We start from the raw sequence: 72,089 nt of genomic DNA, 5'->3' as shown, positions 1-72,089 counted from the left end.
TTACGTCGCAATCAAAAATGGTCTGATATTTTAATGCAGAAGGAAGTATCGTTTGTCAAATATACAACACCAAACGTCATTAATCCGTAACTAGGATACCATTGTTTTGTATACGCGGGTCGTACCCCGAACTACTGGATCGTAAAATCCGTAGAATACCATTGTATGTGTACGGACCATGTCATGGTGACGACATGGTTTGTCTGGTTTGTCATTTACAAAAATAGAATAACCCAGTACTCAGAACCACCTCTTTTTAGTGGTCTGAGCCCAGTGCTTTATGACATGACACGGTCCTTACATCGGAGCGCTTCATGAATATCATAACTGAATTTCCTCCTCAGCTCACGTCATTCAAGCAAACGCACTGGCGTTGTTTACCAAGCGGTATTAGAAGTGGTTAGCAGTTCGTTTATTGAGCTTGTGTCACACTGCGCGATCGTCCATACCGTACCCTTCTCCGTCACGTCTACAGCTAGTTCAAGGCTTGCGTCAACGCGAGTCGTTAGACTATAAATTTGTGTGTTTGTCTACTCAGATTTACACTCTCCGTCGAGACCCAATTTGAGACTACTTTCTCCAATGAACAGAGGTTTATTTTTTTGCTTTACATCTGTTATTGTACCCATTACAAACAAGCATTGTATCCAAAATCTCTGCGTACTCATACAGTATACATTAACACATTAACAATGCTTTCTATATCTAACACTTACATAGCTTTTGAGAAGCGTTAGTTTTTACTGGGTTAAGTATGTCTGTAAATTTTATCATAAAATATTTCTATTCTGACATTTACGATCGCATAAGAGGATTTATGTTATGAGACCGCAAAGGACTTATAAATGTCAAGTATGAATTTGGTATTTCAGTGCAAATATATCACTGAAACGACATCTTTACATCAAATAACTTGTACTAAGTATGTTGATCTTAGCTCCCAATTGTCTAGTGACGTTCGTGACCTAGAAAAGAATAACGTGTAGATGTCATTAATGCCTCTTTCATGATAACTTATCAAATCAATACCATATATTTTACTTTAATTCTTAAGTCTGTTTCTAGTCATCTGATGTAGAACACACACACACACACACAAACACACACAAACACACATACATACACACACACATACATACATACATACATACATATATACATATATACATACATACATACATGCATACATGCATACATGCATACATACATACATACATACATACATACATACATACATACATACATACATGCATACATACATACATACATACATACATACATACATGCATACATGCATACATGCATACATACATACATACATACATACATACATACATACATACATACATACATACATACATGCATACATACATACATACATACATACATACATGCATGCATGCATGCATACATACATACATACATACATACATACATGCATACATGCATACATACATACATACATACATACATACATACATACATACATACATACAAACATACATACATACATACATACATACATACATACATACATACATACATACATACATACATACATACATACATACATACATACATACATACATACATACATACATACATTTGATATTTAGAGGAATAAAGGAAGAAGAAAGCGAAACGTGGGATGACTGCGAAAGAAAGTTTCGAGAAGTGATAGGGAACCAGTTACATATCGTAGATGCGGACAATGAAAGTACAATCTCTATTGAGAGAGCACACAGACTGAACACTTCAAGAAAGAGAGGAGAACCCCGACCAATCATAGTCAAATTTCAATCTTATAAGACACGTACGACAATACTACAAAAAGCAAGGTCAAGCTCAATAAAAGATTTGAATTTGATCGTTAGTAAAGACTTTCCACCGCTGGTTCGTCGTATGCGAAAGAAGCTTATCCAATTTCTCATCAAGGCCAGAGAAGAAGGTAAACCACCTTTCATCTCGTATGACAAATTGGTAATCGACGGCTCAAAATTCAAGTTAATAGATCGAACAAACGAACTATTACCAGTATAGAGGTGTGGCCAAGCCCCGTCAGTTTCTTTTCAGAGAGAAATTGTTAACTGTAGTCAAACTAGGATTAGAATTACTGATACTATTGTAGCATGGAATGCCAGGGGTCTGAAAAAACATATTCAGAACCATGCACTGAAGCAGTATTTTTCAAATTGTACAATTGTATGTATTTCTGAAACGTGGGCAGAATCATATGTGAATTTTAATGACTGGTTATCAACTCACAAGTGTTATTCAACCTTTAGAACAAGTGATACGGAACTCGATAGCAACTCCGACGAAAGCGATGGAAATTTATCACAAAACAACGCAGCGGCTGCGCAAAATCTTGGCACACTCTCTCAGTGCGACGATATTCTATTACAAGAAAAATAGACGTCTCTCTCTCTCTCTCTCTCTCTCTCTCTCTCTCTCTCTCTCCTCTCTCTCTATCTCTCTCTCTCTCTCTCTCTCTCTCTCTCTCTCTCTCTCTCTCTCTCTCTCTCTCTCTCTCTCTCTCTCTCTCTCTCTCTCTCTCTCCCTGCCTGTCACGCACCAAGTGAAAACAATCACGACTAAGCAAGTGGACTAGAATGGCCACAGTATGGTATCAATAGTTCTTCTGTCACGCCATTCTTTTGTGACAATATATACATTGAACAATACTCAGTACATAATTGTCTATGAAGTGAGCTTTTATGCCTATCAATGGGTTAGCATTGTTGAAGCAGCCAGGTCAAGAAGGGGTAACTGGTTGTTTTGCGCATAATATTGTTGGCGTCGCCTTCCCTTTCTCCCTTGTCATTATATATAACTCATAAGCTCATATCAGTATATGATCTAGATACAAAAGTTACATCTATATACAGATTTATCTATTGGCAGTATTATGTTGACACATACAAACGCCATTTATGCGAGTGAAAAACGTATTAAAGACATTTAATTCAAGGTCAATTTGTTCATGTGCTCCTATTTGAAACTAGGATTTGGGATTTGACAGGATATATAGTCCCCGAGGCAAACAAATCAAGAATATCACTTTTTGACAAATTCCGCAACTTCCTTGACTTTTACATAATGTTGTCAGGTGTGTCTGACTCGTAAACTCAAACCTAAAGAAACACATATTCTTATATATTGTAATGATTCTGTCTTTTCAAGACTAACACGATTCTTCATAAGTTAATATTGCAAAAAAAGATCGAATATCTTACCAGAATCCTCACAATTCTCTAAATCCGGTCACGTTCATAAAGTTATGTGGTTTACGTCGCAATCAAAAATGGTCTGATATTTTAATGCAGAAGGAAGTATCGTTTGTCAAATATACAACACCAAACGTCATTAATCCGTAACTAGGATACCATTGTTTTGTATACGCGGGTCGTACCCCGAACTACTGGATCGTAAAATCCGTAGAATACCATTGTATGTGTACGGACCATGTCATGGTGACGACATGGTTTGTCTGGTTTGTCATTTACAAAAATAGAATAACCCAGTACTCAGAACCACCTCTTTTTAGTGGTCTGAGCCCAGTGCTTTATGACATGACACGGTCCTTACATCGGAGCGCTTCATGAATATCATAACTGAATTTCCTCCTCAGCTCACGTCATTCAAGCAAACGCACTGGCGTTGTTTACCAAGCGGTATTAGAAGTGGTTAGCAGTTCGTTTATTGAGCTTGTGTCACACTGCGCGATCGTCCATACCGTACCCTTCTCCGTCACGTCTACAGCTAGTTCAAGGCTTGCGTCAACGCGAGTCGTTAGACTATAAATTTGTGTGTTTGTCTACTCAGATTTACACTCTCCGTCGAGACCCAATTTGAGACTACTTTCTCCAATGAACAGAGGTTTATTTTTTTGCTTTACATCTGTTATTGTACCCATTACAAACAAGCATTGTATCCAAAATCTCTGCGTACTCATACAGTATACATTAACACATTAACAATGCTTTCTATATCTAACACTTACATAGCTTTTGAGAAGCGTTAGTTTTTACTGGGTTAAGTATGTCTGTAAATTTTATCATAAAATATTTCTATTCTGACATTTACGATCGCATAAGAGGATTTATGTTATGAGACCGCAAAGGACTTATAAATGTCAAGTATGAATTTGGTATTTCAGTGCAAATATATCACTGAAACGACATCTTTACATCAAATAACTTGTACTAAGTATGTTGATCTTAGCTCCCAATTGTCTAGTGACGTTCGTGACCTAGAAAAGAATAACGTGTAGATGTCATTAATGCCTCTTTCATGATAACTTATCAAATCAATACCATATATTTTACTTTAATTCTTAAGTCTGTTTCTAGTCATCTGATGTAGAACACACACACACACACACACACACACAAACACACACAAACACACATACACACATACATACACACATACAGACATACATACATACATACATACATATATACATATATACATACATACATACATGCATACATGCATGCATACATACATACATACATACATACATACATACATACATGCATACATGCATACATGCATACATACATACATACATACATACATACATACATACATACATACATACATACATACATACATTTGATATTTAGAGGAATAAAGGAAGAAGAAAGCGAAACGTGGGATGACTGCGAAAGAAAGTTTCGAGAAGTGATAGGGAACCAGTTACATATCGTAGATGCGGACAATGAAAGTACAATCTCTATTGAGAGAGCACACAGACTGAACACTTCAAGAAAGAGAGGAGAACCCCGACCAATCATAGTCAAATTTCAATCTTATAAGACACGTACGACAATACTACAAAAAGCAAGGTCAAGCTCAATAAAAGATTTGAATTTGATCGTTAGTAAAGACTTTCCACCGCTGGTTCGTCGTATGCGAAAGAAGCTTATCCAATTTCTCATCAAGGCCAGAGAAGAAGGTAAACCACCTTTCATCTCGTATGACAAATTGGTAATCGACGGCTCAAAATTCAAGTTAATAGATCGAACAAACGAACTATTACCAGTATAGAGGTGTGGCCAAGCCCCGTCAGTTTCTTTTCAGAGAGAAATTGTTAACTGTAGTCAAACTAGGATTAGAATTACTGATACTATTGTAGCATGGAATGCCAGGGGTCTGAAAAAACATATTCAGAACCATGCACTGAAGCAGTATTTTTCAAATTGTACAATTGTATGTATTTCTGAAACGTGGGCAGAATCATATGTGAATTTTAATGACTGGTTATCAACTCACAAGTGTTATTCAACCTTTAGAAAACGTTCCAGTAGATTCGGAAGATTTTCTGGTGGTGTATGTGTTTTTTATTTCAAATGAAATGAATCAGTTTGTTAAAAGAATTAGTGTTGGTTCGGAACATGTTGTAGCATTAGTAATAATTAATAAGAATGCATTTCATCTAACCCGTGATATTATCTTATTAAGTACATATCTCCAGAGGGTGCCTCTATTTACAATGAGGGTGAATCAAATGGCATTACACAACTTGAAAATTGTATTATAGATATCAATTCACGTTACGAGAATTGCGACTTTATTTTGGTAGGTGACTTTAATGCAAGTGTAAGCAACACAGTCTTACGGACGGGGCTAAGGTTGCGTATGATAGATGCCGTCGTGGGGACTTGGGTTCAGGGACAATAGTTATAAATACTAAAATTAATGGCACGAGATTATATAGGTATGAATGAACTGATGGTATGCTTTTACTTATCAATATAAATCACAATTTCTACACAATAAGCTTTCAGTACAAATGTATGTATGTATGTATGTATGTATGTATGTATGTATGTATGTACATGTAGGTTTCGTCTGTTGGGGTGTATAGGAGTGATCATATGTGATCATATGAATTTATTTCAAGAAAATGGTATTTGTTTGTGAGCACTGGTAGTTGTTGTTGTTGACATTGTAATTTGTTATACAAAACTGAAATGAAGCGTGTGTTGTATGCTAGGTGATAGTTCTAAACTAAAAAGTCTTCAGCAACAAAGTGTCCAAACGCGTTGCTTTCACGTTTCAAGGTCTCCTGTGTGTATAGCAAGAACAATTGAATGTTCACTATGTGACTACACAAGTTGAAATGTATAATAATAGCTTGGGTCCTAATGATTGTTATGCAAATGTAGTTAATGGTTTCAATATACGTCAGATTAATCCGAAACTCCGCAACATGCAGACAGATGAAGAGGCCTCGATTGGTCATCTACCTTTTAAAGATCCTCCACTCATCGTTAGATTTAAACATCATTAAATATGCAAGCAGCTCTCAGGAGATGAGAAGCAATGCTACGCATGACTCATCCTGATATTATACATGGTTTTTTGGCCAAATTTAAATGAGAGTGCAGACTTGATTAATTATGCAGATAGCCTTGAACAAGACAAAACGAGACTTCAAATAATGAACCTTTAATACCATATTTTGGAACTCAAATGGATTTTGCTTGTATCCATTTTACACCCCTGGCTGCCTGGCACTAATAACTGTTTAAAACAAACAAACAACAAACAAAAAACAAAACAAAAAACAAACAAACAAACAAACAAACAAACGTTTGTTAGTATTTTGAGCAATATATAACAGTGTTCTGTGAATGTATCCCTCCCTCGATATTACATATGTCTGGTATACTCAATACTTTTCACCACACCACTTGCTTGATTGCATTTTATAACTGTTGTCTTACTGTTTATTTGTTTTATGCTTTCTCCTATTTGAGATATCGAACATTGTAAATGACACACATCGCTTAGTTGCTGAAATACCTGGCTTGCCTCGGATTGATTAAGGTGTGTCCTTCATTCACAATTGTGGATACAGAACGAATGAGTGATGAGATATTTAATAGCCAAATGAGTCGACGTAAATAGTAAAAAAAACCAGAGTTTCACTATATCCACCATTTATCCAAATATAGTCATCACATTAGAAGCGATGGTAGTTGTTATTCTAAATCGTCATTGAAACCATTAGTTAATTGACAATTATATGCATGTTCTTGATGACTGGCATTATGTAATTGCGATACCTTGAGTAAAATTAATTTTATATATAATATGAACAGTGTCACATTACTATTTCTCAGTGAAAAAAGAGCTACTTAACCAAATGCATCGATAATGGACCTGTCAATTTCGAAGATTTATACCTGTGTCGGTAATACTCTTGCAATTTGGTTTAGTATATTGGCCGTTACTTCCTCGTCGTCTTTTCCTGGTAAGTTTATATTATTTAATCATAAAAATGTAGTCACCAGTCGTTCTACATTGTTATCATTTCTTTTATACCAGCTGTGAATAAGAACAAAAACGGCTAAGATCCTCGTGTTCGCGTACTCTTTCAAAACGCCCTGAATATATGTAAAGTTCAAGTCATGGTACCTAAACCCATCACACGTAAGTAGAGAACACAAAATTGAATTTACCCAAACATCTAAGTAGTACACTAGAATTTCATAGACAATCTGCCGCGAAAGCCACATTTTCTGATTCGAAGTATAGCAATGGAGAAGAAAGAAAGAACACATACATACATACATACACACATACATACATACATACATACATACATACGGACGGACGGACGGACGGACGGACGGACGGACGGACGGACGGACGGACGGACGGACAGACAGACAGACAGACAGACAGACAGACAGACAGACAGACAGACAGACAGACAGACAGACAGACAGACAGACAGACAGACATACATACATACATACATACAGACAGACAGACATACAAACAGACAATTTCTAATGCAAAATAATTTGTTAGTGGTCCTGCGCACAGTTTGGATGTAGAAATAATGTAAATAATCATGTTGCTAATGAGTAGGAAAACAAACTTTTGAGGTCCATATAGTTAATCATGCTCGCAAAAGCCCACATCTACTGTACTGTAAAAGAATAGAAATGCTACTTCCAACTCTGATGAAGTTGAAGGAGAAATTGGGTCTGATGATGATGATGATGACAATACCATGTTTATATACACAAGATCTAGAAGGAGAGCTACCACTTGGAAATCAAAAATTTAAATAAACACATTCTGAGACTTTGTTTAAAATCCTGCATTCACCTTTGTAATCTAACGTCAAACCCAGTCCAAAAATCAGGCTCTTACAAGGTAAATGTATTACCAGGTTCATTAAGATATACAATTACTATGATAATAGGGCCATCTTAATTATCATTACCACTAATTTATATCACTTGATTCCTATTCTGTTAGATGAAATGTGGCTGGCATTTTTGAGTCATACATTTATTTTCTTTTGACATTATATTGAACTAATTTACATCAAACAAGAACGGGATACATGGCAATGCATTTTATTAAGAGTTTTTTCAGTGTTATTTAGACTAATTTGATTTCTTTTACCACACATTTAGGAAACTGAACTGGAACAATACAGTATAAAACTCTCTTTAGATAACATGTGCATTACAATATTTGCAAATACAACTAAAATGGCATTCAACTGTAACACTACTAGTATAATGTATTAATACAATATTGAACAGAAAACAAAGACTCAGTTGGTCTGCTGATCATTTTACAAGAGTTATTCAAATTCAAAGTGTAATTCATTTACAAGTATATGTTGTTTTTTGGAAAGGCAATGCACTGGTTAACATAACATTTTGTTTTAACTGGTGTTTGTGTATATATATACACACACAATATACAAATTGATTACATACATAATGGACAAAGTTGGTATTAAGTGTATTATGTACAATTTTGTACTTGGTATTGAATGTTAACGCACAGGAGTATTCCAAAGAAAATTTATTCGGGTGGGGGTACTTGAAAATTTATTCGGGTAGGGGGGGGGGGGGTACTTGAAATATTTGGGGTTTTGGCAGGGGGGGGGGGGTACTTGAAATTTTTTGGAATATGGTGGGGGGGGGGTACTTGAAAGTTGTTTTTAGGGTTTTACAAAAAATCTACCAACCCCCCTAACAAGTTTTTGTTAAAGCAGCCTTAGTTGTATAAAGAGTCTGACAAAACGCCCTCATACAGCCCCTCTGTCTCAGCCACAAAGTAAGTATTAAACAGATACTGATGGGACTACCTGATCAAATCATCAATGCAAAAAATGACATTCTATTAATAAATATATGCTTGTCTCTCTGTGTTATTAAAAATAATTAAAATTATTAAAATACATACATACATACATACATACATACATACATACATACATACATACATACATACAGACATACAAACAGACGATTTCTAATGCAAAATGATTTGTTAGTGGTGCTGCGCACAGTTTGGATGTAGAAATAATATAAATAATCATGTTGCTAATGAGTAGGAAAACAAACTTTTGAGGTCCATATAGTTAATCATGCTCGCAAAAGCCCACATCTACTGTACTGTAAAAGAATAGAAATGCTTGTCTCTTTTCAATGAGCTTAGGTACAGGATCCTATTGTGTGTGGTTACTTGTATATATTTTTAGTCTTGGGTTTAAATATGTCTATCTTCATGTAAGAAATAACTATAGCGGCCCATGAGTGAAACGCCAAGGTAACCCATTTAATATTTACGCTGTACTTAATCGAGCCCTAAAATGAATGCTGCTGGGGATATAAAATGTGAATATTCATCATAATGATGGATGGATGACACGAATGTTGTGAAAAGTGACCACAAACATGGCGTTATGCACAGTGCTTGCTCATACACTACTATGCCCCCATTCGCTTAGTTGTATAAAGAGTCTGACAAAACACCCTAACATACAAGTCACTTTTTATGTTTGGTTGCAGCCAGTCTGTCTCAGGAACAAAGTAAGTATTAAACAGATACTGATTGGACTATCTGATCCAATCATCAATGCAAAAATTGGCATTCTATCGATAAATATATGCATGTCTCTCTGTGTTATTAATCTTGTATTATTAATTATTAAAGCTGGGCGTGTTTTTCTACTTACTAAAAGATATATTTCAATTTGAATAATTTCATGATCTTAGAGATAGCATGATGGAAACAATAAGGGAAACTGCTATTATAGTAATAATTTTGCTAAAACTTTGGTTCACCCTTTTGAATTTTAAGGAAGTGTGGTGATAATACGTTACATCACTAAAATATACTGCTTTTGAGTGAAGTACTAAATAATAGGTATGTTATCAATACACGGTGATGATTATAAATTAAGAAGCCTATGTGAAGACTCACCTTGAAAATAATACAACATTCAGATAGAGGGTAGTGAATAATTGTGTTTTGTAAGTTAGTGTCAGTGCTTTCCGTTTTGTGAGTTAGTGTCAGCGGTTTTCGTTATCTGCCTACCGGTTAATATTCTATGGGAATGAAGTGAATTTGGATCCAGATGTCAGATATTGCCTTTGAGGAGCAATAGAAATATAACATCTGATCAATAGCATGTGGAATTTCAGTATGTAAAGTGTAAGTTACTGAAGGAAAATGACATTCTATTAATAAATATATGCTTGTCTCTCTGTGTTATTAAAAATAATTAAAATTATTAAAATACATACATACATACATACATACATACATACATACATACATACATACAGACATACAAACAGACGATTTCTAATGCAAAATGATTTGTTAGTGGTGCTGCGCACAGTTTGGATGTAGAAATAATATAAATAATCATGTTGCTAATGAGTAGGAAAACAAACTTTTGAGGTCCATATAGTTAATCATGCTCGCAAAAGCCCACATCTACTGTACTGTAAAAGAATAGAAATGCTTGTCTCTTTTCAATGAGCTTAGGTACAGGATCCTATTGTGTGTGGTTACTTGTATATATTTTTAGTCTTGGGTTTAAATATGTCTATCTTCATGTAAGAAATAACTATAGCGGCCCATGAGTGAAACGCCAAGGTAACCCATTTAATATTTACGCTGTACTTAATCGAGCCCTAAAATGAATGCTGCTGGGGATATAAAATGTGAATATTCATCATAATGATGGATGGATGACACGAATGTTGTGAAAAGTGACCACAAACATGGCGTTATGCACAGTGCTTGCTCATACACTACTATGCCCCCATTCGCTTAGTTGTATAAAGAGTCTGACAAAACACCCTAACATACAAGTCACTTTTTATGTTTGGTTGCAGCCAGTCTGTCTCAGGAACAAAGTAAGTATTAAACAGATACTGATTGGACTATCTGATCCAATCATCAATGCAAAAATTGGCATTCTATCGATAAATATATGCATGTCTCTCTGTGTTATTAATCTTGTATTATTAATTATTAAAGCTGGGCGTGTTTTTCTACTTACTAAAAGATATATTTCAATTTGAATAATTTCATGATCTTAGAGATAGCATGATGGAAACAATAAGGGAAACTGCTATTATAGTAATAATTTTGCTAAAACTTTGGTTCACCCTTTTGAATTTTAAGGAAGTGTGGTGATAATACGTTACATCACTAAAATATACTGCTTTTGAGTGAAGTACTAAATAATAGGTATGTTATCAATACACGGTGATGATTATAAATTAAGAAGCCTATGTGAAGACTCACCTTGAAAATAATACAACATTCAGATAGAGGGTAGTGAATAATTGTGTTTTGTAAGTTAGTGTCAGTGCTTTCCGTTTTGTGAGTTAGTGTCAGCGGTTTTCGTTATCTGCCTACCGGTTAATATTCTATGGGAATGAAGTGAATTTGGATCCAGATGTCAGATATTGCCTTTGAGGAGCAATAGAAATATAACATCTGATCAATAGCATGTGGAATTTCAGTATGTAAAGTGTAAGTTACTGAAGGAAAATGACATTGTTTATTGCATTATAGAGGACAAATATGTTTTGTACGAGGAGGCTGTAACTGCAGACGAGGCGGCAATAGCTTGTCATAGTAGGGGAATGAAACTGGCCGTTGATGGCAGTCAACTGATACATCAATATCTCATTGACTATATCGAGTCTGAAGGATTTGTAAATCAGGACTTTCACATCAACGTCCGTCAATTCGGAGATGTATTCAGAACATTAGATGGCAAACGTCTTGAATACACTGCCTGGGGTAGCGATGAACCAAGTGGAAATGGAGAATGCGTTTATATGGGGTTAGTTTATGTATGTATGTGTGTGTGTGTGTGTGTGTGTGTGTGTGTATGTGTGTGTATGTGTGTATGTATGTATGTATGTATGTATGTATGTATGTATGTATGTGTGTGTTTGTATGTATGTATGTATGTATGTATGTATGTATGTATGTATGTATGTATGTATGTGTGTGTGTGTGTGTGTGTGTGTAGGTACATTGGTGCATATGTAGGTAGGCACTTTACTTGGCAGGGGGGATTTCCTAATTACTTGTACTTCAAACAGATAATACAAGCATAAAAACCCTACCCAAGCCCGTAAGTACATGTCGCCCTGAAAGATTTACCATAATTATGACAAAACTTAATTTCTCCTTTCTTAGTAACCATGGTAATGATACCTGCAAATATATTGTCTCTTTGGAAGCAACAAGGTCAATTGTGCTGTAATGTTAACACCATTGTCGATATTGTGTCTGTATTTTTTGTGTGTAATACGTTTTTCTTTCGTTTGATATATTTAGCCATTGGAGTGAATTCGATTGGGACGACGCGCAATGTCACTATAGTAAACCGTACATTTGTGAACCTGAAGGTATGAAACTGAATTCCGTTTTTAAAATTGAAAATTTACAAACCCGGCATTAAGTTCTATCAATGTAATTGAGTCTGGATATATTGTCTTGTAACATAAATGAGGTACGGAGTGATATGTCCAATGCTCACATGTTTTGATGTAAGTAGCTTGATTGTGGTGAAGTAATGTAAGCGATAGCCAAATATTTTGACATATGAAAATCCTTTTGAGGTATATCATTTGATTTGTTAATATACTTCACTCTACTTCAAAACAAGGGGTAAATTTGCAGGGACATTTCTCCTGTCGTATTTATCTGTCCATAGATGATTCGGTTCTCGAGGATCTAGCCAAGTATCATGTGTTTTCCTCCATCCCTGGCAAAGAACTATTTGTATACGCCGCCTGCCAAGCTGCAGGGCTTGGACTTGCAAAAGATGTGAGTGAAGTGACCCACGGTTTGATAGTATATAAAATAATACTGGAAAGGAAAACTAGTTCATCCTTCTACATCAATGCTATATTGGATAATGGCGTTGTGAAAACTCTTGAAGGTGATGAATTGACCTATACACCATGGACCTCAGGTGCACCACGTGACGATAAAGGTTGTATATTCTTGTGGTAAGGAATAAATGGACCGTTTGTGGACATTACAAGATTACAATGCTATTTCCTTTTCAGGGAATTGAAATGCGACATTCAACTTTTGCCAAGCTGAACGTTGTGACCGGGGCGGGGGTGGGGGTGGGGGTAGGGGGTGTTTGTGTATGAATTCAGTTATTACTGATAACAATCTTCATTTATTCATACATTTTATTCATTCACATTATATTATTTTAAGAAAGGGGACCATCATCGTTTATAGTTTAGCAACGACTATTTTTGAACGACTTAATGACGCTACTGGATGATCTTAGAAAAAGAATGGATAGATGAAAATATAAACGGGGTGGTGTTAAAAATTAAGTTACTTTACTTTTATAGGAAGGACGGAGGATTTCTGTGGAATCATATCGTCTGTAGCTACCATAAAGGTTATATCTGTGAAGATCAAGGTACGTCATACTGTATGCAAGTGTGTTTAGTATGCAGTTTTATGTGGCTTTTGACCATGACTTTCATTCATATGTTTTAATTACCGTGGGATCATTACATCGGAAGTGAGTAAGAGCAAAATCAAACATCTAAACAACTCTAATTCGTTGAGCTAATAATTTATCATATATGAATGAGAACAGCAAAGTCAATCTACCTGAAACACTTGTTACAGCTTATCTGCCCTTGTCAGCTTCATCATGAGGACGAATGGCATTGGTTGAGAACAATACAAGGGTTAATAGTTACATGTTATGTCATCATTGTTTCGTGAGCATGTTGATGAGAACACCAATAAGAGAGCGCGGAGACACGCATGCAAACTGCATAACTATACATTCTAGAAGGTTGAACAATAATTCGTTTATCACCACTTTTGTTTCAGGTCTATCAGAAAATGAAAGTAAGTCAAATTAATTTTTGGAGTTGGATTGATATAAATAGAGTCCTTAAAAGCCCCCGTCAACATTAGACACACAATAATAGCTCGCGCAGCGGCAGCGAAGCTACCGCGAAGCGGCTCAATGACTAGTACGCATGCGCGTCGTATATACTATGCGAAATTATACTATGCGAATTGGTGGTTCTCCCAATGATGCATTGCGGCGCGCATTGACTACGCATGCGCCTTCTATATACTACGTGCATTCTCCACGCGCTACCTTATCATCGTATATCATAGGCGACATAACATCCCCATGCATTGCAATATTGTAACAGTAGGCCTGTTGGCACGATTATCGTAACATTGTAACGAGTATCGAGGCATCACTGTACCTCAAGGAGAAATTGTTACACTATTTGGAAGTTTGATGCATGGCGGTACGCGATACGGACCACTGATGACATAGCGCAGTTTAATTTCCGGGTTGTGGAAGTGTGGTTTTGATATTTATATTGTCGATAATTGTTTTTTTTTTACATGTTTTAAAAAGAATATCTACTTTCCTATGTTTGTTGGTACAGTAATATTCCTAAATCATCGAGTTGAATTGTCCAAAGACCAACATACATTGGTGGAGGGTCTATGATAAGTTGGCTGATTGAAAATGGACAATATTAATCTAATGGCTATGATGGTTTTTGAAACCAACAACTGCATAGAGTGTTGACTTGCTTTACTTCTCGTCCATGTCAGAGAATTAGTTGTCATTCAATAAAATAAATTTTGATGGAAAATGACCCAAATCAAGTGTATCAACCCTGGCCCAGGCAGCCGGTCACAAATGAATCTACCCTGCGCGAGCTTATGGGCTTTGCCTAGTTATGATATTATTATATATGTCAACAAATAATTCTCTCTCCAAGGTACTCTCATCTATCGATATCAACGGCACTTGTTTCTAATGTAAATGGCTGTCTCACGATGGTTCAAAATACGGCACAACTGTGACTTAATTGGTACTAGTCAAAAGGGTGAATGGTGGAGTATGGTGAAGGAGAAAAATTCACACAGACACAGTGAAACATACTGACTTGGTCAAAGACTTGTTATTACTGAAAACTAAAACGAGCAAAAGATTTACACTACAGAGATAAAGCTATGCTAAAACTAAAATTACACAACTCACAGAAATTCTACAGTAGCTTGGTTGAGCACAGTTCTTAGGCCTTGTCTTGACTTTTAACTCTTTGTCGGCGAGTACCTTGGCAGCGACGCTTGGGACTTGCTTGTAAACTTCACCGAAGTAAGCGACGCGTTGAGTAGAAAGAAGCAATGGCTCGTAGTGTTGGAGCACTTGCTGAATAAATGAAGTCTCTGGCTTTGTAGATAGCTTGGTTGTATGCAAATTTCACCCCTAGGGTCAGTCAACTTATACTAAGTTGTAAACACCAGGTGCCCATCCACCAAAATGTAAATGGTAAGAACTGAACATAATCACCTGTTATCTTGCCATCAAAACAAGTCCTAACAATGACTGATCTGGTTGAATTAGTCAGCAATTGATATATACCTTCTATTATGTTAGCTCTTACCCCAGCTAGCTCTAGTTGTCATCGGCAAGTTGAGGTGAGCTCTCTTGCATTAGTTGGGGGCATTTCCAAAATGTCCGGGCATGCAACAGTACACCACAGCAATATGTGGATCGATGAAAGAAAGGTACAACGAAATTTCACACGAACTCTGTCTTTTGGTGACTCTTTTCGGAATGTTGACTGCTAAATTCAAGGAATATATACTAAAAAGGTCTGTTAAGTGTAGTTTATCTTTTTAGACGCGTTGCTCATATAATTGAAGTTTTTTTTTAATTGAAAAATATTCGTGCAGACTACACGATACTGAATAAGACAGGCCGGCCATGTTTGAAGTTGACCGGCGATGTACATTAATGTACATTAATTAGTCATTTGCATAAATAATGGTTTTTAGTAAGTAGGCTATATCATAAGAATGCATACTTCAAATTCAGTACAATTTGGTACATACACATAGTAAAACTTGTTGATGTAGTTTATAATCTTTCACTTGCATAATTAATGATTTTTTGATAATTAGGCAATATCTTAGGAATGGAAGCTTCGTATGGTAGTTATGTGTGTAGGAATAAAATTCTATGGTTTTCCCTTATGGGAGGCATTCAGTTTAAATTCTCAAATCATCTAGCAGATAACAAGCAAGTGTGATGTATCGAATGTTAGTCATGTGTAACATATATCGCATGTTACTCATGTGTAACATATATTGTTGAATGCAAATGGGTATGTTATATAAGTTCAACATTTTTTATCATGACCTAGACTGGCACAAGTTCCTTGGGAGACTTTTTTTCTTATCTCAAATCTACAAATATTTTGAATTTATTATTCATTTCAAATTTTGTTAATGAAAATGTCGTCAAATTTGTAGTTGTTATTTTTCTCAGTTACAAGTAATTCACCCTTCTGTGTGCAGTCACTCACTCGGGCTACTATTTCACACAAAAAGAACACACTTCTTTTTAGAGATTCTCTTTATGCAAATAAAAATTGAAAAAATGTCAGAGACTTGAGGAAGTCTAATCATGACCCAAACGTGCATATAATTCTTTGATTTGACAAACAACAAAATAAAATTAACGCCTTCTATGTCAGATAAGAAGAAAATCATAATGTTAGTGACGGTATGTAAGTGACACCACAAGTGAACATATGAAAACATAAATAGAGTTGGATAATGAGAGAATTTGCAACTACAGCAAGTCTGACAATTATGCCACCGTCGCTACTAAATGACGTCCTCTCCACTATCAACTATTATAGTGTCAACAACGATGTCATCAACACCATCAACTACACCAGATCCTGCAATGACGTCATCAACACCATCAACTACACCAGATCCTACAACGCTGTCATCAACACCATCAACTACACCAGATCCTGCAATGACGTCATCACCACCATCGACTACACCAGATCCTATAATAACGTCAACAGGTACGAAACACTTATTCTCAGCAATTCATGCAATAGCGTAGTATGCATTTACCTTCAAGTTGCAAAGTTTACAAATCATTTATTTGTAGCTTTTGTTTCATTCATTTAATTTCCTTGTATATAATTGTATTGAAATATTTGTTCTCCTAAACAGAGACGCATACAAATTCAAGCAAAGAATTGCTTTCGCGACTGGCGGTATTACAACCAGGCAATTCAACTACAACGTTAACTGTCTCAGATGATCAGGTATGAGATAAGTCATATGTCACAATATTGCATGTGATTTGTAGGAAAATACATCAAATACAAGAAGGTGTAATTATAGCTAAAACGATGTAGGCTTGGTGTGTCACTCATGCGACATTACAGCTAACATGATGTAGGCTTGGCGTTTCACTCATGGGACATTGCAGCTAACATGATGTAGGCTTGGCGTTTCACTCATGGGACATTACAGCTAAAATGGTGTACGCTTGGCGTTTCAATCATGGGACATTACAGGTAAAATAATGTAGGCTTGGCGTTTCACTCATGGGACATTACAGCTAAAATGGTGTAGGCTTGGTGTTTCACTCGTGGGACCTTACGTTTTTGACACAGAGCTAGACATATGTCAACTCTACACTAACAATAACAGATAGAGACACAATAAACACAGCAGGATCTTCTGCCCAATCACGTTGAACACTGATAAGCATTGCTATTCTTTCACAGTACAGTAGAAACCAGACTTCCAATAAAAATATTACACATGGACTTGATAATTGTAATGGCCGCAATCGTTTATTTTCTAACTCATAATCAACATTTCAACCTGGCCACGTCGACTTCCCCACTGTGCACGACACATATGCAATTGTTTCTTTTGCATTAGGAGTTGTCTGAGGTTATGAAATAAATGTCATGTTACACGAGTTAAACACCAAGCCTACATCATTTAGCTATATTAGGCTAACAATTGGTGTCCCCAACCAACCAACCAACCAACCAACCAACCAACCAACCGATGAAAAACATCTTGCTACAAAATAGTATTTCCTTGTCATCCAGAAATAAACTTACCTTGATTTTCCTTAACGTTGGAATAAATAAAAGGAAAGAAATTGCCCAGATGACATAATGACGTGCAAATCTGTCACTTTATGATTTTCAGCTCAAAGATAAACTTGATGACTTGTACAATGTGGCAGAGAATCTCAAAGTTGTTGATGTAACCTTCGAAGAAAGCAAAGAGATCGCTGAAGGTAAGATTTAAAGGAAGCCTATTCTTTCGACAGAGGCTTTCCATTTTCAATTTGTAATGTGTTTTTCTCTATTTACAGCATAAAACATAACAGGGCACATGGCTAAACAATCAGGCCAGTTATTTCTCACACCACAATATCAACAGCAGTTTGAAAGTTATGTACTATAATTTACATTTTTCTTGTAATGATTAATATTTTATTAATTTCGATAAAGTGAGTAATTACATTAACGTTAATGTTAATACTACAATGTTTACCCCAGAAGCATTGATAAACAACCAGTGTTACATTACACGAGATGTCATATGACTTATTCTCTTAAATTATCAAAGGGCACAGACATTTCTGAATAGGTTGAATTCAATATACGTGTAACTTGCATAACAAATTGTAATCCCACACAGCTCTAGTGTCGATTGTTGATAACGTGATGGAGGCCACTTTATCTGTTATAAAGTCATCACCTGATGACGAAACTCCTGATAACGAAAGTCCTGGGAATTCTAGAGATATGACTGAGAAAACCATTGACATCTTGGAGAGGACAGCTGACCTTGTTCTGCACCACATGGTACCAGATAGTCCCCCTGTAGTCATTAAAACGTCAAGTGTTTTGCTACATATGGAGTCTTTGACTGTAGGTGGTATAGGAAACAAAGCGGTTAAACTTAGTCAGGAGAGTGGCTTTGAAATTCCATCTGCAGATACATTATTGCCAATGCTGGGAAAGAACACATCTGCCAATTTAAAGGTAATGAAACACAAATACACAAGCTATTTCCTTATACTAGCAAAAAATGGACATATGTATTTAACCCCAACCCCCTCCATACCAGCAAAGCCTGGAATTGCTATCCGTACACAACCACATTTTTGACATAAATTGGACTATCACTTTTTACTTCAAGAAAGCCGAGTCAAAAACATTCAGAAAAGGAAAGATAATTCTGTAATACTCAAAATATGGATGTTCACAATCGCCATCACTTTCAATTAAAGTAGGAACGCACGTATAACCTCCAAACCTTTCTTCATTGGGCTTGATATTGTAAAAGACTTGCGACCTCAGGGCTTTATCTCATTTTCTGACAAGGCCTATGGGGCCATTTCTACTTGTTCTGGTTTCAACCAAATTCTGTCGTGAACATTTGGAAAGCAATAGCTTAAAAGTATGCAATACAGTATACTTCTATCTTAACCCTCTCTTCTGTATCCAAATTTACTGCACAACAGCGCTCTTATAAATTAGTGGCCAACTTTGGGGCGACATACTCACCAAGTAACATCTGCTTATATATATATGATTGTAGGGATACCATATTTCCTATATTTACCTTTATTTTAGTTGATATGTCATTCTGATTGAGAATAAATCGCCTCTTTCTACAAAAACGACAATGTGCGAAGAAAATAATATACACTTATTTATGTGGCTATGAGGGCACAGGTATATGGCTATTATCCGGAAGGCTTTTATGTAGCAACAATTTCTCGAGGCTGAAAGCCGAGTAGAATAGTTTCTCCATGACAGCACAAGGATAATATGACGTCTGATACTAGCCCCGTCTACACGGCACTAAAAATCCTACCTTGGGTAGGATTCAGAATTGTTTGAAGCCCGTGTAGACGCAAACGCGTCCCGAACCTGTCCTGAAACCGTCCTGACTTAGGACACCTTTGAGAGGTTTCCTGAAACCCTCCCGACTTCGTTCTATGTACTGTCAGGACGGAAGGCGCGACATCTCCGCTGTAACCTTCCTACGTGTAGACACAAATCTATCCTACCTCAAGTAGGACTCGGGACTGCCTCTGGTAGGACGACCTACGTGTAGATGGGGCTATTATCTCAATGAGGCAAGGAAGTATGAATTTTTATAACACATCACATTCTCAAGCACGTGCTTTTTCCATTATAGTCAATGGAAATCAAATGCCCGTGCCCTAGGGAAATAGAAAAGAATATTGCCCTCTGTATGCAAATTGAGGTCACTGTGGGTAGATAGTCTGTACCACGTGACAAGATCTAACCCAATCGATGGAGGCTGTTTGAAAACGATGTTATAAATTTAAAAATATAATAGTCTTGCAGTTCAACTAGTTTGGTCACAAAAGTTGAGTCTAAAATCCGAGAGGAAGAACAAAACCCCTTTTGCTATGTGTACGAATTGTAAATGACATTTTGTGTCATCTTATTGTTTTACATCTTTACAGTGTTACAGAATCACTAACAATCCATTCAATGGAAGATGGCAGGGGATTAACTATGACGTAATCGGTTTGACCTTCTCCTTTACCAATGGGACCAAGATAACGGGTAAATCTCCTAAAGACTATGTTTTCAAACTATTAATGAAAATTTATGTTTGTACAAGTCTCTTGGGTAATTTATGAAAAAGGTTATCACTTAAAAGCTGGCAAGGGACTTTTTTAAAAGTCTTTTCACATTAGACATTATTAGGTAGAGTTACGATAACGAAACGAGACGAGACAAGACAAGGCGAGACATCATTTCTTAGCGCCATTCTATCATAATGTATATGTTTAATGATAATAGTCATTACGACCGACCGACATTCATTCAGTGTATAAAAACTTTATCTATCTAGATTATCTTACAACATAGAACATTTGTAAGAATTTGGACTTGGACTCCCTGTATTTAAAAATGCTGATCAGATGAAGCAAGAAAAGATTGTGCATGCTAGTTTTTTTATATAACAATTTGCTTTATAGTAAATAATACAAAAGAAGACATTAAAGTTTGGTTAGGAAGACCGTCACCGAGACGTTACCATGGTGAAAATGTGACGATGACCCCATCTGAGGATTGGACGAATTATACCTGGAGTGGAAAGGTAGATGTTATAAAATTTTATATTTTGATACGGTACACTAGTCTTAATAATGCCATCCAATACACTATACCCGTTAAGAAAATAACAATTTTGTAATTCATGAGTGCATCATTCTGTAATCATATTAAACATTAAGAAAACAAGAAACACAAATTGAATGCCTTCAAAAGAAATGTATGGAATTTATATCTTAGTTGTTCTACAAGAAGACAATTTGCGACTGGTCATTGGTTTGTCATGCTCAAATTACTAATCGATGGTCCTAACTTTGATTGTTTCCAATAATGGCTTACCCGGTGTTCAGCAAGACTCGTAATTGCACTTTAAATTTGTCAAAGTTTTAAAACATTATTTTAGAAAGGTCGTTATATGCGAGAATGATTACAATGACCTTTCGAGGTCTCTCAAAGTATATAACGAATTGCTATTAAAGATACCCCCCCCCCTAACGTATATGCTTATATTATACCATGTTTCAGGTCACCGAACCATTTGCTGCCCTGCAACTTACTCTAAATGGCTTAACATACATTCTGGCAAACACAACTGTTATGGTGTATTACGAGAATGGTCATAGAAACGCCAATGAGTGGATACACACGTCAACTGTGAAGATATCTGGTACATCGTTCGATGTATTCGTCCCAGAACATGACATCTGGTATAATGGAAATTACATCTTTACCTTTGCTTTGCCAGCAGGTAAGTGACTTTAAGAAAACAGTGAGGTTTAGTGGTGTATTATTATTATTATTTACTATATATATATATATATATATATATATATATATATATATATATATATATATATATATATATATATATATATATATATATATATATATATATATATATATATATATATAACTCAGTGAGTATCAATCTGCTAAGACAGTGCTTATATAAGACAGTGCATATATATATATATATATATATATATATATATATATATATATATATATATATATATATATATAATAATAATAATAATAATAATAATAATAATAATAATTGACTGGGTGTTGATATAACCACATAAAAGTGCCCAATACGGTTAGTAGAGCAACGTATATACATGTTTTGAAATATAGTATATTCCATTCTACCCCTGATGAGTGAGGAATACACACCTCATGAAACAGTTCTGTAGGGTCAATAGCATGTAATTTTGTTCATATTTTCAAAACATATATATATATATATATATATATATATATATATATATATATATATATATATATATATATATATATATATATATATATGTATATATATATAACTACTGAACATCAAAGAATAAATATTCTGAACGTTTAGTAGTGGAAAGAATTATATTGTAAGATTATGTCACTGTAAAAAAACCTAATATCACCCAGTTGGCTATTCAATTCGTAAATCTATCTTTTTTTAGAAATGACTGGCAATATTTCACTATTGCAGATATTCAGACCGACTTTACAGTGGGTATGGCTCAACATAGATGTGACTATTGGAGTGATGATGAAAGACGATGGAGACATGATGTATGCCGGGTAAGATGACATCATATACTTATGTCCAGCTGAATAGACTGAATATTGAAACGCAATCAGGGTGTGAAATAAAAAAAACACTTATTGGGGATATTTTCATCCCCCGGACTTGAAATAAAAGAACCAAATCACATAAAGAGCACATCTAGGTTTCAGTTTTTTCGATAATCCATTTAATTACCATTAGCATATGGTAGAGAAATGTCAATGGATGTTTTGCTCTAACCACCAGTTTGTCATCGGTGACAATCTGTTAATCTAAGCTAGGAAGTCTTTAGTCTTTGTCTAAATAAATAGTTTTAGACCTATTGGGCACCAACGGCGTCTGTGTTTACAGTCTGTGTCCTAAAGATATATCATTACACGTTGATCATAATCAATTTGTTTTTGTGACTTTTAAATAGCACATGTTTGTTTTTATTACCTCGTAGGTGTCACCGAAATCTACCAGGAACGCCACATTGTGTCTATGTAATAGTCTGACTTAATTTACATCATGTTGATATTGGTTTCGTGAAATTGGAAGACAGTGGTTGTACAGTTAAAATCAGCAACTATCGGGTGTACCAGACACTAAACTACACAGACACATACAGACACATATGCATACACAGACAGACAGACAGACAGACAGCGACACACACACACACACACACACACACACACACACACACACACACACACATCTATTCATCAATATCTATATGTTACACCCAATCTGTGAAAATGCCCATTTCATGAAATATGTAATCAAGCTGCTCAGGTCATGAAATGAGTAAAGGAAAATTGCCAGTGCATGAAATGGCGAATTTCTGTAACAAGTAAACGAATGTGTTTAACATTGAAAACGTTGAAACGTAGCATTCAAATGTAATGCGAGTGATATTGAATGATATTGAGTTAAAGTAGCACGTAATTAACATATTAAGATTGATGTTAGACTAGTCACTATCAGGTGGCATTATTGTAAACAAATTCCATAACTAAATATTTCAAAAATCAAAACTCCTCTACAGAAGGAATTTATATTTGGAAACGAAAGATTCTTTAGTCAGCATTGATTAAGTGTCACATTGATAACTGCTCTACATGGTACCTTACTAAAAGATCTAAGTCCAACTTCTAGTGGCATAAAAGGTGATCAGATGTCTATGAGATGCAACAACCACCGCCCGCCCTCAATGCATATCGGGTTGGCGAAATTTCTAAGGTAACTAACTAACATGAAATCACGTTGTTTAATATCTAAATGGCAGTGCCTACAATCAAATGGAAATGCCTACAATACAAATAATATTATATATATAAGTAGTTATAATGTACGAAACGGTACTATTCAGGATTCCCAATGTTAAATGCTGTGTTACACGTTATTCAAACTATACCGGTATTACAGTATGGAAGTGCCTTAATGATGTTAATAATGTTGGTTTTTACATAGAGCTTTCCCACCCAGTCTGGGTGCTCAAAGCACTTTACATACAATTATATACAATCATTATCTATATATAGTGGTTTACTTGGCTCTGATGCTGCTTACAAGAACTTTATTGACATTTGTTGAACTATAATATCTGTATATAGTGGTTTACTTGTCTCTGATGCTGCAGACAGGACATTTATTGATATCTCTTGAACTATAATATCTATATAATTATAGTGGTTTACTTAGCTCTGATAGAGTGAACTGAGAGAAAGATAAACTGTTGTATATCAACATGACGTCATAAAGTACCAAGTAAGCTCAATTTTAAATGTTTTACCATAATTATATGTACGGCTAGTGTTTACATCCAGTCATTGTATAAACAATTCGACCTACTTACCCAATGTGATGGACTAGTTTGCCTGTTGAGCAGTATTATTTTTTCCTGGCATAAAGCGATGATAATGGATGATAATGTATGCTTTTGATTGCATTGACATTATCTTTTGTCGTTCTTAGAATTGTTGATAAGTCATAATAGAGATTTCTCACATTTTAATATGCAAATGTCATTGAATCGTTTACATGCACCCGGCTTAGGCCAAAAAAGAAAAGAAAAAAAAGAATTGTTTCTGGTAAGTACATTATATCTAAAATGGTGGGACGATGCGAATTATTTACTTTTTGTACTTTTTTGTTATTCTCAATAAATTTGTCACTCAGTCTCCTATTTATGGCGGTTACTGTTCTTTATTTTAGTTCGGTAGAGCAATTAGTGTGTATGTGTGGCAGATATCATTTGCATGCTGTTCATGATTGGCTCTGCAGTTGTCTTCACTGAAGTAGCAATTGATGTAGGGAGCGCACGTTTTGTGTTTCCCCTAGATCTGCAGACTGCATAGGGTGTACAAACACATTGAAAAAAAGACATGCGCGAGAACGAATACTATTTTCTTCGATTTTGCTCTATTCATTAAACCCCCTTAGTTATTACCAAGAAAGTCTTTTCCCAAACAAGCCTCTAAATTTCACCAGGTCCTCCATACAGCTGACACTACAAGAACCCAGATAGACTAGATGAGTGCAATATCGATATTTGTCAAGACTGAGGTCACTTCATCACATTATATACTACTCTGTTCCCCTTCACTCCTGGGAGACCTCTCCTCGCACCTGAACTGTATGATTGTCAGCAGTGATTTGACTGAGTTGTGGTATTTGACTGATATTTCCTGGTGGCAACATATGGATGTGGTAGCTTTTGAATACGTGACACTGATGTTAGTGATGGGATGCCAAAATACTGGAAAGTTTGATTATGATACAATGAGTGAAAGTAGAATGTGACCATCTACCAATCCTATAATCTAAAATATGTTTCTCCCCGAGGTGTGATTTATAAAATGTGCTCTCCTGCAATTATCGAAGGATCCAAAATGCTCATGCTTTCTGTATTGTGCGCCCTCAACCTCGGCATCATAAAACGTACAAAGTTCATGGGAGCGAGTAATTTGAATACGGCACTGGAGGTCACCTGTTGTACACCTCGCTCCCTCTCTTGTCGTCCATCGAAGTGGCACCACTTGTGGAACTGTCAACAATTTAAATCTCTACTTCTAACCAAAAGACAAGATAAGACCACAAACAATCACCATGGCCACAAGTGAAGAAAAGATATACTCCGGTGAAGACTACAATACCGAATTCGATGTGCATGGATATATCAAACAAGTGTATGGTTCTTTAGATGGCTATGAAGGACTTTGGCGAATGATTTTGAAAATAATGACCGACTACTTCAAAAATGGTTAGTATAATGTAAGTGTTTGCGATAACGTCAGCGCTAGACATATATATTCGCATAGCGCTGGGTTTATACGCTTCCAGTAGGCCAAAAATGTTCTTGGCCCTTCGCTACATGGTTTCTCCCACAGAGCCGGGGGGTCATCTAGGGGTTGAACCCTTCAATACAATGACATGATGTTGCTGTTGTGTTTATTTTCTAGTTCGATTGTATTAGTATGTTTGCATTTGTATATCCCATCTTGACTTTAGGGAATATTTACGCTGTATGAAGCATATGTGGAGCAAGTCTATTTTATTTCCTATATGACGAGTCACCTCGAACCCTAATCTGATTAAAATCGGATGTAGCGATTTCGTTTTGGCTGTTACGTTGATTGTCGGTTGTGCTTTTGTGAACGCTCGTTACATCACATTGCTCAAACATATGACTGGATGACATCTCTACCCCCACTACTGTTGCTACATGTCGTAGTGATGTTCTGATAAAACTATGTAGAAAATAAAACTATATTAGAATATTATTTTTACTCCACGAAGAGACATTTACCGGTCCGAGATTGTTGGATTTTGGCTGTGGCCCAACAGTACATTTGATGGCGGAAGCGTGTTCTCGATTCGATGACATCACAGCAGCAGAGTTTGCCGAACCTAATCGTAGAGAGGTTGAGCAGTGGGTCAGAAATGAGCCAGGGGCATGGGACTGGAGTGAATATATCACCTACATATGTGAATTGGAAGGCAAAAGGTGAGTAGCTATAGACGTACGTATAAATTAAAGGCTGTAATAAAAAGCTGCTAGGCCTTCGGGCTTTCTTTAGATATTACACGCGACCAATGTCCTCCGGTCACTTTACACATGTTACATCTGAAAGGCGAGGGCGTTTAGGATGTGCGCCCGAGCACTCTTCCCTTCTATCAAAGAAGTCATTCCATGTAATGTTTTAAAAAGTAACCCTCTGGAACCAAACGTCTTAGAGCCGTTCGACGCCATTATTACGTCACTCTGCTTCGAAGCACAGACCCAAGGTCAGTAATAGCCCTAAGAGTAACATACCTATCAAACATCATTATCTTTCGCTTGAGCCAGTATTTATAGTAACGGTTTGGGTATTTTTTTCAGCGAAACTTGTGAAGAACGAACTAAGAGACTCCGGAAAGCTATCAAAGAAGTCATTCCATGTAATGTTTTAAAAAGTAACCCTCTAGAACCAAACGTCTTAGAGCCGTTCGACGCCGTTATTACGTCACTCTGCATCGAAGCGGCATGCATGGATCTAGAAGAGTACAAGATGGCGATCAAAAAGATGGCCTCTCTCTTAAAGTGTGGTGGTACCCTTATTATGTTCGTAATTCTCGGTCAGTCCTTCTACGATATTGGGGGAAAGTATTTTTACAGTCTTAAACTGAACAGACCCTTCATTGAGGAGACCGTAGCGGAGGCAGGTTTTACTGACATCAATGGAATCCAGGATCTTCCTATACAAGATAAGGTTGTTGATGGAAGAACACTTTCAGATTACGAGGGATGGTTATTTCTTACAGCCAAGAAGAAGTAATTGTTGAAAGTTTACTTTTATTTACCCTCAACTACATTATAGAAATTCTTTATTTTAAGAATAACCATTTTCAATAACATTGTTGAAGCGGCCATATGGAGGAGCATTGGGTATTTATTTTGGCAATTTTATCATGGCATCCTCCTTGAAAATTCAATGTGAAACAACATAAAAACAAAGTCTGCGTTTGTAAGTCACTACATTGCAAAAAGCTACAATATGTGTAAAAGCTTGTTATTTTACTTACAAAAACAAACATTTGACATATTTAGTAATCTTTTGCAATTTATTGTGTTACGAATCAAGATTTGGCATTTGTTGTTTCACATTGATTTTTGTGAGGAGGATGCCATGATAAAATTGTTTTATAATTAAAAATCCAATAAATACCCAATCCTCATCCATATGGCCACTTTAATATATTATAACCATTTGCATAGATCAGCATTTATTGGTGGTGGAGGGGAGGTATTCTCATTGATATTTGGGTGTTATTTGGAAAAATAAAATCATTGGTGATAGTAGAGGTCTCACTATATGAAGATAATTGCTATTTGATGTGGTAATTGAAAGAGCAGTACTACATATATATATTTACCTCTATAAGGAAATAGCTGTCACTGTTTGTTCATCATTACATTTGCATATTGTATGCCTCGAAATTGATTATTCCACCAGAAAGAAAGAGCAAAATATACAAACTTTTAAAGTATCAGAAAAAAAATCTGACGAGGGTCAAGATCCAACGATTTTTTAATAATATAACATTGTGACATTTACTCACAAAATCGAGTCGTATGTAGTTAATTGTCCTTATTCATAAATGATGTAAATATGAGATAACAGACTTGTAACTTATTTCATTCATTCCTCAATATAGTTAAACAATTAAAATGTCACCATGCTCATCAGATTTAATTAGTCGATAGCGCCTCGATTAGTACACTGACTTCCGTTATTCAAATCACTCCGGATGGGCTACGTGTCTCACTGGAGATAAAAGTGCTCGATGCAATATCAGTAGTAAAACTATATTATATATATATATATATATATATATATATATATAATATATATATATACACTATTTTGCATGACAATAACTACTGTCTTCAGTATTTAAAGTGTAACAGAACTTGATATGTTTGACAGAACTGGAGATCCACCAATGAAGAGGAGCTCAGTCTCTTCGAAGTATTTGGGTTAGAACTGGTGTATGATATTATTTATATATAGAAAATCAGTGTAAAGTTATATATATATCAAACATGGTACACATACAGACTCGTACATACATGTATAGATAGCGGAAGATGTAGTTTGATATTCTGGTGTATGGTATTTTCATATACTCACATATGCATTGCTTGTTTGTTTGTAACTCGGTTCCAAAGCTCAATGTGGGTGAACCAGTCCTGTCGTAAAATTCAGTAAGCGAATGTCCACGGGCGCTGGTCTCACCCTATGTAAGCTTAAAATCACTGACGCGACAATCACTTCACTGTAATATATCTATTGACCTTTCCGGTCACGACCTTTACGGACCTGACCTGCATGCCAGACGTGTTTCACCACGTTCTACGCATTCTCAGTAAGCGCATTGTCTCCTATATTTAATGTGTCAGCGACAACCGTGAAAGCTGTGAGGCGAGATTGTGCAGGAGGTTTGGTTCGGTGTGGTTTGGAGTTTGGAGTCTTACCCGGCTATTGTTGCAGATTGACGGAAATTCAACCACGACGTCCGGGTTTACTGAAAAAGGTCTGATTTCTTCAGTCTCCGATCCTACGTACTGTACGGTATGTAGAATATAATCAACAGTTGAATAGCATTTGTAATACAATATCACTTCATACATATATGCCATCGTGAAAAAATATCATGCTATGAAATGTCTCGTTATTTTTCTTTCACCATGAAGTCAATTTTATAGGTGTATTGGATAAAAAGGCTAGCAGTCATGGTGAAAAGAAAACAATGTCACACCTCTGAGTAAAGTGAATCATATATAACATAGTGTACTTAATATGTAATTGGAGGCATTGACTGCATGACTATGTATATATACGTTTACTGGTATGTTAACATATTAGTTATATCATATAATAATGAAAACATAAGGCGACCTTGTAAACATGATCAAGTTACGCCATATCATATTAAAATATCTAAATATGTTATCTATCTGACCTATGGATATGTATGTTAAAGTGCTACAAACTAGTCGTAGTGCGGATGCCAGTTAACCTGAAACTCGTACTATAAAACTTTGCTACATTTTGTCGTCTGTCTCAAGAAAAATGTAATGTAACATTGCTACATTTTATCATCTTTTTTAGCTACGCTTGTTACAGTTTTAGACCTTTAAAGGATATTGACCACCTAAAGATAGCAAAACATAGCAATTGTAGCAATATTGGTAAATAGTTGTCGCGACAGACGATGAAATGTGTCAATGTTTTACGAGTTTAGTCGAGTCAGACGTGCTATTTCTGGTTAAATGGATTTCATTTTATATACCGGCTGGTAGTAATGATTGATTCTTTTTTTTCCAAACATAAAGACAATGTAAAATCCATCATGTTTTAAAAATAACCCAACGCTTTAGGATATAATACTTGGCTAAAACGTTGAGTTTTATTTCATGGAATTTTGAACCCGTTTTGCTGTCAACTAACTGTCCCATGTGTGACATGATGAATTGTCTATAATGATTACAAAGGTTACAGTGCGTCCTTTCAGAATGACATTGTTAATATGAAGTCAGGTGACATTTTAGAGCAAACATATGATAAACTAATGTAAAGTAAACACATTACAGCCACGGTAAAAATAAATTAATTGTACTTTGTACATTAGCGATGCCACTCTATATTGTTTTCGGACTTAAATAAGTTACACTGATGGTTTGCTCATAGCCTTGAATGGTCTATTAAAAGCTCACATCTGTTGTGGTGGTACAGTTGCTGGTTCATTACAAAATCTTTCTTGATTCATCATGGAATAAATTATTAATTAATGAAAGTATTCCTAGCTCTATCCTAACAGACATGAAACCGTTAGAGTTCACTTAGTTTGAATTGACTCACACGCTTTTCTTAATCGTGGATGTTTTGTTCATCGGCATTACAAAAAAATCTTTACAAGTAAAGTGACCTCGCTATCGTTTTAAAATAGCCCACACAATATCCAGTGAAATTGAAATTCTAACACGGGATATAAAGAAGAAACGAACCGAAACGTTAAACATTGGAACCACCTTGTTGTGAATGGCATCCGTGTGCTACTTAACCAAACACTATAAACACTCCCACCTTTGTATTTTCTCGATAGACCCTAGACGAGTGCCTTCATGTCTTTATCAGCGATTCACGAGAGGTTCAAGGACTTTATGTCGAAGACTCGACCCTATTGGGAGGTGAGCGTAATAACGTTAATCAGAACAAAGCTGCTTGTATCAACGATTGAAATGTAGTGTAATCCACCAACTACCCAAATTATATACGTATGAAAGATAACAAATATTCTTAAAAAACAAATTCCACGATAAACATACCATAAACTAAGGTTGCTGTTGCTTGGCAACCGAGTGTAAGTTTACAGAAACGTAAGGCCACAGTATACTTTATAGTCTGCACTTCAATGAGATTGATACAAAAACAGTGCAGACTATCGTCCTATCAATAAAACATGGCTGACGAGTCAGGCGATAGCCAATCGTAGTCTAGCTATCAAACGATTAGAAACTCAAATCCCTGAAATAAATCAAATCTGATTTTGTATTTGTTCATGATATGCATTCATGATATATCAGTTTTGTTGGAATAAGGGGAAATGTTTTGCTACAAATTTATTTACATTGAATAGCGTTGACACGTATTTAGAGATATTATTTCCCGATATTTTTCTTCGTTCAGCCCAGGAAAATAAGACTGATATAGGGCGCCTTGTCACTACTTGTTGAAAGACGAGTAGTCACAAAAACATTAGCTACAGGTTGGAGTATTCTCCTGCTCAATAAAGAAAATCATTGAAGAAATATGTTATACTTCCACAAGTATAATTTGTGAAAAATAGGGAAAATAATAGTAATTAGATATTGGGTATTTTGACCCTTAAATTTATTATGAGCACAGCAAAAGATATACGTAGGCGCACATTGTCATGACGTCGAAAAACCAGGGTATAAGTTTAACTGTTTTTTTATGTGTCCGAATGCATTCAACCGGGCTTAATCCATATCTACTTTCAATATTACAGCAACTGATCCTAAACTGGAGTCCAATAGTTTCAAAGGAGACCCTAAGAGAACGTTTTCTGATATGCTCAGTATGTCTTGAACAATACCAAGAACCCAAGCTGTTACCATGTGGACACGTCTTTTGCAAAGAGTGCATCCAATCCACATGCCTGAACTCATACGGAAGCCGAAAGCTGACATGTCCAATGTGTCGCCTTGAGATCGATATACCAGAAGGAAACATTCAACATCTGCCTGATAGTTACTTGACGAAAGATCTGACTAATTTTATTGAATCAAATCATGACACAGATATCACGAACATGCGTCTAGAACACGACTATAATGACATGGGAAGCATACCTAGGAAACTATGGATCGGAGACTTATGTTTCAGGATACCGGAGGACATAGTTGCTTTTATGAAGGTTCGTTTGAATGAGTTTCACACTCCTTTATTTGCAGATTCTTTTTTATTTTGATTATAAATGCAATTTGCGGTCAAGGGCTTAAAGCACTACAGTTTCCTGATATGCATGTCCGATTGAAGCTTAAGTGCCGTTTGTTGTTGACAAACATGCTTCACCAAGAAGTGCCTTGCTTATGGAGATATAATAATTTGATATCAGAGGCACTGCCCTACTGAGAGTGTAATTACATCAACTTCCCTTCATCATGTTGATAGCTTATGTCAACATATATTGCAACACCAGTCTTAATTCGTGTGTTAGTTTCCTGATAGTTTGGTTTCCGTAGTAGTATGCTGATGTATGTCTTCTTTCAAATTGTCTTTCAGATGATTTTTCTCCTACTTAGTATGGTGGGTATTGCAGTGCTGATTATCACATGGATTGTCTTACTGGTATGGATCCTCCTACTTAAGATACTGGACATTTGCCTGGTTATACTTTTCCTGCCGATAAAACTACTCTGGTTTCTTCTCACTCTAGCATGGACAATAATACAATTTATAGCAACCATAATTGTGCTGCCATTTTCGTTATTGTTTATGTTTGTATCAACGATTTTGGAGCAGTGTCTCCTACCCGTTACAATGTGCTGGGAACACTTTATACGTTGTGTGACATTTTGGTCTGATATATTTCGCATCGGGTCATTAGCTTTGAACACATTTATACCTCTGTTGGGTGTAGGACTGTTATATCTTGTATTTGTACATGCACTGCCAGAGTGTTCGACAGAGAACGAAGATAGACGTAGATCGGACGAACTTTCGACAATTGAATAACCCAAGAAATAATGTTTGGTGGATAGACAGACCCGTCATTTTGTAACATGACAATATGTATATAAATAAAATAGCAGTAAGGTAATATGCGCCCCAGGGACCAATTTCCCAGAAAATCAATGCTCTCTTCCTCTCCAGACATGTCGAATTGTTTTCAATATGAAGGTTTCTCCCGATTCTGTTGACATGCAAACGAATTTGATGGGTTTATTGTCTTGGTTTCATTGTAAATTGACAATCGTTTATTTTTCCACATCGTCGTAAACTACCGGCCTCTTTTACGACACCTCTTAACAGACGCCCCCACACGGAATTCGAAAAATGTGCTCTGGCTTGCCAGAACGATTACCATAGAGTTAAGATGACAGTATTCGGCGGCCATATTGGATTCTAGAACGTTTTAATTTTGATGTCAATAGGGAACTTGCTATTCAAACTGAGCATGCTCAGTCGCAAAGGACTATGGGATTATCTGTATTTATTGTAAATCCTAATCTGGAGCTACTGATAAAATTACCCCCCCCCCTCCCACAATGGTCAGAGTAACCAAGAATTGATTATTTGTAGTTACACACAATATATCAATATTGCTTAAAATACTTATTGATTAGTATTTATTATCACGTTTCCCATGATGCAACATTCAACATGACGGGTTTGCACGTTCCATATTGATTAGGTAACAGTAAACATTCAATTGCTTTAAAATTCATTTCTGAGTTGCATACTATGCTAATGGAATATGTTAAGCCCAATACCATATACATGTATATACATTCAAAAGTGGTTGAAAATGTATAGAGATAACCTTTCATGTCGCATGCGCAGGGAAATTGTGCCATTCAGAATTTTACAAATGAATTTACACTTTCAAAATGCGCATGTGCTTTAGTTCATTTTGTTTGTTAAGAAGCTTCTTGCGGTACATTTTATGAAATAAAAAGTCTTACATTAAAATATGCAATTTACCTATACATAAAAATGATACAGTATAGTTGATCCCTTTGCTATTTATTGTATATGTAAGTACAAGAAGTGATTTGTAAATAAACCTCATAGTAAACAATTATTACTGCACGTCTAGTCAGCATATGTATATATTTTTCTTCCTATGATGCAATAAGCACTGAAACGTCACTAAGCATAAGTAGTTATATTACATTTCTTTCCTTGATTTGTTTGTTCTTACTTATTTTCTCACCAATCCTCGCCGGTGCCTGTGACAAGAACATATTACTTCATTTCGTCGGTAGCCATTGTCACGGGTGCTGGTTAATCCTCGTGTATTGATACTCTATCGTCATGAAGTTATAGAAAACTACTGAGGATATGTCTTGTTGTCGTACCATCACAATAGCACATTATTCGATGCACGTGCGTGTTCAACAGACATGACATCATTGAAGTTATCAGTTTTGAAGTTGAGGGCGCAAATAACTGAAACCTCTTATATGCAATATTAGTAGCAGAGCATTATAGACTATATAATTGTCTGTGTATATGAACAGTAAGATGTTCTATATGTTCAAAGGAAACTGCACAGTGTGTGCATATATATATATATATATATATATATATATATATATATATATATATATATATATATATATATATATATATGTTGTCCGTCCACTTTGAGATTCAAGAAGATAAATTGATATCACTTATCACCACTTAAAGGGGTATAAGCTGAGTTTATTAATGTTGGGATGTCTACATATTTAAGAGATACTCGCACTACACGACATAGTGAAGCATTCAGTTCACGGTTACTTGCAATAAACTAACTCCAAACCCTTATATTAAGATATAGGTTATAAAAGTAATGTATCACACTAAATTTGATGAAAAATGTCGAGAAAATTCCTACAATAAAGTCAACTGTTCTTACTCTAGCAATGCCAGAAGGTAATTGTTATGTCATAGAAGATGCGTATAGACATATTATAATCATCATACTAGAAACGTTTGATCGAGGTTTTATGGAAGTATTTTCACTTGGGCAAAGACTTGTCAACTGAGCTTGTGCAACTTTAAAAGTACAACCAACCAACCAACCAACCAACCAACCAACAAACAAACAAACAAACAAACAAACAAACAAACAAACAAACACACACACACACAGTCTTACCACTCTCCAGATCTAAAGGAGATTCACGTCCATATAAAATACAATAAACAGACACTACATCACAATTTCAACATTAAATTTAATTTTTATGTAGACTTATCAGTAACATGTAACTTTGGGTACATATCCGAAATTGAACAGCAAAATTTTGTGCCAAAACTCAAAAGCTATGAAAAAATATTACAGTTTATAAACAAAGTTACAGCTACATTCTCTACACGCTATCCGATCTTTCTAAGCTGCACTAGCTGCAACAGGAACGTTTTTTGAAACTGTTTTATTATTAATTGTAATATCGTACACAGTGCAAGTATTGAATCACCTGTGGGTAAATATATTTGTGTAGCGGGACACATATCATGTAGGTGCAATATATCCAATTTAATTATTTGTGGGTCCGCCCAAAACATCAGCACCCAAATGAATCTTGATTTCAACTTATTACTGTACTATGGATAAAATATACCTCAGATGACATGTATAATTATTGGTATTTTAACAATTTTCAGTGAATATGTTGTTGGATGTTGAAAATAATAATATCCCACTTACAGCTAGTACAGATAAAGCCACTTGCCAAATAAAGGCCTTGGCAGTAATACTATACTAAAACGAATTAATATTTATGCCTTTCTGCCGCATGTAGCACTCTCTTCTGTGGAACCATTTTATAAAACAATTAATTTGATTGTTTCGAGTTTGACCGGAATTTTATTTTTCCCAAGATGACTAAGTACCATAACTGTAATACTGTATTTTAGCCTCTCTCTAGAAAGTAATGTGGCCTATGAATCGAATATTACCAAAATAAAATCTATACTTTACACATGAAAATCTCAACGTAGTTATACATTAGCAAAGGAGGCAGCAACAGCGTGCCAGCTCAAATTCAATATTTGAAATTTTAAAAGATTTGTTTTTACTTTCGTCTTGCAGTTATGTAATTTGATCGAAGGTGCTGTCATATTTTGGCATCATGTGCACATATTTGAAGTTAGGGTACATTAGACTAGTTAATCTAGGTTACACGATGTTAGTTTTGGGTAAGAGAATATAGTCTAGTCTAGGTTAGGTAAGTGCAAGCTAGGTCATGTCATGCCATGTCATGTCCTGTCATGTCATGTCATGCTAGGTTAGGTTTAGCTTCGACAAGATAACTTGGGTTAAGTGAGTTGTGTATAGTCTAGGCCAGGCGTGATTAGGTTATGTTATGTTGGGTTAGGTTAGGTTAGGTAAGGTCAGGTTAGGTGTGATTAGGTTATAAGGTTGATGAGGATAGGTTACGTTATGTTATAAAGTTAGGTGAGATTAAGTTACATGTGGTTAGGCTATGTTAGATTAGGTTTGGTCAGGTTAGATTGGGTTAAGTTACAATATAAGGTTAGGTTAGGCTACGATATAAGGTTAGTTTGAGTCAGGTGAGGTGATACTGAGTTTGATGAGGTTAGGTTAGGTCAAGCTAGATAGGTTAGAATAGAGTAGGCAATATTACATCATGTTTATCACAAACAACTTAAAGGTTGTATTTTCGTTGGTTTTTCTTTGGTGATGTGAATTGGTTTATGTATTAAATCAATACTGTATAATAAATGTAAGGCAATATATTTTCTTTAAAACCCTTCAAAAGTGTAGTTTAGAGTTATTTTGAGTGTAAAATGTGCACCTTTTTTAAAATTGATCTCAACGATACAGAAGTGAATCACAGTGAACGGTATATTTGAAGAAACGATTAGATAAAACCACAACATTGAAGGGTCAGGATGTCCGATCATTTTGTAGCAGAAGTATTATCGCCGGCGGCGCCGTCCTCCCTGGTTACCTTGGTTGGCTTTTTGCTCAAAGTACATGAAGTCCTGAAAGAAACAGTAAAAAGCAAGATAATTGGATATTGTCGATGAATATAAATAATATGTGTTATGACAATAAAAGTGTCTCGTGTAATGTATCAGGTATTAAACATTGGTGTAATCTTAGCATAACACTTAACCAATAGCTTAGTAATGTCATAACTAATTTACATTTTCCTGACCATATATATGTCACATTTATATGTGATACCATTGCTTCTATCACGAACCATGTCCCAATCCTTGCCTCTGATCGTTTTAGAACTAAGAGTTACTCAACCTGGTGTTACATCAATCATCTTTATGGTGTTATATAATTTATATCCATGACTGCATAATGACTATTCACCAGTATCGCGAACCTGGTGGATGGGGCGGGGGGTGGGGGGGGGTATCATTTTTATATTATACCAGTATATTGAAAAAATCGGAAAAAAGATACGAACAATAACGTTTTTCTGTTTTCATCTGCGCCCATATATAATTTGCATAACAATGATGATTTCAAGGCAGCTGATCTGACGAGTCGACCATGAATGTGCGTCCTGCAGCAACTGGATTTATTTGAACTGTTACTCATTTCTAGGGATAATCTGTACATTGATCGACTCATTAAAAGTACATTTATGCATAAGCCGCCTAGCCTGTATGGCTCAAGGTATAAACTTAAAGTGGGTTACTGAATACAGCATGCTTCCTGCCCGGCCAGCTTCGCGACACGATAGAATGAGAAGATAGACATGGTGGCAGGTTGATGACAATGTATTTTAGGAAGCTACTATACGTCAGTACACTTTCGGGTTTGGGGATTTCTCACTCGGATTGATGACTGACACTCGCACTATAGGACAGGATCCCAGACAAAATTCTAATTTGATTAATGGTAAGTCTGTCAGTGTAAGCTCTTACAATTTGCTTCATTTTTATGACTAGACACACTTACACCTGTTTCCACTCCTGCCCAGCAGAGGCTATACTAGAACCGATCGCGTGCATGCCTTGACCTTATAGTAGTCGATGATTTGTACAAGTACGCGACTGCTTTCGAAATGTCCTTCATAGTTTCCCGTAATCTATTGTCTCATTGTGAAAATCCTCATTTGACAATTCGCAGAGTTCACTCACTTCGGACTACAATGGTCGTAGCAGACGACAACAGTAAACTCCAAGTATTTTGTATTAAAACATCAACATTTGGACACATGCCAACTGTTCATTATAGCTCATTTAATAGACGCGCTAGTTTGATGTCTAGACCAATCAGATCTGTCGATTTGCGCCATCAGTATACGGGTATAATATAAATATAATATAGCTACCTTCTTTTCAAAAATATTGATTTATTTACGACAAAGTGTAACATTGTAAATTACAAGTATCTGCATAAGGAGCAGTGTGCATGTTATAGACAAATTTTCTAGAAACATATGACTTTTCAGTTGTCTTTCTGCTGTTCATTTACAAAATAAAGACGAATCTTCTTTTCGGGTTAATATTCACTCTCGTTATTGACCGAAGGAAGATTCCTTGTCAACGTCCTTCAATCTTACCAAACTCCAAAGAATAACATTTCTATCTTATAATTACCGTAGTAGCAGTTACACTGACCATTCACCATAGGGCTTAATATTCTGGTACTTATCACACCGAATAAACATTCACCTGAATATATGTTAGGAGGATGTGTACATATACTAATGACCTTGATATAGTAATGTGCAGAAATTTGAGCCATGCAGGAGAAAAAAACTAATTTACGGTTGTCACACATATACATATATAACAGGTGCACTAATTGTGTATTCGATTGATGTATGGTACCATGGTAACACAGACTATTGAGGTGTCATTTTATTTATGCATAATTAATAACATTCTGTTCAAAATACCATATATACACAGCTCCTGGGCGTATCACAAGGAGGTGAATCCCCAAGGGATGTGCATACCTTTGGGAATGTGAGTACAAGTAGGTCCTTATCCATACATCTTTACTATAGGTATACTTTGATGGTGATTCATTGCTCTGAAAACGTGTGAATGTAGTGCAAAGGTTAAATTTTTATGAGTCATGATCATGATGGGACATACATGATGTATATTGTGTTCATCAACATACACAATGCTACGAAACTCGTGAGCAGTTATGGCGATGGTTCGTGATAAAAGCAATGTTTGGCTATGATGACAATAGTAACTATCAATCAAATACTTCTGCTATTATATATATCAAGGTAATTTTAGAATTTTAGAATTTTAATCAAATCTAATCTATCAAACCAAAAATAGTAATCTTAATGACTAACTCTGTATTGGTATGGATGCAGACATAATTTAGTAAGGATACATGTAAATGGACTACTATCATAATCAATAAATATCAACTTAAATCTATTTTAATACAGTAAAAACTCATGTCTTGCTGGGCTGTAGTACATTGGTTACTTTTGTACTTGAGTAGGGGAATCACAGACACGGATACACAAACAAACACGTACACACAGACAGGCACACACACATACACATACACAAACTCAAACAGACTGACAGGTACATACACATACACATACATAGACAGTCATAGACACAGACACACAGACACCGACACACACAGACACACACACATACACGCACACACACACACACACACACACACACACACACACAAACTGTCTGTCATATTTTAAACAAGCGGCAAGAATACCAAAAGAAAATTACTTACAATGAGGAATACGCCTCCGATTAACAGGGCTTTTAGTTTAACGTCCAGATCCAGGGGGACTGTAAGAATAACAGAATTTGGACACGGTGTTGAAATGAGGTGACATGTAGATAATTAGAAAACGAGAAAATGAATTATAAGTATACTATGAAGCTATGCATCAATGATAAATGAGCTAGAAAAATATAGCAAACACTCCATGTCATACATGACAATTTGTTTTCTATTTTAAAGTGGCCATATGGATGAGAATTTGGTATTTATTTTGGATTTTCATTTGATAAAACAGCTTCACTATATTTTTCTACTTGAAAAAATAATGTGAAATAACATATACCAAGTCCATGTTCATAACTCAATACATTGCAAAAAGATGCAAAAAGTGTAAAAAGTTTGTTATTGTACGTACAATAACAAACATTTTACACATTGTTTAATGTTTTGCCGTTTATTAATAATAAATACCAAATTCTCATCCATATGGCCACTTTAAATAATGTAAACTTTGAGAAGGGTCATGCATGTCTAACAACCATGTAACAAGTGGCCCAGTCTCTAAATATATAATGAATGAAAAACTACACCTCTGACAAGGTAAGCTTAAAAACAGTGTACCTTCTTCGGAAACTCATCACATGTTATGTAGATAAGGCCATTTTATCCTTTCTGTTTTATGAACATTTGATTGAAATATTGGTTTTACTTTTTCTGTTTCTTTGTTTCACAAAGCACGAATTAAATCTCCCTAATTAAATTAAGCCAAAATTATTGCAAATAACACATTTTAAGTAAACCTTGTTGTGATAATGACATTTTATCAATTTGGATGAGAGCTATTGTATGTTATATCGAGTTTGGTTTTTACATGATTAATCTTTGAAATTTGTTTGTTGTTATATTATAAGGAGAACGTATATCCAGTTACAAAAAAAATAAAATAATATATGCAAATGAGCATTTTCTGCCAATGCATAACTGTCACAGCATCAGGTGCCTTATTATTGTAATAATGTACGTTTTAAACTTTGAACCATAGATATTCCTTAACTATTCGTGGCTCGACTTATAACATATACTTACATGCCAATGAAAAATTAGTAGCCGTAGTGTACGCCTCTTTAAATATACCTCCCCACTGCTTGCTGATTTTACCAATCACATCTTCTTGGCTATGAATCTACATATCAAACATGGAATGACGATTTACATTAAAACAGGGAAAGTGGCTCCACACAACTAATATTACACTTCTGTGTGGGCGATCCAGATGTGTTTTTGTTTTGTTTATTTGTGTCTGCTCTGATTAGCTGGATCGTTTACACTGTACGAAAAGTCACATTTGACCATGTCTTTCCACTTAGGGTAAATGTAGTAAGTATGAGACGAAGTACCACCTTTGACTTAATTTACCGACGATGATCTCTCCCCTGGGGCTGTAGACAGTCAAAAGTGTACTGTGTCCCGTACTATCCCTGGACAGAGATAGTGGTGGGGTGGGTCACAGGTTAGGTAAAAGTGGGTAAATTAGACTTTTCGTTTAGTTTTATGTCTTTCAGATTTTATGTCTTTCATGAAGATAGGTGTTGAAATATCCTTTCATCTCAATCAAACAAATTCTTTCATAATATAGTCTGCACATGAAATACATCTATAGCCAACAAAAATCATTGTTAGTTGCTAACCAGAACGATCGATTTATTTTGATGTAGTTTCCAATGAACAGAAATTAAAAACCACAAAATGTTAAAGTTACTGGGGCTTTAATAATTAGACGGTACCATTCCCTACCTCAAATTCAACGTCATCCGTACAGCATACGTTCTGGCAAATACAACAGGGTCCATTTATTTTCAGCACGCAGTTTCTATCAGCATCGAGGAGTTCATATAATGGTGCACACAAGCTGACCCTGGGTATCGAATTAGTTTATAAAAAATGTTTAAAATATGAAGAGTTTCCATGTATTTGACAAGTCTATCGAGTAACTGAATTCGATTGACTTTGTGTGTTATCCAAGTAATTCAACAATTTGTACCAGTTTTAATTAGTATTGTTACTGAAATAAACTAAAACTAAACTAAACTAAACTAAACTAAACTAAACTAAACTTAACTAAACTAAACAAAATGCCAGTCATGTATAAAACTCTCGAGTCATTTCGCGATTGCACATAATTTTCGCTGGGCTGCCTTGCAACACCAAATTGAAACTCTATTTCATCGCTGTTGTTGTTTCGGTGATGCAGCATTGCCTCATGGGTCTTAGCAGCAATGATTATTCATCGAATGCGCACACTGAATATCCATAGCTCGTTATGTGAAGGAAGTAAGTGTGCATCTAATGAATAATCATGCTGCTAAGTCCCATGATGCAATGGTGCTCTACTGAAAGAACAACAGTGGTGTTTCTTGGCAACTGATGAGCGAAATTTATGTAATGTGAAATAACTTTCCAGCACCAAAAGTTGATGAAAAAACCTCTTTTTCTTGGTATGGCAATTCCCTTTCCCTTAAATTGTTGTATTTATATTTATATTTATATTTATATTTATATTTATATTTATATTTATATTTATATTTATATTTGTGAAAGTATACATCTTTTATCCAGTATCATGACGCTTTCAAATTGTAATGTTAGTGTCTGAATTATCGATTGGTAAAAACATCACTTCACAAAAGTTAGAAACGAGAATATTCAATTTACTAATTGTAAACTTACGTTTGCCTAAAATATCCCACAATGGTACCAACAGGAGCTTCTACTGCTACCTCCATTGCACAACAATCAGAGAAAGCACAGCATTTAAACCCTGCGCAACACTTGAATTCACGAACAACTCGAATAACCTCCTGCAGAGTAAAGTTAATTCGGGTATAAGCTATGGAGTATATTGCCAAAGTAAGGATTTAATATCGAAAACAGAACAGTACTATGTATGTATGTATGTATGTATGTATGTATGTATGTATGTATGAATATTTATATTATTTTCTGATGAACATTCTATGAAAATGCAATTGCTATGCAAATTATCAGTGGTGTCAGTAAATTATGCATACTTGCTGCATGTTGTCAGTAACGTGCATAATGAAGCCTCGCTGTGGTCCACAACATTGACGGTGGCACTCATCGGATTCTATAAAGATAAAACAAATGACCTGGAAATAGAATCAAAAGGATAAAGACTACCAAGCTTGAATGACCAGTGCCGTCTTTTCAAATATGATATGGCTGTGCACAGCTAAGTCATTAACGAATAACACACCAATGGAAAGCCAATTCTCAAAGTCTTTGTTAATATTGTTAAAATAATTGCAATATCTTACCTTCCTCTGCGTAGTATATCTGTTGTCCCATACTGTTCTTGATCACGAATCTATTCAGAAACTGTAGTGCTGTAAACACTAAATATATCAGAAATAAATTTTGTTGTCAAAGAAACTAGATATTCATTATTAGTTAGTGTACGCCATTTGTCATTATTTCTGTAAGGCAAAAATTAAAAAAAAAAGTTTGTTAATATATATATATACATTTATTTATTTATGTAGATCCCTATGTGAGGAATCATTTATATGATATCATATTAGAATAGAATAATAATAGTAATCTTTTAATTGTATTCTAAAGGGATTTATGCATACACGTTTTATCTCAAAGGGTCCAACGCCGTACCATGTGGATTTATTCTCAATATAGGTGTAAACACTCAATACCCTGAGGACACTTGCTGTTCTGGAGAGTCGAACTGACTTACGACTTCGCAAATGCAGTCCAACCACAACCAAGTCTCAAACCATAACTATAATTGTAAGAGTTAAGAGGTTTTATATTACATGAATAATATAAGCCAAACTATTTCTATGATATGGGTTGTGCCTTTAGTTTGTGATGACAAATCATCAAATATTGCTTAATTACCTTCTGCCATTTCAACCTTTTGGTGTATTAATAATTGATCTATTTGTGTAAGGTACTCTAAACCAGGTGGGCAACCCACAGGTGCTTGAGGCATTGGCATCCACTGTGCTGCTTGTGGCTGTTGTGCACCTGGTACACCTGGTTGCGCCATCATCTGAAATATACAACTATTAGTAGTAGGGAACCTGGTACATTCAGTTGAGCCATCATCTGAAATATTTAGTCATTATGAATATTAATAGTCATTCATTTGGTACACTTCAGATAGGCAAACGAGCACAATTGATACAAATTGTTTATTATATAAAATGCACAATTATAATTATAATCATATACATGTCGATCAAACAGAGTGACTTTGGATTAATTCGGGTCCAATATAAAACAATCTGCCAAAATCTTTCGTAATATAAAAACTGTCTAATCGAATAAAACCTTTGTTCAGACATTCCTTCAAAATGTAATTCAGTTGAAATATTGTGAGTTCAACTTGCTACTTTTGTGGGTTTGAACACGAGCAGTGCCGAATGGGTCTGATCAAATAACCCATTTCTGTAAATTGAAAATACAGAAAATCAACGTATAAAGTTGTGGCGGAACTTACCGGTGGCTGGGCAGGTTGTCCAGGTGGTGCGTATTGTATCTGTGGTTGAACATCATATTGGGTGACTGGTGGGGGTTGCATACCCGGGTGTGCTTGAACAGCAGCGTACTGACCAGGCGGCCCTTGTGTACCAGGCTGCATTTGATGCATTGGGTATAATTGCTGTTGCTCTGGCGGTGCCTTTCTCTCATTGTCAGCCATCTTGTGATAAACGCAGTGCTATCCTCTCTGATAAAGGCAAAATATGATTATTTAGTTTCACAACTATTTGCTGTTTTGTATTGTTATTTCTGTTATATTTTTTTTGACTACACACGCAAATTCCTCACAAGCTTAACTCTAGATGTACTCCGATGTAACTTCGTTGTTACTCTCTTCTTTGCTACAAAGGTATACTTAGTTTTTTTTTCAAAAATACTCTCCGCTGAGTTAATCAGATTAGAAAGTTACTTCAGCAGTACACTCCGTTCTGTAACTGAGAGTTTGAGTTAATACATAGGAAGTCAAACAAATGCGTAAATTACTGTTAAGCAGAAATTGAAAGTAAATAACAGGTCTACATTTCAAATGGTAAGTACAATACTTGAATATAACAAAAGGAGGGATATACCTTTCAATAGTTTCATTCTACGTTTATAAGATATATCTGAATCCCGAGATATTATTCATCGCACAGTGTTATCTATACATAATTTATTGTAAATATCGGTATTCTCTGCACATCATATTTACACTTACATGTGTGGAAATATGACGAAAATATAGTTAATATTTAAAGTATAACAAAGATACTGAACATAATATCATAGTAATGTAAATAACGAAGTTCTAAATATTAATCTATGAAATAACCTCAATTAATTTATTTATAAAGAATCAAGAATGCTGTATGTAAGCTGATGTTGCGCCGAATTAGAGAACGAGGCCAACCCTATCGGAAGGTCATGGACGAATGTCAAATGTGCAAGGCTTAAACTCATTATGTGGGAGCTTCGAATGTATTTGCCAAGGACGGTGAAGCATTATTACTCACATGACATTGGAAGCGAATACATTTCTCAATCGTGCCTGTCGTATATGTATATCATATGATAAACTACGTGCAAGATAAAATGATACATTCATAGTATAATTCAATTAACACAAATATGTCTGGATCCTACACCTTACAAACTCTATCAATAACCGACTGTAATTACTATCGCCTACCATGCAACAAGTCATGATATATATACTGCGGATGCTCAACAGCTGCGACCTTTTTTGAGAAAGTAGGTGTGTTTCATTTATATCTGGGTTGCAGAGAGCGCTGTGACCTAAATCCATTGTAATCGTACGTTTCGCTGAATGTGATAATTTATGTTTAGAGATGATCGTCCCAGACGTAGATGCAAACATTCAGAGTGCTAAAGACGTTAATAATTTATCATAAGTATACCACCGATCGAGGGCATCTAATATTAAATTTTGATTTTTCATTAAAATAGTGACCTTGGGGCAAGATGTAACATAGCCATTGGTAATTTAAATACGCTATAAGTGTTTCCATTGGTAATATCGAGTGTGCTTAACAGTAAGTCAAACGTTTAACTGTCTGACGATGAGCGATAATACACTACGCCCATTTACAGCAAGTTCCGACTTCACTAACGAGCTAGTAACCTTTAGGAAGGTTTTGTTTATACAAATGGCTAGGCTTGGCTATAGAAATCCCTGTTTGTTTGCCCGGCCCCTCTATAGTACATCTTCCTATGCCACCGAGGCATGTTTACATTTGAGTTCAGAGATCTAGGGTGTCTGTGTATTCAGAAGTCAATGTTGTTTCCAGCCATACCGTTAAAAGACTACAAAGCCTTGACTGACTGTGTCACTCCTAGAACTGGAATACGTGGAATACTTGTATACAGCTTGCAGATATAATAATATGCCCTTGAACGATATACTCTCGGCCTTTTACACCTAGTAAAATCAATTGAAGATTTACCTTCAAATTGGACTGTTTTCTGCTGATGTGTTCCAAAAGGGGTCTCCTATCTCATCGCCTTCTTTTAACAGCCTTATACGTCATCGAGTCAAATTCCCTGCATATGAAAGTGTCATTCCCGTATTGTGATTACTATGACCTCTGCAGAGGTCACCGTCTAATCACATACCCAATACATGCAATGCTATTGCTTGTACTGTAAACAGATGCGCATATAATTTGATGAATCACACTTTCTGCTGTGCGTGATTGGCTTGGATTTTGAGTACAATCTCACCTAAGCCGTTTTTCAGTTAAATTTCTACTGTTATTCTATAAGTTGGATTCTAACGATTTTAACGACAAAGTAAAGAAGAAAATCGTGCCAACTATGTCAAATATTGCTCTATTCCTACCAAAACCTCATGTGTATGTATGTATGTATGTATGTATGTATGTATGTATGTATGTATGTATGTATGTATGTATGTGTGTGTGTGTGTGTGTGTGTGTGTGTGTGTGTGTGTGTGTGTATGTATGTATGTATGTATGTATGTATGTGTGTGTGTGTGTGTGTGTGTGTGTGTGTGTGTGTGTTTGTGTGTGTGTACGTGCCACTCTATTTACATGGCATTTATACAATCAATCATCATAGCAAATATGCCTTTTCAATTAATATTCCTCCATGAGTTGTTGGAATGCAAAATTCTGAGCTACAATAATGATATATCACTTAATTGGTAAATTACTTTAATCTTGCAAAGTACTCATTAAAATTAGAGTCTACATCAAAATACAAAGGGCAGGTGCGCATTCTTAATATATGTACCAAATTGTATAAAATTTGCATACCTGTAATACCTAATTAATAAAACTCATCATTTATGCAAATGATGATCACCGTCGTCATGCATGGAATGTTTACCACATTCGATCGATCATCAAAATAATTATGTGTTTCATGTTCCATTAGAATTGGTGCAGTAATTTTTTAGATGTATCCATAGACAGACACAAACATATAGACAGACTGGCGAATAGACAGGGACAGACAGACAGACAGACAGACAGACACAGACGAACAAAACAATAACATTACCCCCATATAACGGTTGGTAAAATGACGTTCTCATCATATTAGGTTGAACACCTGACCTTACGATGGAAATTATTAATAATATCACTGTCAGTTTTGATTAAAACAATGTATTACCTTGGGAAAAACAGTTGAATTCCTTTAACGCCGGACATGCAATATCCATTGCAAATTAATCTCTAGAGATTGTGAAGTAGGAATATGAGATGACTGATTGCGAGAGGAACAGTGAGGTGTTTAGGTTGAAAGGCACACACACACACACACACACACACACACACACACACACACACACACACACAAGCAAGCAAGCAAATAAACAAACAAGCAAACAAACAGACCGACACAAAAATAATCAAACTACAGGGGTATATATGCATGGTGATTTTCAATACGTGGGGAAGGGAACACACCCATGTGAAGACCGGACGTGACGTAGTGCTAACTGTTTTTTACCGTTTGGCTTCAAATCACTTGCTGTGTGTATATTGACACACTTTTTACGCATTTTTTTGGCTCTTTTATTTAGTTAAGTTCAAAATACGGAATTGGTCTATTTTGTTATGTTGTTTTTAGGTTAGAAAACAAAGTAAAATTGTGTTATTACTTTAAAACTATATAAATACCCATTTTAAATTCATATGGCAACTTTAATTGTGAGGAGTAAGAGTTAAGGGTTATTCAGCTTGAACAGAGCAAGCTAGCAGGTTGATGAAATGACCAGATAAAGATCTTAAGTGCCTTGAATGAACAACGTATAAGACACAATCCTTTGTGACATTAGATAATTAAAGGCCAGTGTTAGTATCATGTATGAAACATTAATAAAAGTTCGTTGATCTTACTTCTATAAATTAGTGTATCAGATAGAAAGTACAGATTGTTCAGTTTCTGAATTTTCATATCATTATACTTTCATGCTGCACGTGGTTGTTCAGCAGTCGTATATTATTACTGCATGTAGTAGATTTTAATTATTACCAGCGCATTGGGTAGTAAGGACTAACTATTCTACCAACTGTTACATTTATTTTTTAAACAAAGCAAATTAAAACTGCGAAAATGTGCAAAACGTAATTTAGAAACAACATAAACTAAATTTGTCTCATTTAATATTTATTTGATGTTTATGGAAATTTAAATCATTTCTTGTCATTACCATAAATGTGGAAGATTTGAAGCAAGTTTCAATAGAATCGATACAATACTTTTTGAGACTGATGTGTCCACAGACAGACATACCACATACATACATACATACATACATACATACATACATACATACATACATACATACATACACATATACACACAGGCATACATGTACATATATTGCCAAACTAGGCACAGAGAAACTAGGACTAGAAAAAAAGAAACAGCTTGTACTTCTTTATGTTTAGTTTAGTGACCCACAGATGTCATGAATGAAAGTTTGAGACCATCAAGAGATACCACTACAACATTACCAAATTCACAATGCTAAGGAAATTTGATAATATCATGTATCCCATGTGGTCTAGTGGTTAGGATTCGTGGCTTTCACCCACGCGGCCCGGGTTCAATTCCCGGCATGGGAAACTGTAAAATTTTTGCTACTTTTTAATACAATATATAGTGCCTTGGGAAGAAGACATCGATCACAAGTCACAAACCAAAGGTCACTGGTCTCAAACAGTAGGTCATAGGTGACAGACAATATGTTATAGATAAGAGATATATGTTACAGACAACAGACCATAGGCGACATATAATAGGTGTACATCACATTTATATTGCTCAGCGACAATAGATCAATGTCTCAGAGAGTAGGTTGCGGGTCACTGGCAAGAGGTGACAGGTTTTATACACAGGTTATGGGTCAAAGACAGTATATAGATCACAAGAAATAGGTCATAGACAACGGAGAAATCTGGTTTTGTGAGAGGAAAACTGATCAGACATTCTCTTTCTATACATAATGAATAATATGATAACAATGAGCCAACAGAATCAAAAGGTGCATCGGGAAGGAGTCCTTTATCATATTTAACCCACAAAGTATTTTATTATCCAGAAAATAAACAAATATTGTAGTTGTTCTGGACTAGACAAGGATTTGATACTCTGAACAGTTACAGTAACTCGTGGGGAATCAATTCAAATAGACCCAAACAAAATTATAGTTTGAATGATTGGCATTTATTTCCTTTATCCTTCTTATCTTTTCTATGCAAATAATTCCAACAAAACCATCTTTTAGTAATAGTACTATAAAAATAATATGTTCTCAAGCATAATTTATGAAAAATGGAGAACAATAATGGTGATTTGGAATATTTTGATTTGTATTTCACTCACTACAAAAATGTTGACACATGTTGTTGTACAAATGTAGAATTACCAGGGTACATGTATATATTCATATTTTCTATTCAAAAACAATAACTTGGCTTGTGCATGTTATAAAATGGATTATAGTACTATAATAGTAGTTTATTGGATACTACCCCAATCTCTCCCTCCCCTCTGTCCACCTGATGCCAAAAATTAAAAAAAAATCTCTATATAATTTTTATGTGATTTTCCACTCTTTCATAATGAAGTATCAGGAATCATTTTTCCCATCATTAGAAAAACTACAGGTCATGTAAGGCCACCATGTGATGTGCTTGTCTTTGTGCTGAATTCGCAATTGCTGAACTTTATTGGTGAACAGTGAAGTACTTTCTGTATGATTAACTGCAACAAAAATCTGCCAGTGCAAGGAAATGACACAGATCACACATTTGAAATGTAATAAAATGAGTGTCCACATCCAGGAGTAAACCCAGGTCTATTGGTTAACAGTCTTAAAGAAACTTATTATTGTTTGCTACATTTTTACAACAAGACTTTGCTGAACAGAAATAACACAGACCATGTCAGCATTGCTGATATAAACGAGTGTCCATGGCAGCAAATCTTTAAGTCTCATCCTTTTTGCTTAATATGAATTAAGCTATTAAGTTGGGTAGTTGTTATAAAGATGTATGTATGGTGAATGTTCTGGTAAATTTCTAGAGTATACCGTCATATCTGTAATATCCGTAATGTCTATGTCAAGGGACTTTTTTTAGCTGAGGATGTTATCTGACTGCGTTTACTCTACATTTCAATTTTGTTCGTGCATATTCCATATTGTAAACCTAACTCACATACAATATTATATAACATTTATTTCACTCACTTTTACTAGTGTAGCGTATATCACAGAGTCATAGCAATAACAGCTGAGGTAAGTTACCACAATGCACTGGGTCAACTATGTAAGGCTAAGCTTTCACATGATATTCCTGATGCCTTATATTCTTTAAATTTACATGATAATCATCAAATTGATATATCTGTTTTAAAAAATGTATTAGCATTTCATTTAAAAATAATACTACAAAATGTTACTGAATGAGCTTTATTCCTTCTACAGTTTGCATGATCATTCATAACATTTTTGCTTGGTTTCAAGAAAATTATTAATATTTTCCTTTTGAAAAGTATTAGAAAATCTTTCAGCCTTTCTCTTTTTAAAGGTAACTTTATGCTTTACTTGCATCTTACAAAAATGAGTGCTTGAGTCATCTACCGGGTAATGTCTTGTATGGATTCAATATGCCCTTAGGATCCATCAAATTCTTCATTTTCTGCATCAACTCTACGGCTGAATCGGACTTGCTGTATTGAATGAAATTTTTCTTCTTGAACCCCAGTCCATGCTCTGCACTTATACTCCCTTTGTGCTTTGAGACCCACTCATATATATATGGTTCTATCTTGTTGAGAAGCTCGGAACTGTGGGAAGGAGAAGTCACATTCAGATGTAGGTTGCCATCACCGACATGTCCATAGCCAACAACTCGGTTTGCATCATCACCAAGGTGGACTCGCATGTCTTCGACAAGAGCATAAATTTGTGTTGGTGGCAAAGAGACATCGTACTTGTACACTGTCCCATCATGCATCAGGGCTTCCGCAATGCTCTCTCTCAAAGCCCATATTGTCTGTAAATGAAAAATAATGCCAATGATATTATAGAATAATGTTATTTAAAGGGGAACACTGCTACATGAAATAATGGTACTTTCATAAACTTTGGGTCTTGGAGAGTCATTTCATGATTTCACATCAGTTTTCACTTGGTTGCCAAAAACACCAAATTGAAACTGTTTCACATCGATTGCTCTTTCAGACATAGTATTCATTTGGTGCACACTGAATATTTATGACTCATGAGAGTCTACTTCCTTCACATAAATAGTGTTGAATATTCAGAGTGCATCTAATGAATAATCACATCTGCTAAGACCCATAATGCAATGTGTTCCACTGAGAGAGCAATACAGGTGAAAGAGAATTCATACCTGTACATTTGGTGTTTCTTGGCAACCATGAGAAAAATATTGATGTGAATTCATGAAATAACTCTCCAGAACCCGAAGTTGATGAAAATACGTTTATATTCTGGAGTAGCATTCAACTTTTAATTTATTCATTATAAGACCAATTATCTAAGTTTGTAGACTAATTTCTTAATTTTACTGTGACAGTGCACAATACTTATCAACTCATCTTGTCATAATTACACATCCTCCTCTAAAAACTCTTTGACACACCTCTATGTATAACACCAATCTATGAGTACTTTGAAGTTTTACTATTTTCATCTATATCAAAGATCAGATCATCTTGCCCTGATCAAGTGAATTTTATTATTTACCTTTATCTTTGTGATATCCGTTGCTACGGTACCATCAATAACATTGCCTGTTTCCATAGCAGTCTCCAGGAAAGTGTTTAACTTTTCTTCATCATGGGATGCATTTGATCCTGATGTTTCCACAAGCACATAGAATGGATACTCACTTAGTGGATTTGTCATCTTTAGGTATTTAGTCAGCAGCTACATCAAATAGATAAACAGAACAGAATGACTTGAAAAAAGCAGAATATTGCATAGATACACAAATAGATTCATGTTTATGTATAAGAAAATGCTCCATGGTATGGTTATAAGTTACCATATTCTGTCTGTACCCCAATATCCAAATATGGGGTTACACTCCATTGTCTGTCTAAATATGGGTATTCTTATCCTGACATGAGGCACACTTTACCCAAGTATGGGATAAAAGTATGTTCAAATATTGGGCACACTATGTTAAAATATGGGAGACACTATGCCTAAATATGGAGCATAATGCCCAAATATGGGATATTCTACGTTCAAATAATGAGCATACTTTTGTTTAAATATGGAGCATTGTATGTGTACATATGGATCATCCTGTGTTAAAACGTAGGATGCTTTTGAGACCATTGACAACACAATTGTATCAGGACATATTTTTTGAGATATTAAGTTTACAGATGAACACACACACACACACACACACACACACATACAAACACATATACACACACACACACACAAAGGCAACATCAATATAATATTACCTCTTCTTAATAAATGGGGGCTGTAGTTGCAGACAATATCACTTTTCATTCCAACATGAAAAGATTACCAACACTTACCATCATGCAGTCATTATCCAGAAATTCATAAGCAGACAAAACCTCTTCTAGCATGCCCTTGGCATTTTTTAATGTCTCCAACACTTTATCAAATGATTCACACCCTGTGGGGGAAGTAAACACAGTTTGATTTAGTTAATGTTCATAAAGTTTGTCTAATTCAAATTCCTACAAGACTCTTAGAGCAATGTGTATATGTAGGACGCCAGCTAGGAACACTACCATATCATGGGAAATGATGCTTCTTTTTATTTGAATTTGATATTGATAAACGACGTTCCTAAAGTTTCTTTACTGAGAGTCTCTGAGAGATGACAAAAATCAATTTTTGGTACCTGTACGTAACAGCATTTTACCTCATGCTAGAGGGTCAAAAGAGAACAAGAAATCCAGCTTAAATCTTGGATGCTTCTTTGGTAATATTAATGCATGCAAGTGTAGCATGTGAAGTAGTTTAGATGCTATTTTTATGGCATCGAATCTTAAGATCATTAGGTCAATGAGGTCCTGAGACTGGATGTCATGGTTTCAACCAAGAAATGGAGTGATCATCGTCAATATTTCTGTGACATACCAAGTGGAATAAAATCTTATTATGTGACAAAACAGAGCCATGCAAACTCACCAAGGAATGCCAGATTCATAGATTGAGGTCTTCGTGGACACAGAATAGATACAGCTGTCACTATTCCAAGTGTACCTTCTGAGCCAATAAACATCTGTTTTAGATCGTATCCAGTATTATCCTTACGTAATGACGATAAACAATCAAGTACTGTACCATCGGCAAGAACCTGTGTGTAAGAAACATAGTAATTGTCTTGATTTTTTCTTAGAATGATTTTTGGGCATGCAGGGCTCATCATTGCTTGTGCTGGCAATTTTGGATAAACTGATGACAATAATTTTAACAACATAACTTTGTGACTTGTCGCCATGTTATATATAATCTGGTCTATCGTTGTTACTGAGTACTTTTTTTCTTGTTGATAAGAATTATTCTCACAAAAATAAATTTACAGGTGGTGCCACTTTCATGATTATGAAATTCCACCAGGATAGACTTAACTTACTGCTTCTATTCCCAGTACATTTCCATGCAGAGATCCATATCTGAGTAGTCGGATACCCCCTGCATTGGTGGATACATTCCCTCCAATATGACAGCTTCCTTTGGCACCAAGATCTAAAGGCATGAGGAATCCATCCTCCTCTATGCAGTTATCCAGGTTTTCCAGGATACAACCAGACTGGCAAGTCAGTACTCCTGTAAATGATGGAATATCACACATGTTCATTTCATGAAAAGTCACATGTACATCACGACCACATTTTTCAGCCCGAGCTTGTGCAGTGGCTTTATAAATAGTATGTATTAGTACATTTGACCTAATTTACTGCAACTTTGAGACACACAATTTTGAGTGCATGATATTGATTACCTGACAACTTATCAAAATTGATGACTTTATTCATCAAAGCAGTTGATATGATGATTTCATCAAATACTGGTACACTGCCACCAACGAGCCCTGTATTCCCTCCCTGTGGAACAACTGCTAAGTTTCTGGAATTACAGTGAGCAAGGATCTTGGAGACTTCTTCTGTTGTCTTGGGTTTAAGGAGAACCTTACTGGACCCTGTTGGCAGAGAAAGATAAACCAATCAATCAATCACACTTAAAGGGGAACACCACTCCAGGAAATAAAGTCATTTTCATAAACTTCGGGTATTTGGATTCATTCTAGGATTTGCATCACCTACACTACACACAATTTCAGAGAAACACCCATTTCAATTTCTGCCTCATGTGGGGATTTTGCTGTGGGCCACATTCCATCATGGGAGTCAGAAGAATTGCATATGTAAGAGGTTAACAATGAATATTCATGACATTTCACTGAATGTAATTAGCACTTAGAGGTAACTCACACTCAAAACATAATACTCAGAATGTACAATAGAACTCACAATTAATTCAGAATGTAACCCATACTCACTCAAAATGTAACTCAAGACTCAACTCACCTTTCACCATTTTCATCCAGTCAACGTTATTTCCAGCGAGTTCACTTTCATCTGTTACGACCCTTGATGGCAAAAGGTCATTAAAGAACTTCAAATCATCTTCAGTGACCTCCCCGTATTGACCTCTCTTGACATTGTATCTAACAGCTGTTAGTTCCACATCTGAGCATGCTCTGATTGAAGTATGTAAATTTCTGTGCATAACCATAGTAACAGTATTCCCTGGAGTTGTTGAGTTGACTCTACAACAGAGAGATGGCACACCTCTTTGTTTTTGGAAGACATTGCTAGATTTGTAATCAGTTCTTTTGAAAGCCTCAATGTACGATGCAGGAGATATGAGTTTCAATTGGTTGCTATGGTGATAGTACCTATGGCAACTAGTTTTTTGCCCTGTTCTTGCCAATACTCTAGATATGGGAATCATGTTTATAAGCTATTAAAAACATCAGTAGATTGCTGACATTCTGAAATGTAAAAAAATGGTAAAAGAGTATTAGTTTATATTTAGATAAAGGTAGCACAATTTTCTACTGAAGATAGCTAATTTCTAACCCAGACTGTGCATGGTGAGATACAAAGGACTATATGGCATTATTTGTAATTGCTGTAATGAGCAAAAGCAGTCTTATATGTGATTTGTGATTGCAAAGAATTTGTTAAACACAATGATGTTATACCTTGTGAGTCATTTTAATTGTAGGGGAGTGACGGATATACATGTGTATGTACAGACTGGACATGATATGGTGCAGTGCATGATTACATATGTTTACTCCTTTAATGTACAAATCACTTCCTATACAGATTATCACAAACTTTTTCAAGGTTATTTTGCAACTTCTTGATTTACATATGTAGACTTGGTCTATGCCATTTCACAATTTTGTTTTTTTAAAGAACAACAAAATAAAAAAAGTACTTTCATTCATTAAAAAATCACAATAATAGATTACCCATCTCTTATTTATATGGCCTGTCGAAAAGGACCCAAAGAAATTGGCAGTTTTCTGATCAATACTAGCTACATCACGTATTTACATTTTTCAAACGGTAAACGTCGAATAACATGACTCTGCATTAAAACCGAGACTGTGACTAACACTATCAATACCTATTGACGAACATTTTAAATATGAGCTAAAAACCCCAGGCAACTTGTGTTGGTTGTCTTTCAAAACTACAAACAAACTGGTAATTATATTTTCACCTCAGTGACAATTCAATGGCTGCGACAAGTTGTTTTTTCTCGATACGAAAGTACACAATGCTGGTGGAAGTCCAAGTCTTTAAAGTGACTTCTAAGTTCAACACTAGTCCTGCTTGCAGACGGAGCCAAAATGACGCGATTCTGCATGACAATGTCCACATGTCACTGAGAGGGACGTCGACATTATTGCAAGAATCGAGTCACAACTTACTCCGTCTGCAAGCAACTATTAAACCACCAGTTGCATATCTACCATAACCATACTGGATATGCTTAAAGTTGGGTTCACGTAAGTGAAACGCTGTACCTGACTGTACCAATCAATATATGTATTAAAGTTACAGATTAAAGTTAAAGATTATTTCTGATTGATATCGTATGGTTGTGAAATCTCAGCTAGCACACCCCAGCTCGGCCCTTCGTTTCTTTCGTTCTAGACTGCGTCGACTTCTAAAACCATTAAATAACGTACTTGGAACGTATTAACGTACATATGAATATTCGTAGGAGATGGAAAAATGTAAAGTTTTACAGAAATCCCAACCTTTGCATCAACTCAGCATGTAGCATCCACCTAGTCGGCGTACCTTGGCTTGACGTATTGTTTGAATGACCTTGGGATCCCCCATATCCCACAATCCTCTTTCACTTCCGGGTTGAGTGGGGTTCCCCAAACAAACAGAATACACATGTTCGTATTGGCAGTGTGAATTCTTACGTGGTTTACTCCCATCCAAACTCTGCAACCAAAGTTGTGCTAGGCTCCTGAAGCGAGTTACTGACCATTTCATCAGTTAGTTTATTCGTTATGTGGTAGACGTTAAACGTGTGAGCTCTTCTCGGACATATGACCGCGTATACCGAGAGTCGAGACCGATCGCGTGTACGTGTTGTGTTATGTTCACAACTTTGAACTTGGCGGTTTATTCAAAATGATTGGACATCGAAGAAGAAAGAACATCATTTTTGATCTTCTGGAAAAGGAGATACCAAGCCATGGTAACTTGCATCGAAGAAATTTGAAAATTATGAGAAAGTTGGTTTGTCAGGTAAGAAATACTCTTGTATGCATACGTCTGGTGCGTCTCTCATCTCCAGTAAGTCGTCGTCCATTCGAGCGAAACACGTGCACCGTCTGCAATTGCAAGCAGGACTTATAGGTATTAAGAAGCAGAATGTCTACTCTTTGGTGTTTATCCGAGGAGTTTATGAAATGAATGAAACTAAAAGTTGATGAAGCAGATATATATCATATCTCTGTTCAGGTGAATACAGTAATTTTACGATTTTTAGGTACATACTTGGGAATTGTTTTTATTATGTCTATGAAAAATGAAGATGATGATGATGATGATGATGATGATGATGATGATGGTGCTGCTGATGGTGGTTAATGATGATGATGATGATGATGATGATGATGGTGGTGGTGGTGGTGGTGGTGGTGGTGATGATGATGATGATGACGATGATGATGATGTCGTTGTTGTTGTAGGTGTTGATGTTGGTGTTGGTGGTGGTGGTGGTGGTGACGATGATAGTAGTGGTGGGGTTGGTGATGATGAATGTGGGGTTGGTGATGATGAATGTGTTTAGCTTACAGCTTTCAGGTGATATAAATCACTAGAAAGGTAGAATGAGATACATATATAAAAAATAGATCTTTCCTAATCATGCTATTCATTCATCACATATTGAATATACTTTTTGCAGGAGTCCTCAAAGTATAAGATGGTCTGGGATAAACATAGCAAATATCCAGTTAACTTTGAAGAGTAAGTCATTTTAATTTACCTTTCTTTAGATCTGTCATTGTGACAGCCACTGTGTTTTTTATTCAATGACAGATTGTTATACTTTCCTTGTAGTTATGATGAAAGTATTTTGTAAAAACAACAACAACAAAATTTCACAAAAGAATCCAAAGGACAGCCAATTAAAGTATGTACTGTGTGTGGTGTCCTATATATATATAAATGTATGTGGGTTATTTATAACTGTTATTTGGATACATATACATGTATTGTACATTGTAAAGGTTCAGCTGTCTGTAAAGGCCCAGTGTGGATTAGGATTGTGGAGTCATGGTGGGTGAATGATTAGAGTGGTCGGCTTGGAAACTGCAGGTTGCAGGTTCGAGCACCATTGGTGTTGTTTGTTTCTGAATGGTTAAAGTCCTCGAGCAAGATTTGAACGAAGATTGTTCCTCAGTTAGCTCAGCTGTGCACTTTGGAACCTCATAGGATAGAGGTTGCAGTGTGAATGCTCTATGTGCTTATAAAGCTACAGTGGATTGTATGCTCCCCAGGGAGTTGAGGAAGTATAAATGGCCGTTGTATCGATATAGATCCGAGTCAGGGGTAATAATTGTAAAGCGCTTTGAGCACACAGTGGGAAAGTGCTATATATAAAATAACATTGTTATTATAATTATTATTATCATCATTAAGATTTAAACTTTTGAAAAACAATCATCAGGTACAGCTATACAAGAGTGTGTCCAGAACAAAAACTTGACCTATTTTATCCTTTTGATTCCACTGATAAGTCAAGGCTACACGCAATGTAAGAACTTGGCACTGAAACTGTTGTCTTTCATGACATTCAGCCAAGGTATTGTCAATTGTAAACAAAAAATGAAATTTGAGAGAATCTGTATTTTTACTCCATTTTTAAATTTTGTTTCTTTACAGTAATAAACTGTATTTTGACAACTACAGAAGCTGCTACACATGGTAAGTGAAGTAGGATTACAACTTTATACTCAGTTTTGCAATCATGTATTTTGTTTGATACACTTACACATGGTATTTACTTCATAGATTGCAGTTTGATTTTGACATGAGTGTATCTTTGCAATAAGTAATTCATATTACCCAGTAGAGAGGCATCTCTGAAAACTAGTTTATTTAGAGTTCCATGAACTTGCAGTGCTGTTTTGGGACTTCCAATGTTTACACTATCTTGAATTGCACAACAGATGAACTGCTATAACCCATTTGTGTAATCTACCACATTGAAGAACAATTAGATTTAGTTTGCACCTATCTTAGTAAACCGAATATTACCAGTGTTTTATTATGGACACTGTGTTACCCTCATTCAATTACTGTAACATTACATAACACTTACAGTTTGGTGTTCAGCAAAGTTCTGTACTTATCTTACACTTTTTACATCTCATTTCATCTCTTGTCATGGCTTCAAGTAGACTATGCTAATACTGATAATTCTGTGATCTGTATCATATATATAATTGTCTTAAACTATGTCATACACAAGTTCTCGTCTTCCACTTTTGATTGAGAATCAGACAGGTTTTGAACAAATCACTTGTCCTTCTTCAGTGTCTAACTGCATGGATCTGACAGAATGAGCCAGATTTGCTGGAGGTGTTGCAATACCTCCAGCAAATTTGGATCATTCTGTCAGATCCACTAAAAGAGGACAAGTGATTTGTTCAGAACATGTCTGTTTCTCAATCATAAGTGGAAGAAGAGAACTCGTTTCATTTGCGAATTGACCACATTAGAAAGGCCACATGCTAGGCTTGTAAATAAACCAATTGAAACAGTATACTTTTACACTTGATGTGAATACTATAATTTAGTATAGCACATACAGAAAGTGCTTTACTTTAGTGTTTATACTTGTAAAACTTTTTCTCATTCTTTCTCATTACAGTTGTGGCAGGAATGGTGTCCCTCAGCTGTTGTACAAGCTTCCATCCTGTCCACCCTCTGAGAAAATAGAAGATGCCCTAATGTGTAGTATACAGCTGGTAAGGTTTACACAGGCAACATAAACTGTTCATTTGAGTTCACTCCATGGTCTGTGCACACAACAGTGCACATCTTGTCTACGTTTCAGCTATATATAAAACAACATTATCATTATTTGGCTGATATCTACATCATGAAAAAAAAAATAGGGTCAGTGTAATTTCGTTTTGTATTTCAGGATAAGCTGTTACCAGAAAACAGAGGATGGAGGCCATCATTCTTTGCCCTTGCAGCTGATAACAGGCTTGTAAGGTATGATTTGAAAACAGGTGAACTGTTACAAGATGTTTTTCTGTCCAGGAGGTACAAATTCAGGTGAGAAATCAACTTTCTTCTCTTGGTGGGGGAGAACTAGGAACACTGATGGTATAAGTATTTAGTGCAAATGATATGAGAATATAATGTAATTTATATGCAAATGATGTAATGAATATGCAAATAATATAATGAATATGCAAATATTGTCATGAATATGCAAATAGCATGGTATATGTGATGTTAAAGAGGTACATAGACAAGGTTGATTTTATCTTTAAATGAGCAACATTTCTTTGCTTCTATGAATATATTCAGTAAATGCATTGTAGCACAAATGAACAAATTTCCAGAATAGAATTTTATTGATCTATGTCTTTCTTATCATTTGATCTGCACAACTATCTATCACAGTATTGTAAATGGGTTTCTTATTTTGGTAGGCATTTGAGTTGGGAGACGGATCCTAAAACACTTATTCTGCGATCTATCCATACAAAACATACAGCAATGGCAAGAGCTGTAAGTACTGAAATAACTTTTTGTTCTTATTTTGACCGATGTACATTGTGTGTCATTTGACATTTGACATGTTATGTCATTTGACATTTGAGCTATTTATGTTATTTGATATTTGACTGTCTGTTATTTATGTCATTGCTAAAGACTGTATGATTGCCTAGTGATCAAACCATTAACTACCACACAAACGGACAATTTGTTAATAAAATGACATGTCAGTACACAAAGCAGTCAACGAAATGAGGCTGAAACTGTCCTCAAGTTCCAGAAAATTATTTAAGCTGAAACAAAGTTCTTAAAATGTTTTGACTGGTTGAGAATGCTTTTGTTGTGTTTACCAAATGGTGCAAATGAGGGCATAGCACTCAACTATCAACCTTCAGTACAGCACTCCTTGTGGCCAAATTATATATTCTTTTGTCTTTTCAATAACTAGAATATGATAATATCATATTTCTCTTTTCCTTATTTCAGGCCGGGATCAGTCAGCCATTAGTAATGGTCCTTGCTGTCTTTTCTGTCTTTCCACTGGAATTTCTAGCGATGCTGGAAATTGACAAAAATGTAAGGATTAGATCCAGGAAGTATTTGTCGTCCTATCAATCAAATTTCTTGATCACAATAACAGCAAAATATTAAGACTTATTCCTGAAGCATGTACGTTGTTAAACAAGTTCTCTGATCAAGTTCATATTAAAAGAGTACAATTTCACTTTACAATAGTGGATTTTAAGGATCTATTTGTCAGCCCCGATACGAGTTTGCAGAATGACATTGTAAGGCAGAATGCCCAGACTTTATGAGGGCCTGTAAGCTGTACTACTAAACTATGGTCTACAAACCCCATACCTGGGCCTTAAATTTGTTAGCATATACCCTATGTAGCACTAAACTGTCATGAAAACATCATTTGTATCACAAAACCCCATATATTGAGTGAAATATTATTGTAAGTCCTAAAACACAAAGATAGTCGGGGCCAAATTATTGACTGAATGGATATCGACAAGTATGATACTTGTCTTATTTGGGCAAAGTGAGCCAGGGTATGATACAAAAAATTATTGCATGGGTGTGTTGACCATTAGAAACAATACTGGGTGTATGATTAGGAGACTTATGTTTTATAATTCTTTCAGATATTTGGGAGAGATGTGGTTGATGCAATGATAGCACACAGTACACTGGTTGTCACACATCAGAGTGGAGTTGTTAAACTATACAGCTTTCAAAATATACTTCAGGAGGTAAGGTACTTGTTATGCTAGTGTACCATTTCATATTAAACACATTGTGAGTACCGGTGTCCTGTTGACCTTGTAAACTTAAATAATTCTATCATAAAGCAATCATTGACAAGAAGAATGTGGACACTGGAAGGCTGTTGTGCCAATATAAGCCACCTGGTGTGTGTACCAGTGGTAATAATTGAACAGTGCTGTGAGCACACTATTGAATGCAAGTACAGCACATAGCAGGATGCATGCAATCCATAATAAAAAAATAAGTAGTGCCGACTTTAGTATCCTGTATTCAGTGTGTGTATCCTGCTGTGGCTATGAGTAGCTGTGAGTGAATTTATGTGTGTATTATAATGTGATAAGGAAAAGTCTTTCCAACTTCGTCACCACTGATAAAACATCATTCAGATTACAGCAGTTATATTCTAAACATTAGCTGTGTTTGTAGTACTTCATATGAAATGGTTCTTATTATCTGTAATAGCATTTCACCACATCCTAGATGGTCAAAATAGAACAAGGTCAACATTTCCTATGCATACCAATTGAAATGCATGTGTAGCAGGTGGAACAGAAATGGTGTAACCAAGAAATCAAGTGATGATTATTTTTATGATGCACCTAGGTGGTAAATTCTTATTTATGTAACTGGAATTTTCTATCATTACAGCACACATATCTACACGCCAGGCTAGGGAGTCCATGTGATGGGATGCAAGGCATTGTGGGTAGACCACCAATGGGAGTTCCTTGTAACATTAAACTAACAGGTAATCTTCTTGTAATGATTTTACATTTTTGGGTTTTCACAAATTTTCAGTTGTACATACAGTTTCATCCGTGATATTCACTACCCTAAACTATTTTATTACAGAATGTCCTCCTGCACTGTTTGAAGTTCGCTGTCATTCCCTTCAAATTGGTGGTTTTCCCTGGCATTATATCATTACTCCGCACAAGGCATGTGATGCTGGAAGTTTTCACATCTACTGCTATGACTCACAAAAACAGGTAGGGAATTATAAGCTTTGTGTTGATGTTCCTAAATGTTGGCTCCTTTTAGTGAAGAGGAACATCACCATGAAACTGTGTATATTTCATATATTACCCTTCTATATATGCTAATGTTGATAATTTTAAATGTATATCTACCTACCTACACACACACACACACACACACACACACACACACGCACACACGCACACACACACATACATACACACACACACACACACACACACACAGACACGTGCACATGCATGCATATATGGTATTGCATATTTGCACACAAACATGTTCACATCATATGTACATACATTCAGTAACACATGTACATGCATACACACACACACTCACACACACACACACACTCACACACACATGATGTAACAATAGTCATGTTTGGATTGCAGAAATTTTTCATGACATATATTTGTTTTTTATGGTAGGCAATAAAAGGAGTTCTTGATTATGATTTCTCAAGTCTGGAGCCAGACAAGTGTTTATTTCACCCTGATGACTCTGGACGGATTCTTCATATTGGTGCAAATACCCTCAGGTGGGTATTGTGGTTGTTTTTTTGTCAACCATATTATTCTAGACCCCTCCTCCCCCAGTATACATGGAGATATAAGATAGTTAAAGGGTTGGAATGGTGAACTTAGAACCTGCAATTTGCTGGTTCAAGCCTTGCCACTACTGTTTGGTTTTCAATAAAGTCCTAAGATTTGACCCACAATAAATTTGGCACCTGATAGGATTGAAGTTGTTATATAAATGCTTTAATATTATTCTCATAAAGAGGTTGTAATGAAGAGTGTTTGTATCTTAGCTTCCCTGAAGTTTAGGAAGTGATACATGTATAGGGTCATTATACACCCTATATTTTTCAAATAAGCAAATATAAAATATTTTGAAGATTACAGAAAAACAATATGATAACTTATTATTTAATATAACACATCATATACATGTAACCTTCAGCGATTGGCTTAGATCATATCATGTGGAATGGACAATTGACCCTTAATGACCAATTTGCATACAAGGGGCACTATTCTGGTTCGAGCAGTAGAGCAGTATTTATGTAGCACTGAAGTCTTATCAAGGATTTGCTTTGACTATGGAAAGAATATATGCCTGAGAATGTGACATGTTATAAAACACTAATACTGCCTTGCCTTATTCGGGCACTAGTAGATGTCATATTACCCCTTGTGTAGGATGTTGTGTAGAAACTACTTCCAACAGCTTTTAGCCTCAGGAAATAATGGCTGCATAACAGCCCTCATGGTAATATATGTCTACTAGTGCCCTCATAGCCAGGCAATAAGTGTATAGTATTATTACAGTATAAGAACTGATTGAAAATATCAATAACATGTGCACACACTTATTTTATTTTTTACATTCTGTATTTTTTTTTTTAGCTGATCCATCATATTAACATGTTACTTTGAGAAACAGAAATTATAAGAGTGATTATTTGTTCCTGGGTTTAGTAATTGTAATAAAATGTGTACATCTGTGCCTTTTTCAGTGTGTATGGGATCAAGAAACATGACGATGGAAAAACTGAAGTCTATAATTGTTTTGAAATTGACACTTCCGATAAACGTAAAGTGACAAACAACAAAACCGGTCTTGGTGGAATGATGTTGACGTCTTCAGGAAGGGTTATCAAGAAGAGATTTCAAGATGTTGGTATTGACCCAGAGTATGAGGTTGGTATGTCTAGTTTTGTTTGTCACATTTCTGATGTCAACATGTGTCCAATTATTTGTGCTGTTATGTAGGAAGTATTTCTCTCGGCTTTCGGCTTATAGTAATATCTGTTGCATAACAGCTCTCGCAGTAATAGGCATCCACTACTGCCCTCGTACCCAGGCAAAACATGCATAAAATTGTTTACTAATTTCTAAAATGTTGATTCTTGGATTCTAAAGTAACTTAATATACTTTCCTTACAGTCAATCCAGAGTGTTGATTATGAAGATGACATGGATTTGATTGGTTTAACCGTCGTCGGCTCAGAAAACTTTGATGATGACCACAGCAAGGGCTTTGTCAGTTTCTATGACAACAGTACAGGGATCCACCTCAAAGACATTCCGTTTCAAGAACCCTGGAATGAAGTGAGTGTTTAAATCTGAAATCCATTCATAATTGCATTTAAAGCCATAACAGAATCACCTGGGGCACAAAATGGCCGACTTTAGACTTAGGTTCAGTTTCCGTAGTTTTTATGCTATATAACACCCAGAACATGGATAAAGATGTTTTAGAATATAAATGTGCAATCTGTAGGCATTGAAACAGTTTGTAGAAATACAAAAAGTCTCATATTTTGTGAGGAAAATAATATAGGGTAATAACAAGACCTCAATGACGTCGCTGTGTATGGCAGTTTGAATTTCCTGCATTTGCATCTTGTCTTCTTCAGCTGTATGCTCCCTTAGACAACTTAGCTTCGGTCCTCTTCAGATACCCATATGCTAAAAACACCATATTTGTCACCAAGACATTTGGTGATTAATTCTTCCCTCATACCGCACCTTCATTCTTAATAATCTTCCCCATAATCTTCATCATCCGCACTCTTATGTCATCTTTCCGCTATGCTCTTAAAACTCACCTCATTCACTTATAGCTTTCCTTCTTCTGCACCTGTCACTCAACTTTTTAGTGAATTTATCTTTGGTTGCTTGGTGAAAAAAGTGTTCCAGATGCAGCTAGGACAGGTTTAAAATAGTTTGTTTGGGTACTCAAGTAGATTTTTACCTAGGCTAGTGATCTTAGCTTAGTTACAGGGTTTTGTGTTTTGAGCCCGTCATCTAAATATGAATGTCCACTCTGTAATAAAATTTCAGAATTATGATCATACCGTGTGTATAGACATTGATGTCATTGTGCACATTGTCAAAGAACCATCCAGGAAATTCCATTGTTATGTGTACAGACTGGATAGAGAGCTGCCGGATGAAGAAGAGATAGGAAAAGAAAAGTTGAATAAAAAGACGAGGAGGAAAAGTTCGAGACGGAAAACTCAAGTGATTATAGCAACTAATGTAGATGTTGCTGAGTCGAACAGTGGTGATGCTGATAGAGATGATGGTGAAATTAATGATGGTGATAATGATGACGATAATGATAAAGTGGAGGAGGAAGACCAGGAAGAGCATGAAAGGAATGCATCAAGTAATGATGATTCCAGGCAGTAGGAACAAGGTCAATATGTTCCTATGTAAACAGTTTTTGAACAATCTACGGCTGATTTCACTACTTCTTAAGACAAATAAGGGGAGGAATGACTTGAATTGCAGAGAGGAGGAGGAAGTGAGAAAAAGGGAGAGAACAAGAGAGACAGGCTATAAGACAAAGGGGAAGGAGGGAAGGAGAGAAAGGACTTCGAAGGGGAAAATGTTAAAAAAGATAAACTTGAAGGGAGGTACTGAGAATTGAACCTTATATTTGGGTGTGAATGTTGAAATAAATACTTGGAGGAAAAGTATTTGCATCTCTGCATGGACTTTGATACACATACAGTGAAGTTTACAAATGATGGGAAAACTAGGTATGGTGCAAGAAAATTTTTTCACATTCTCAGATAGTTACTCCTGTTGAGAATGGTGCAACAGGATCAAAGTCCAACATTTTTTCAGAAGAACTTTTCATTTTTTGATCAGATTTAGTCATTTTCGTCACAAAAGAGAAACATGCACTGACCATTGTTTACAATCAGGGAACTTGCCAGTCAACGGCATATAATTAAGAATTGTGTAAAATTCAGAATGTGCAAATGATTAAAATATATTTTAGCTTCAATAGTTTGATTTTCAACTTTGTTTTTACATCAGAAAAATGTTTTTCTTTTGCAATAAATACTTATTTTAAGAAAGATATATTTCACAGTTATGTGGTAGTCCCCCCCCCCATTATGTATTGTGTAGAGGTTTCTCTTGAATAGCCACAGTAACTTTATGCTAGTGTTGGTTATTTTTTGCTCATTGAAAAAAATATGTTCCTTGAAACAGTTAAATCCTCCCAATTAGCATACATGCATTACCTCTTACTTGATAGTACTGTGTACACTGACTTGATGTCCGTATGTAAACAAACATTCTAAGTTTGGCTAAGCAAAATCTTAAACACTGTTACATCTTATTGTCTGGTTCGACAAAAGTTGAAGTACACATGCGTGAAGAAGTATAGGGTGTTACAATGTTTATGATTTGGTGATGATCTGCTATGATAAGGGTAATTAGAAGTAACAATGCTAGTAGAATTGTTGTCATGTCAGAGAATAACATGTAGTGGTGTTACCTAGATTTGTGCTGAACAGAGCCAGGCAGTGTTTTGTTTTGCAACTGTAAAACAATATGCTTCCATTGTAGTATTTAATGAAGACCAGGAAGCATGAAATAGCTGGCAGTACTAGTACTAAATGTACTGTATAAGAATGTGTTTCATGAGTGAGGAGTGCATATGTCAAAGTTATATGACATAGTTTTGTAACTATGGTTTCTGGTACATAGAGGAATAGATGCCCATGTAACTGAATTGTTACCATTACAGCAAATGAAAGGACAAGGCAGGAGTTTTATTGACACGAATACTTGGTTTATAGGTTGTTTTTGTGTTGTCTTTATTCTGAGTCAAAGGATTCAGTCTGAACAGTTGAATGGTAGTATAGTATATAGCACATTTTGTCAAAATGCTCTCACCAGCTCAGGCGCCATCTTCTCTCACATTTTGTTATACGGGCGCCCTCACAGTTTGAATTCTGGAATACACAGTACTAGTAAAATGTGTATACATACATTTATGTAAGCAAAAAAAACCGAACGTACATTGAGGACAGAAAGACCAATAATTCAGTCGCTACAGTTCTAAACCTGTGATAGCTGCACCTGGGATATTTTTTTTATCAAGCAACGACAGATATATTCACTAAAATTGGTCGACTATTTATAAAAGACATAATTGTATCTGTTAATTAGTGGTCAATATTATCTGTAGATAGTGTAGTGGCAAGTTTAAATCTTGAGTGAAAGCTTGGTTTTGAGTCTGTCACCATGTTAAAATGTACTATTGTAACTGGGGTATCATTTTTGGATCAGACAACCACAATATATTAACTGAAAATTATTAAAATAAGAATGATTAGACATTACACATGTTAACCAGTGGTCGATATTCTCCATAAGCAGTACAGAAACAGGTTGAAATCGTGATCGCCGTTGAGGGCTCTGAATTTTGGGTGCGGACCCCAAAATCAATTTTATTTGATTTATCGTGTATAAAGCTACATGAAATACGTTTATCCACGGGTTATAAGATATTATTCACGGTGTACGGTATTACAAGTAATTGTACATATTTTAACAGAACATTTTTTAAAAAAAAGGTCCCAGTTCTGAACTGACCATCTATGACAACGTTGCCCCCATTCCACCTCACTAGCACTCCGGGACAAATGTCGATCAGATTGATAAAACCGTATAGTTGTTTTCCGTTGGCCTAAAATAGTGCCACCTGGCATCAACACACACACACACACACACACACACACACACACACACACACACACACACACAGACAGACTGACTGACACACAGACACACAGACACAGACACACACACAGACACACACACACACACACACACACACACACACACACACACACGTGTACATACTGCACCTGGTACATCCATGGCGGAAGTGTTGACAAAGTATTACTCACTGAAGGTGTGGAACAACTTAACACAGTTACAATGGACTGTGTATGGAATCTCAATCAATTATATCTATTGACTTTTAATATCACAGACACTTGACATTGTCACGAGAGCGATAAACAGCACCCTCATTCTCAGCAACATTGTTATGTTCTGACAAGGTGTGTGACGGTACTGGGTAACAATTCACATTTCGCAATGCATATATTTCTCAGGCATGTATTTTTCAAACTTTAGTACAACTCCAATTTTAGGCTGAAGTAAATGTTACTTGTATAGAAATATATTGTGACGAAAAAAACCCGACATTAGCTGAGATATCCTACTGTAACAATAAAGTTGACGGCGAGACAGTATAATAATGTTTACGCCTTAGAATTTCCTTTCAAGACGTTCTTCCTAATGACAGTCGTGCCATGTTCGTACGTTCATCCATCCATCCCCACACCCACCCACCCACTCACTCATCCATGACCCACCCACCCACCCACCCACCCACCCACCCATCCACCCACCCATCAATCCATTCTTCCATCCATCCATCCATCCATCCATCCATCCATCCTTGAGAGCGAGGGGAAGGACGAGCAGTAGTAATTCTCAGCTTGCGTGTTCGTACATTCAATCGTTAATTAATTAATTAATTAATTCATTCATTCATTCATTCATTCATTCTTTCATTCATTCAGTTCCTTTCCTTTCATTACTGTACGAGACACATGTGATTATAAGTGTACGTCACTCATAAACGGGTGCCGCAAAGAAATGGACGAGAACAGATTCAGACGGAACCTTTGGGCCAATTTGGTGAAAGAGTTATGAACAAACATCATTAAATCAAACCAGTAATAGAAAATAAACACATTAGACCGAACACCTGGCAATGTAAGGGTTAAAAAGTTTAGAAGACCAACTATGTTGAAATTAAGTCTTCGACCGTGTCGGAAATGCCAAATAATTGGACAGAGTTCAGGACGAATAAGGGTCGTGAAACAAATCACGTTTTACAGTTGAATTCTACATACACTCGAACAGAAGCAGCTGTTTACGGATGAGTTAGTAACACACGCCAGTAAACTACGTCTACAGCGCAGAAGATTGCCGGGCTCAGAAAGTTCAACAGACGTGACTTTGATACAATGAATTATCCCTATATGTGGAATTGCGATATCACGCTTCTTGACCACTGAATAAACGGAAAGCCTTTCCTCTAAAATGTAAGTACTTTTTGTTGTTTTTTACGTTGTCTGAAAGTTGGTCTCTTTTACGGCTTTACTGTGTTAACATAACAAAGTATATCTGTTATTAAATTGTTCATAGGTCAGTTTAGAACATTACAGGTATTTTAATGGTTTCCAATTAGCAAGCAGCCGTTACGTTGTTCAACCAGAAATAATTGGCGTCTGGGCGCAGTGTATAGGTATACCATAGAAAGAATACTAGTAGTATCTAGAATTGAGTCTTGTAGATATAAAGTTGATACTTAGTTTTGACTTTGAAGGGAGGGGTGGGGGGGGGGACGTACAAACATACATATAATGCATACATACATACATACATACATACATACATACATACATACATACATACACACATACATACATATATACATACATAGTACATACATACATGCATACACACATACATACATACACACACATACATACATACATACATACACATACATACTTACATACATACATCCATCCATCCATACATCCATACATCCATACATACATACATACATACATACATACATACATACATACATACATACTGTCTGTCTATGTCTGAGTCAGTCAAGTCAGTCAGTCAGTCAATCAATCAATCCGTCCGTCCATCCATCCATTCATCCATAATAAGTTTACAATGTCATGTAACAACATCAGAATACGTCACGAAATACGTTGAATAGTGTTATATTCAAAGAACAATAAAAGACGGTGTTCTATTCTAAGTCTAATAACGGCTATAAGGAACAATTGTCACCTTTGTGACATTCAGTTCCCTGAAACATTCGATTTCCATAAACATCAGTAAGTCTCTATGAATGCTTTCAATGCCAGTGTACATTAAGAAATGATGTATAAAGCAGCGGTATCATCAATGAACACAGAGAGTAGAAAGACTGTATCCGTTATAAACCTTGTAACATGACATATCATTGTACACCTCGTTGAATATTGTCATTTATAACTCTAACGGCTGCTGTACTGAGTCAAAATACACAACACGAGTTTTGTTACCGGTACATCTGCTGACAAATTAATTCCGATATTTCTATACAAAATAGCATTAAAAATCCTATATATGTATAAATGTTTATATTAAGAGGCTGGCCTTTTAGTTGTCCGCCATATTCAGAAAGCTCTTTTATAGACGCACATCAAAAAACGAACACAACGAACTTCGCATGAATGATGATCGATGTAGGCCAGACGTGTAAATAGTTTAGTTTCGGGATCATTACATAAACAAAACAGGGAAAATGTTCGTCCTAATGTAGCCATGTCATGACCTCTGTCTACCGTTATCAATAGTGCTACTAACGACTCTGTCACTACTTTGCAGTAAGAATTACCATCTGCTTTCTGTTAGCTCACTAATAAAAATTGGTGTCTCAGGTGGTTTTGACAATTTCGGTAAGGAACACTACAAGTACACAAGCAGTCAAGCTGAAAACAATTTTCCCCTTTACTTGACTTGCATTGTACGCCAAGGGGGAAATCGCTTGATAAATATACAAATAAAACGACACCATTTAGTCTGGACGTTATACATAAAGAAAAGTGTGTATGGCCACATGATTACCCATACCCGGCTTATTTATCCTCATTCACTACGCGTTGTTATAGACAACGACATTTCCCCTAACACGAGATGTGATGTACATCATATACAGACGACATCAGCAACGAAAATACACATCAAATCACACAGACGCCTTTGGTAATATGAAGGCTGTTTTGGAATACCATTGATATGAGATACGGGGTAAGTAGATTCCATCACCGGGAAACTAAAAAATTTTGGAATTTATTTGCTAAACGTGAGATTTTTTGTATCGCATCACAGTGAAAAGAACAATGCGATGATAATAATGGCAGTGTCACGATTTCGACGCAGGTTTCACTAATGAGCTTAGATCTCCCACGGGAAGTAGTAGATATCAGGAAAAATAGATAACAGCAAATATGGTATTCACCTTCCTAACATGTTGTAACAAAGATATAGTTTTTTTTAAACATATTATCACCATATACAGATAATGGGTAGCCTGTTTAGTGTGTTGTAATATCAGATATCAACGTACACAGGGTAAGCGTTTTTACATGATATTTGTTTGTACATTGTGAT

The 72,089-nt window shown here is 35.8% G+C and overlaps 5 protein-coding genes and 1 non-coding gene across 6 annotated transcripts in view; 3 read left to right on the top strand and 3 right to left on the bottom strand.

Annotated features, from left to right (window-relative positions):
• LOC144451552 (heat shock 70 kDa protein 12A-like) overlaps positions 1 to 125 on the bottom strand; it is a 12,427-nt gene extending 12,302 nt beyond the window's left edge. Inside the window, exon 1 of the mRNA XM_078142430.1 lies at positions 1 to 125. This exon is cut by the window's left edge and continues 51 nt beyond it. The gene's annotated coding sequence lies outside the window, so the exon portion shown is untranslated.
• Positions 126 to 25,814: 25,689 nt separating this feature from the next.
• On the top strand, positions 25,815 to 28,438 carry LOC144451603 (nicotinamide N-methyltransferase-like). The gene is made up of 3 exons (XM_078142492.1): positions 25,815 to 26,080; positions 26,617 to 26,824; positions 27,200 to 28,438. Exons 1-3 carry the CDS (start codon positions 25,927 to 25,929, stop codon positions 27,633 to 27,635), a joined length of 798 nt encoding a protein of 265 aa, XP_077998618.1. The 5' UTR covers positions 25,815 to 25,926; the 3' UTR covers positions 27,636 to 28,438.
• Positions 28,439 to 35,377: 6,939 nt separating this feature from the next.
• LOC144451480 (phospholipid scramblase 2-like) lies at positions 35,378 to 46,453 on the bottom strand. Its single transcript, XM_078142331.1, has 10 exons — positions 46,338 to 46,453; positions 44,354 to 44,581; positions 43,750 to 43,903; positions 43,155 to 43,232; positions 42,888 to 42,964; positions 42,547 to 42,677; positions 41,614 to 41,734; positions 40,906 to 41,002; positions 39,826 to 39,884; positions 35,378 to 37,109 (listed from the first exon to the last, which is right to left on the bottom strand). The coding sequence occupies exons 2-10, from the start codon at positions 44,552 to 44,554 to the stop codon at positions 37,044 to 37,046; spliced, it is 984 nt and encodes a 327-aa protein (XP_077998457.1). The 5' UTR covers positions 44,555 to 44,581; positions 46,338 to 46,453; the 3' UTR covers positions 35,378 to 37,043.
• Positions 46,454 to 48,917: 2,464 nt separating this feature from the next.
• Trnae-uuc (transfer RNA glutamic acid (anticodon UUC)) lies at positions 48,918 to 48,989 on the top strand. Its single transcript has one exon. It is a non-coding gene; the product is annotated as a tRNA-Glu (tRNA).
• A 1,849-nt stretch (positions 48,990 to 50,838) lies between these two features.
• LOC144451540 (D-2-hydroxyglutarate dehydrogenase, mitochondrial-like) lies at positions 50,839 to 56,809 on the bottom strand. The gene is made up of 8 exons (XM_078142416.1): positions 56,739 to 56,809; positions 54,985 to 55,451; positions 54,399 to 54,596; positions 54,030 to 54,223; positions 53,582 to 53,750; positions 52,957 to 53,060; positions 52,142 to 52,324; positions 50,839 to 51,425 (listed from the first exon to the last, which is right to left on the bottom strand). Exons 2-8 carry the CDS (start codon positions 55,409 to 55,411, stop codon positions 51,003 to 51,005), a joined length of 1,698 nt encoding a protein of 565 aa, XP_077998542.1. The 5' UTR covers positions 55,412 to 55,451; positions 56,739 to 56,809; the 3' UTR covers positions 50,839 to 51,002.
• Positions 56,810 to 56,881: 72 nt separating this feature from the next.
• On the top strand, positions 56,882 to 66,373 carry LOC144451652 (DDB1- and CUL4-associated factor 17-like). Its single transcript, XM_078142546.1, has 14 exons — positions 56,882 to 57,243; positions 57,908 to 57,969; positions 58,888 to 58,929; positions 59,879 to 59,975; positions 60,155 to 60,291; positions 60,675 to 60,753; positions 61,228 to 61,317; positions 61,893 to 62,000; positions 62,665 to 62,764; positions 62,869 to 63,005; positions 63,444 to 63,553; positions 64,535 to 64,718; positions 64,965 to 65,129; positions 65,865 to 66,373. The coding sequence occupies exons 1-14, from the start codon at positions 57,127 to 57,129 to the stop codon at positions 66,213 to 66,215; spliced, it is 1,779 nt and encodes a 592-aa protein (XP_077998672.1). The 5' UTR covers positions 56,882 to 57,126; the 3' UTR covers positions 66,216 to 66,373.
• Positions 66,374 to 72,089: the final 5,716 nt, after the last annotated feature.

This window comes from Glandiceps talaboti, chromosome 21 (assembly GCF_964340395.1).
Source record: "Glandiceps talaboti chromosome 21, keGlaTala1.1, whole genome shotgun sequence".
In the NCBI taxonomy this organism is placed as follows: Eukaryota; Metazoa; Hemichordata; class Enteropneusta; family Spengelidae; genus Glandiceps; species Glandiceps talaboti.
The sequence above is the reverse complement of the archived record's forward strand: the minus strand, read 5'-3'. Positions and strand labels throughout refer to the sequence as shown.

Excerpts from the sequence above, each read along its gene's own strand:
- LOC144451603 (XM_078142492.1), top strand. The coding sequence starts at position 25,927 with ATGGCCACAAGTGAAGAAAAGATATACTCCGGTGAAGACTACAATACC. Across the intron at positions 26,081-26,616 it reads GACCGACTACTTCAAAAATG|AGACATTTACCGGTCCGAGA; the intron begins GTTAGTATAATG and ends TACTCCACGAAG. Across the intron at positions 26,825-27,199 it reads TGTGAATTGGAAGGCAAAAG|CGAAACTTGTGAAGAACGAA; the intron begins GTGAGTAGCTAT and ends TATTTTTTTCAG.
- LOC144451480 (XM_078142331.1), bottom strand. The coding sequence starts at position 44,554 with ATGGCTGACAATGAGAGAAAGGCACCGCCAGAGCAACAGCAATTATAC. Across the intron at positions 42,965-43,154 it reads GATATACTACGCAGAGGAAG|AATCCGATGAGTGCCACCGT; the intron begins GTAAGATATTGC and ends TTATCTTTATAG. Across the intron at positions 41,735-42,546 it reads GTGGGATATTTTAGGCAAAC|GGTCAGCTTGTGTGCACCAT; the intron begins GTAAGTTTACAA and ends TTCGATACCCAG.
- LOC144451540 (XM_078142416.1), bottom strand. The coding sequence starts at position 55,411 with ATGATTCCCATATCTAGAGTATTGGCAAGAACAGGGCAAAAAACTAGT. Across the intron at positions 54,597-54,984 it reads CTGGATGAAAATGGTGAAAG|GGTCCAGTAAGGTTCTCCTT; the intron begins GTGAGTTGAGTC and ends CTCTGCCAACAG. Across the intron at positions 54,224-54,398 it reads CAATTTTGATAAGTTGTCAG|GAGTACTGACTTGCCAGTCT; the intron begins GTAATCAATATC and ends CATCATTTACAG.
- LOC144451652 (XM_078142546.1), top strand. The coding sequence starts at position 57,127 with ATGATTGGACATCGAAGAAGAAAGAACATCATTTTTGATCTTCTGGAA. Across the intron at positions 64,719-64,964 it reads GTATTGACCCAGAGTATGAG|TCAATCCAGAGTGTTGATTA; the intron begins GTTGGTATGTCT and ends CTTTCCTTACAG. Across the intron at positions 65,130-65,864 it reads TTCAAGAACCCTGGAATGAA|AATTATGATCATACCGTGTG; the intron begins GTGAGTGTTTAA and ends ATAAAATTTCAG.